This window comes from Humulus lupulus, chromosome 2, assembly GCF_963169125.1.
Source record: "Humulus lupulus chromosome 2, drHumLupu1.1, whole genome shotgun sequence".
In the NCBI taxonomy this organism is placed as follows: domain Eukaryota; kingdom Viridiplantae; phylum Streptophyta; class Magnoliopsida; order Rosales; family Cannabaceae; genus Humulus; species Humulus lupulus.
The window spans coordinates 5,512,853-5,572,500 of NC_084794.1; the positions used below are offsets into that span (position 1 = coordinate 5,512,853).

The following is a 59,648-nucleotide window of genomic DNA, read 5'->3' on the forward strand; positions in this document are numbered from 1 at the left end:
GTGACATGCTTGACAGTCACTCAGTATGGTTTACCAGAACCTGTTGAAGGCTGGTGGCTTACCTAGCAGTCACTCTTCCATTTGATTTAGTGACTTGCTTTCCAGTCACTCAGTATGGTTTATCAGGACCTCGTGTGATGTTCACTCACTTGTTTGAAAGCTTTATGCTCAGTGTGATTATAATAATAATCGTTTGATAATGTTATTGAATAGTATTATGTTTTCTTGCTGGGCTTTGGCTCATGGGTGCTATGTGGTGCAGGTAAAGGGAAATAAAAGCTCACCTAGCCTTGAGTGGAGAGCTTAGGTGGTGATGTGTACATATGCGGCCGCTTGACCACCACGGCCAAGGAGTTCTCAGAGGAACTAGGGGGTTTACCCTTGTTATACCCAAAAATTGGAGATCAATAACGTGGCAATAAATGTGACGTATGGCAGTACATGGTCCGTAAAAGACACATTAAATAGTCAATAAATACATTGACTCCTGAGAGTTGTGATAAAGTGTCCCGGTAGACTGACGAAGAAGTTGGACTGCTTGAGGGATGCATAGTAAAGTCAAATACACCCGACCAAGGAGAATATTTGGTCTAAGGAGGGCTTGGCTCAGACCCCAGTTTGAAGGCCAAGTGATTGGTTTGAATCAAAGTCCAAGGAGATTAAAGGAGGAGTTTGGATTTTGGCTCAAGGGATAAAGGCAGGAGGTCTGATCGAACCTTAGCCTGGGAGCCTCTCGGCATTTGGCTCGGATGTGTCCGAGGTAAGAAGGCTAAGGGGAAGAGGTCCCATGCAAGGATTGGGACTTAAATTTCAGTCAAGGGAAGGCCACGTGGTTTCCGATCGGACATAATTGAAAAGGCCAAAAGGAGAGACACCTCGGACTTGTCCGAAGTGAAGTGCCAGTCAGGGTGACTCGGACCACTTTGGTCCGAGGAGAATGGCATCATGTCCGATCGGACATGCCATGGAAGAGGTAAGCTCGGGCTTGTCCGAGGTGAGAAACAAGGAAGAAGGTTGGCTCGGACCACCTTGGTCCGAGGAGAAAGCATGAGAAGGATGCCTCGGACCACCTTGGTCCGAGGAGAAGGTTATCATGTCCGATCGGACATGTCATGAAGAAGGTTGCCTCAAAGTTGACCAAGGAAAGAAGCCAAGAGAATGGCCTCGGACCTACCCGAGGTGAGGTGCCAAGGAAGTTGGCTCGAACTACCTTGGTCCGAGGAGAGCCAAGCTTGCAGGACCTTTGGTCCAAGGAGAGCATGCATATATCACATTGGTCCACGAAAACCTTGAAGGAGTAATCAACATGCATGTGAGACTAAGTCAAGATTCCCAGAAACAACTTCAACAAGATATGCAGGAATCTCTCACTCTTCCCACGAATGGGGGGTTTGTTACATTTTGAATTTTTGAATGTTTCTTTGTAATTTAAATGTAATAAATATAATAAAATATCCCGGTTCTTGGGGATACCGTATGTGTGACCCTAAGCCTATAAATAGAGGGCTTATGGGATGAGAGAGGGGTTTTTTTTGGGGCTTCTTCTTTCTAGAGAGAGAAAATTGGGTCTGAGTATTCTAGAGAGAGAAAGTGCTGAAATTTGAGAGGACTCTTGTATTTTTGCAATCTGTACTAAAGGAACTCAGTTGGCTCAGTCCATCTGATCTTGAGTACGGATCCATATATCACAACTATAAGTGGATTAGGCTATTACCGACAATCGGGGCTGAACTACTATAAAAATCTTCTGTGTTATTTACTTTTCCTGTTAAAACCGTCTGTGTCATTTTTATTTCTCTTGAAGGCTTGTCGTATTTGACGTTCTCACGTCGTTGGCTAAAAATGCAGTCAACAACCCTATTTTTGCCGCTTAGGTCGGCGGGATTGTAAATTTGAAACAGTAGTGACCATTTTGTACTGAGAACAACTTGTAAACGTTTTGTTTAGCTCTGCAGAGCAGTTTGTAATGAAAATCTTCATTTCCTTTTTATTGGTTTTATACCTTAACCTGTTAGTTACACTTAGAGCACATTTTTGACCAAAGGACTCGGGTAGCGAGTCAAATTTCTGATCCACCGTTCACCGTAACTGTTCTGGGGTAACCAGGGCGTTACTACACGATTATTAAACATGTCAAAAATACAAACACAAACACGATTATTAAACGGGTCAACACGACACGACACGCTATGTAATATCCAACATTTTCATAATACATTTATTATTATAAATCAAAGTTTTAATACATAAAATGTACAACTTTACAAATTTAAGAAATAGTAATGGAAAAATAGTGTTTAAAATATGATTTTATGTTTTTAATGAGATTAAAGAGAGAGAAACTTGAGTAGTCAAGTATTGGACCCAAATGTCATATAATTTTAATTGGGGATTTTTATAAAATTAAGAAAGTTTTGCTAAAGGGCTTATTTGAAAAGAATTTTAGTATTTGGGGTCCAAGTGTAATTTAAAAAAAAAAAATTAAATAAATAAAATAAAATAAAAGGCTTCAGCCTTTCTCTTTACCCGAGCCCCTCTCTCTCTCCTCAGAAACTCTCTCTCTCTCTCTCTTTCTCTCTCTCTCTGCGTGTTACTGTTGCCGACGACGCAGGAGTACTTTCCGGCCACCACTTTTAGCCACGCGCCGGACTGTTGGATTCAGAGGCCTCCGAACTATCGACCCACGCGGGAATCTAGAGCTCACTCGCCGATTAAACGCCTCAACTACTCGATTTAAGTTCGGCCACCCCGCGACTTCAAAGTTGCGATTCGGCCACCTCGGGCATCCGTTTGCCGATCCGTCACCACCATCGTGCTCCTCGTGTTGTGGGCTTCAAAACCCAATAACTTGTTCCTACATCTACCATAGTTGGGTGGTGGGCCCACCACGATCCACCGCGATCCACCGTAGACCGACGGTCGAAACTTAGTGTTCGAGGTTCCGACGTACGTTTTGAGTCTCAGAAAATCATCGTTTGACTTGTTGTGGAACCCGATCATTTTGGTATAATTTCTTTAACCTATATATTGTGATTTAATTGTGATTGATTAGAGTAATTGTTATTATGTATATTTATAGTATATAATTATATATTATTGATATATGGAATATTTTCTGTAATTTACTGGCTGTCTGGGATTATATATATTTTTATACAGATTTTGATTTTGGAATTGTCCACTTTATAGCCGTTGTGCTGTCCAATTTTCTAGAAAATATTAGATATTAAATAAAGTATAAAAATACATATTTAATTGATTTTATATTAATATGGAAATTATTATGATTAAGTAATTTTAATTATTATTGTTATTATTTTATTAAGTAAATCAAGAATACAGATTCATGTATATATATATATATATATGAAAAGTATGATTTATAGTAAACCTATTATCTAACCATTATTATTGTATATTAATATTTTATTAATATTTGAATATTAAAATAATATCAAATATTAGTTTCTTACAGTTATTGATATTTGTAAGACCAGTAAATTTTGGATAAAGTATATTTATTATACTACTGGAATTGATATTATGACTAATTAATAATAATATAAATATTTATATTTATATTATTATCATTATATTGATTATTACAACTTTATGTTAAAAATATGATTTCTTTTATAAAATGACTATTTGAATATATACATCCATATACGTATTGCTATTGAAGTATTTTGTTATTAATATCGAAATAAGTTTAATTATAGACGATAATTATTATTTTTGTTGGGATTATTATTATTATTATCATAAGAGTACATTATCTTATGAGCAAGGTTTAAAGCATGGTTTTATATGAAGAGTTATTTGCATTACGTTGATAATAATTATTATTATCATTTATATAGTTTCTGGTATTATTAATATACACTATCAATAGTGTATATTTATGATTTTGATAGAATTTAATAGATGATGTGCCTTGAATAGGATTTGTATGGATTTGATTGATTGACTCTTGGTGATGAATTTTAAAATAAGCTAAGGACCTAAGGTAAGTAAATTTCACCTTTTGTGCTTAAATGTAAGATGCATGACTACATTGATTGTGTACATCTGATGAGTTAAGTATGGTATGATGATGATGCATATGATAAGTATGTGAAGAATGGTTATATGAACACCATAAGGGTATTGTGTGATATGTAATTGATGAATTCTGTGATATGTGAAAGATGTCTTACTTGGTTAAGAATGATATGAATTGTGTGCAAGTATGTGTTCTTATGTTGATGGATATGTGGATTACTCTATATTCATGATTTGTTATATGTTATGATATATGAAGCGTTTAAGTTTTTAGGCTGGAAACCTTAGACCTGAGCCATAGCTCTACGTTAAGGTATAACAACGCCACCAACCCAAAGCTTCATGTATTATGACTAAAGATGTTTTGAGTTATATGAGATGTGATACAATGCCTTGATTGAATACCATCAACACGAATCATGAACATGAACATTGGCATTTCAGCATCAGCATGTATGCATGGCATGTACAGTTATGTGATACATTATTATGTGATATAAGACCATGCATATGAATATGAGAAAAGTTATGAAATGCCTTGAAAAGTATTATGTAAAGTTAAACATTTTAATGACACAAGGCTTAAGCAAAGTGATAATAAGATGTTTAAAAAGGGTGCCACTGTTTTGATGAAGCAATCAAGTAAGTTCAGTAAAGAAGAGGGAAGTCTATAAGACTTATAGTGGCTGCCCACTAGTGTGCGCTAGGTCAGAGTTGACCATTCAGATATGTTTGCCATGTTTCCGTCTTTCTCCTCCATATGTGTAATAAGTATGGCTGCTATGGCGACGATGAAATGAGTGTTATGATGAGCCTAGCTGAGATGATAGCTAGCCGGAGGAGAACCCATGGGATTCTATATGATATGTGTAACAAGCCCTGCAGGCATTGGCTGAATCAAACAGTGTGCACAAGTGATATTGGGCCCATAAAAATGTGAAACTAAAAGAAAGAGCATAAAAGTAACGTTTGAAAGTGCTTGAGCAATAAATTAAATGCATAAGTATATAAGTCAGCATATTAGTATATGTGCACTACAAACTCACAACATTCATGTGTATGTGTATGCATGAGATTTGCTTACTGAGTGTTAGCTCATTATGTTATTTTCCAACATTTTTCCAGGTGTGGCTTTAGCTGTCGAGCAACTTGTGGAGCACGGACTCAGTAGCAATGCAATAATGGTTTAGAGTTTTCATATGGCTGCCTTAAATTTAAAGTATTCATACGTGTAATAATTTCTACTAATAAGTTTATATAAAAGTTTTAAATTTTTCTGTATTTCTTCGTATCATTTTATTTAATCCTTTTAGTCAAGTGCCTAACATACTCGTAAACTCTAGAATTACGAGTATGTGGCGAACGTACCCTACCTTAGGGACGTTACACGCTAACACGATTATGACACGACACGATTATTAAATAGGTAAACACGATTATGACACGACATGATTAAGATAAATACGAACATGACACGATTATTAAACGTGTCAAAAACCCAAACACAAACACAATTATTAAATGTGTCACCTAAACCCATTTATTTTCGTGTCGAGTCGTGACGCAAATTGACACCCCTACTAGATAGGTAGACACACAAATAAAAAGGAAATCGGCATCAATGAAGTGTTAATATAACTGGAAAATGACAATGGAACTAAAAAAAAATAATAAGGACTATATATATATATAGAAAACAACAATAAAACTAAAAAGACTATAAATGACTCAACACCATATATTGTTAGAATGTGGAAAGTGGTACATGGTAAGAAGCATGAGGTTCCATCTCAAAACCAATTAGTTATGAGTAGAGTAACTCATGCTCTTATAAATTGTATGATGATCCCACATACTTTCCATGTGGGATTCTATTCTCTAACATCCCCACTCAAGATAGTGACTATTTTTGCTCACCAATCTTGGATGTCTCGATCACAAGTGGCTCGTTGGCTCTTTTGACTCTTTTTGGCTCATTATCCCTAATCACAAAGGGCTCATCTGGCTCTATTTTTTTTGACCGGTTTTGGATTTGGATCGGACATACTTATTAGAATTTTATTTGGCTCTGATATCATGTTAGAATGTGGAAAGTGGTACATGGTAAGAAGCATGAGGTTCCATCTAAAAACCAATTGGTTATGAGTAGAGTAACTCATGCTCTTATAAATGGTATAATGATCCCACATACTTTCCATGTGGGATTTTATTCTCTAACATATATAAATAAATATATACTAATTAAAAATAACGTATAATACACGTTTGTTTATTTTTATTTAGAAAATATATTAATTTATTTTTATTATATTTTTTTATTGTCAAATAAATTTTAAATAAATAAACAATGACATAAATATATAAAACTAAAATATTGTCTATAATTTTTTAAAAATAATAATTTAATTTAAAAAAACATTAAATCAAGATTCCGTTAGATAGATACATTTTATATAAAAATATATGATGCATTCTAATTTTAAAATTAAATATATTTTTTCAAATTCTGAATTTAAAAATTTTCTTTGATAAAATTTAATTATTTAATTAAAAAAAATTAATGCCAACAAAAAATTATATATAAATATATATTGTTAAATTAATGCTTAACAGCAAAATAAGAAAATATGTATATTTATGTCTTGCTTCGCTATTACACATATGTTTGGATAAACAAAATACGTTAAATGACAAAATAAATAATTAATAAAATAAAAATTTTAAGCACATAACTATTTTTCGATTACAACTTTGAAAACATAGTTGATAGAGTAATTTAAATACTTTAATATGAAATTTTAAAATATGTGATAAGAAATTACTATGAATCATTATTACTTTTTTTTTCATCAATTTATTTACCTTGTTTAGATGATTTTATTACATTTTATTTTTTAAAATTTATTTACCTATATTGATGATTTTATTACATTTTATTTTTTAAAATTTATTTACCTATATTGATGAGTTTAAAACTGACAGTGTCATAAACAATAAAAAGAAAGTGTTAAATCTAACGGAAAATAATAATTTTTGTTAAACATACATTTATAATATATAAAGATAAGGAGCGACTACAATGCATTCACTTTTTTGACAACATCGGTGCATCATTTCTCTATCTTCGGCACCTGGATAGATATAATCCCAAATTGTTTTATATGATTATATACATTGTAGATATTTAGAACATTCTACAAATTTTCAAGAAATTATGAATAAATTATGGTACCGAAAACATGGTTTAAACTGTATGTTGTACGCGTGTATGATTTTTTGTCTACGCATGTAAAAATTGATAGTTCGAACCTTATTTTCGGCTTTATAAACTATTCATAATTTCTTGAAAATTTGCGGGTTGTTCTAAAGAAGAAGAAAGAGAAATTTATGTTTTTTTTTAATTTTTATCTGCTTTAAAATTAATTTTTTAAAATATTAGTTATTTTAAAGATTTGGTTATTATAGTTTAGTATATGTTTGGTTTTTAATTTAATTAAAATTAGTATTTTCTTATTTTTTTTAATTTTTTATTATATTTTAAATATTTAAATGAATTTCTTGATTAAAAATTAAATAATAAATAATGTGGACCAATGAGAAGTCTCCACATAGGTACTTACCAGACACTTAATGGCTAGGTACCTACGGGTGCCAAGAAAGTGTGACAGATTGTAGTTTAGCCGCAAAAGAAAAAATTAGGTATTTAAGTGTCACAATGTGCAAAACTTAGTTATTTTTACCGCAAATATCCATTTTTTATTTTTCATATAAATTTTAAATAAATAAACAATGTATACATATTATAAAAAGAATGTCAGAAACATGTTAAAAATAAATTAAAGCAAAACATTATGTTTAGTTTTTAAAAAAAATAACAAAATCATTAAAACCAAGAATCCATTAGATACACATTTTTTATTATATAAATATATGGTGCATCCTAGTTTTAAAATTAAGCACTTTTTTTCTTCTAATTTCCTTTTAGAAAAAATACCATTGAATTTTAATATAATAAAATATTAAAAACAATTTTAAATTAAAATTATGAATTTAAAAAGTTTATTTGATCAAATTTTAAAATTGTTGACCACGATTTTGGCCAACGACGAGTAGACGTCAAAGTTACAATAAACCTTCAAGAGAAAAATACAACACTGATAATTTTATAGTGGTTCAGGCCCAATTTATTGGTAATAACCTAATCCACTTGGAGTTGTGATATATACCCTACACTTAAGATCAAATGAACTTGAGTCAACTGAGTTTCTTAAGTGTAAGTAGAAAAATGCATAATTTCTCTCTCTAAACTCTCTCAGAAAATACCCAAGAATGCCCCAAGTAATAGTCCCAAAGTCTCAAAACTAGAGAGTTTTTCTCAGTCTAAAAAGATCAGATCCCCCAAAATGATGCCATGAGCCATTTATTTATAGGCTCATGGATCGTACATCTGATATTCCCTTTGATCGGGTCATTGGTTCTTCCAACAGACTTTAATTAATAAAATATAAATAAATCTAAATTACAATAATATAGTTATTATTCCGGGATATCTGAGAGATTCCCGCGGCAGTTGATAATGATTCGGGTCGAAGCTGTTATTGAGGCTTTATTGAAGTAGACGGTAACTTTTGAGATTCTGATCCGTGTACCGACCAAATCCATCCCCAAAGTGACTGGTCAGACAAGACAACTTACAGGTCAGCATAGGCAAAAACACTCCTCTAACACACCTCTGGTGTAACATGACACATCTCTGGTCTAGCAAAACACTTGATTGGTACCCCAAGACAATTGACTAGTCGGCCAAAGTATTTCACTGGTCAGTCAAAACGTTTGATTGGTCAGTCAAAAATCTTTACCGGTCGGACAAAAATTCTACCTGGTCGGTCGAATCACTCCCAAACCAGATAAATAATTTTCATGACCAATAATATCACAATTCTGAAGAGCCAATACATTTATTGACTATTAATGTGACATTTACTGACCATGCATTGCCACTTGTCACTTATGATTGCCACGTCATCGAACTGAAATTTTGGGGATAACAAAAATATTTAATTTAAAAAATTCTAAAGCCAACAAAAAGTTATATATAAATATCTATTATTTAATTAATGACTAGGGTAATTAAAATAAGTAATTTCTTTTTAAAAAAACTATTAAACGGCAAAATAAGAAAATATTTACATTTATGTATTATTTTACTATTACATATATATTTTTGTTAAACACAATACGTTACATGACAAAATAAACAATTAATAAAAAGATCAGATCCCCCAAAATGATACCATGAGCCATTTATTTATAGGCTCATGGATCGTACATCTGATATTCCCTTTGACCGTGTCATTGGTTCTTCCAACAGACTTTAATTAATAAAATATAAATAAATATAAATTACAATAATATAGCTATTATTATCATCATGAACTCCTGACAGCAACGGTGGCAAGGCCATCCTATAAGCCACCTGTCCAATCCTTTATAGAATTTCGAAAGGTCCAACAAACCGAGGGCTCAGCTTGCCCTTTACTCCAAACCTCCTCACCCCTCTCAATGGTGAAACTCACAGAAACACATGGTCCCCAACCTGGAACTCCACGTTCCCACGCTTAGGATCAGCGTAGCTTTTGTCTACTCTGCGAAGAAAGCATTCTGGCTCAAATATTCTCAATAGCCTCATTGGTCTTCTGAACCATGTATGGTCCTAAGTTCCTCCTCTCACCCATCTCATCCCAATGTATGGGTGATCTACATTTTCTCCCATATAATATCTCATAAGGGGCCACCCCAATCGTGGACTGATAACTGTTATTATACGAGAATTCAATCAACGGTAGGTACTTACTCCAAGACTCCTCAAAATCAATCACACACGCCCTAAGCATGTCCTCCAACACTTGAATCGTCCGCTCAGACTGTAACCGGTTACGGCTACGTTTAGAAGGAAAACAAATTAAATATGAAGTGCAAAAACAGATTTGAAATGCGCGAAACCAGGTGTGAAATAGAAGAACAAAGAAAATAAAAATAAAATTAACTTGAAGAAGAAGAAGAACCAGAGGGGGAGGTACATCGTCGTCAGGGGCCGGGGCGGAGGTGCGTTGTCGTCGTCGGGGGCGGAGGCGAAGGGGGAGGCAGAGGCGGAGGCGGAGGTAGCATCGTTGGCGGATGGCTGAAATGAGAGAACCAAATGAGAGAGGAGAGAAGAAGAAAGGAGAAAAAAGAGAGTTTTTTGTATCTATGATTACGGTAATTAATTTTTTTATATTATATGAAAATGTCATATTTTAAACTTTTTTTTTCAAAACTTATCATATGTTATACAATTATTTTTTTCCTATAAATATAGAAACTATTGTTATTTTTCTCGTATTTATGTAAACTTTCTATTGGAATAATGTAAAATAGTTATTATACTATTCTTCTACGTGGTTGCCTCGTATTTTTAAAAAAATTATTTAATATATATCCATTTTAAAAAAATGTATATATATTTTTTTCAGCTCATTTCTTAACTTTGGTTTTTTTCCAACTAAAATTTTAAAATAAGATAAATTAATTAAGTTTATTACACAAATTTAATTTTTTTAATTACTTAATTAAATAAATTAATCAAGTCAATTTTATTTACGTAATTAAGATGAATTTTTTTAAATATTTATTTTAAGTGGCATATGCCAGATTTTTTGCTTCTTATTTTTAAAAAAATAAATTTCTTATATATATTGAGCTATAAAGTCATTTTAAATTGCAAAAAGGTATTTAGAAGACAAAAAAAAGGAGAGAAACTGCTTTTCTAAAAGAAAAAAATACGAGAGTTTGGATAATAAGCAAAATATTGGGACTATTTTAAATAATTTCTCATTGAAACTATAAAATATTATTTATTAAATTGTAAAAAATAAAATTTATTTTATAAAAATATAAAACTAAAAATTTTAATATGCAGGTTTTGTGCCACGGGCACGAAGAAAGAAAACTAATATTTACAATAAATGTGGTTTTTTTATTTTTTTTTGAGATAACAATAAATGTGGAAATTGACAGCATAAACGACAGGAAAGAAGGTCACCACGACAAACAAATACGAAAACAACATCTGAAGAAAATAAATGTTAACATGAACTGAAGAAATTGAAGGAATTAATGTAAATCAAAGAGACAATAAATGTGAAAACGACAAGTAATTGGTTAGTAAGAATGAAGGAATGGTCAATAATGTGAGAAAAAAGCAGGAGAAAATTACACACAACGGACAAAAACGACAATTACAGTAGAATTCAGAGTTATCTTTTTTCTAATTTTCAAAATTTTAGAATTTTTATTTCTTTGTACATATTATATGGGATGGATTTTTTAAAGGAAATAGAATAAGTAAATTCTTTACATTAAAATTTTACAACTAGTGATTATGTTGATTATGGTATGTTACATTATCGATTTTTAATTTCTATCTTATTATAAATAGTGGTAGTATATAATTTTGTTAGTATAGTATATATATTTTAAGTAATAATTTTATAAATATTGTTAGAATATTATTTTTTAACTTAGTATATATATTATGTAGTATGATATATTATTTAACAACTCATACAAAATAAAAAAATCAAAATAACTTTAAAATAAAAACTAATTAAATAAAACTAATATACTATACTATAATATTAAAATATTTAGAACAAAATAGTAATTTACTCAAGGGCATATTTGGTAATATGTAATATTAAAAATGTGGTTATGCTATTTTACAACAAAATTAACAATAAAGACATTTACTTATTTTCACACACTATTAATGATTATTTTACACCAAATCCCTTTATTTATTTCATCATTCCAAGCACAAATACTTTTCAAGTAAATACTAATATTGTACAATACTTAACACTCTCATTTTGTAAGGATTTATACAATTTTGGATTCATTTATTTTCGTTTAATTTCACACCACTCTTTTTAAAAAAAATACATTTTTAGTCCTTATGTTTTGTCAAATAGTTAAAAAAATTTCTCAGAATTTGAATTCTGTTAAAATATTTTTGCTCCCAAGTTTTATTTATAAGGTCATCAACTTAAGAATGTGTGGATCTCTAACGTACATCAATTTGTATAAAGTTATATTTGAAAATATTATAATCAAATTTAGGTTCAAGAGACCATTTTTAACCATTTGGCCAAAAATGATATAAAGCCACAATTTTTTTTTACTAATTGATGCTTTAGAAATAGTTATTTTCATTGATTACTTTTTTTTTATTTAAATAAAAGATAGATTTATTTAAAATTATATTATTCAAAACCTGTTAAGATGTCACTAGCGGTCCTACCTCCTACCTCTTCTTATTGCTAATCTTTTTTGAAATAAGAACAACAAATGAGTTTCTTCTTTTATATTTTATTGGTGAGCTACATTAGTAGATAAATAATCTATTTCTTTGACTAATTGATAAAATCCAAAATAAGGTACAAAATTCTCAATTGGATATATGAAATTAAAAAAAGACACATTTTAAAGATTAGCATAGTCATTAGACTTTACAGTACAAACAACAGTACAATTTTTTATTGTCGTTTCTCATGGCGTGCTAATATTTCTGAAAAAAATTGCAAAAAAGTGGTAAAAGTAAAAAAGGTGTGTTTAAGATTGGTCAAACTGACTGACCCAATAAGCCAGACCTGGATTTGTCGTTGCTCTCCTTATCTCACCGACCCGTTATTTTCAATACTCCACTACATCCACAGCCACAGTTTCTTAAACACGCCAACCAATCATAATCCGCCACGTCATCGTTTATTCCCGAGACGCAATTCTATTGGTCGCTGTCGTCACCGAAATCCTACGCGGTTACAGAGTAACAGTCAAGATTTTCGGTCAGCTTACGAGTTTAACTGACACAAACTCACAAAAGTTGTTTCTACCGTTTACACTGACAAGATTCGAAATCCAAATCTCACTTTTCTTTCTAATTATTTATTTTTAATTAAAATTTATTTTGTATTTAATATTTTTTTTTTAAAAAGGGAAAAATTATATAAGGAAAAAAAAAAACCGTAAACTGATGCGGAAACTCATATAAATATTAATCAATTTTCGATTAAAATAAAAAATAGACACAGAAAAAAGCGTCAAGATCGGGTTAGGGTTTCTCTCATCCTCACTGGAATCTCTTCTGGTCTCTTTGTCTGAAACCGTTACAGTGACAACCCTCGATTCCTTTCTTCAATTATTTCAGGTATATCTATATATAACGATTATGTATCTACACAAAATAAAGTTTTTTTTTAGTCAATTTGTTTGGTTGCTGCGAAAGTGAATTTCGTTTTTGTGTGTGTGTTTTTTTTTTTTTATAAATAATAATAAATTGAAAATTTTCTGAGCTATTAGATTGAATATTTGATGCGATTTATTTTTGAGGTTAATTGAGAATTGGGTTCTTGTTGATTTGGTGTGATTATTTGAATTTAGTATTGTGAAGTTTTGTGCTGAAAGAAACGTTGAATTGGGGGAAGGTTTCAAATGCCGGAGGAGGACCTGGTTGAGCTGAAGTTTCGTCTTTATGATGGATCAGATATTGGTCCCTTCCGCTACTCGCCGGCCTCTACCGTTGCAATGCTTAAGGAGAGAATCGTTGCTGACTGGCCAAAAGGTCAGACACTTCCTTTTTTCAATTGTTGCTAAATTAGTTCATAATGTTTGTTCCTTTGTCATTGCTTTCGGTGTTGATTTTTCGCGTTAGCATGATTTGAAAAGGATTACTATTTTGATGGAAATGTTCTGTTTTTGAGCCAATGTGTTATTAATCTCGAGTTGTCTTTGTTTGTGGTATGAATATAGGCATGTATTAATGAAACTTAACCATCTCTGTATGAAGATAATTAGTGAACAAATTAAATGTTGGACTAAAAAAACTTTTTATTTGGGGAAAGAGCCTTTTGGCCTTAAAATTTGAGTATCTTGTGGTTGTGGGATACTTTTTCAGATTTTTGTAGTTGAAAGAGATTCCTGTTGTGGGAATCCTCCTTTTGCGTTTATCCTTTTCTCTATGAATTGTTGCAAGTGGGCAATAAAATTTATGGATATAGTTGAAAAACCTAATGGTAATGAGCTTTGCATTGAAGTCATCTTTATGTTCCTTCATCTTATCATTTCTTTTTGTGGTCATATTTTGTTATTACAGTATTTCGGTCCGGATGAAAAAAAAAAGCTATAGTTTTCTATTTTAAGATTAATTCTTACTATATGGGCCGCCAATGTGTGATTCTAAATTATGGTATGATCCTTTGAAATTATGGTCAAGAAATTAATGAGCATGCCTTTTTCTTTTCTTAGTAAAATCTGCGGTATGTTTTTATTGGCAATTTTTTCTAACAATTTTGGAACCAATATCCTTTCTTTGTTCTGTTCTTGAGACTTGACTTATGATAACAAAGGAATGGATTACAGTTCATTAAGTTATTCAACTTGCTTTCTTTTATTCATTTGTTTCCCCGTACAATAGGTGCTTTCTATGTTTTAAAGCTCAATGGGAAATTGATTCTTATTTTTCTAATTGTGAGTTACTTTAATTATTTCTTAAATAATCTATTCACTGTCACCCCCTAATTTTATTTTTATTATTTAATGACCTTTATATAAGGTAAGGTATTGCTTTCACATTGTCTGGGATTATTCTTCCAAGTCCCCTACCTGATTAACTGTGAGTTGCCGAGTTTGATGATTTCCAGAGAATAGATTTGTAGGATTCAGTGGTTGCTCCAAGACCCCTGAAGTGGAGTTTTTTAAAATTCTGATTAGGTTTGGTTGGAAATGGATATATTAACACCATACATAGGTCATCTACATTCTGAGCCAAAAGTTACTTTTTTTCAGCACGCTAATGACTATCAGATTGTAGCTATGTTGTCAAACATGCTTCATGTCCAATGTCCATGTCGCCTTACATTGTTGTTTCTGTCCAAACTCCAAATTCTTATGGAATAGCCTTAGTATTGCTACAAGATTGTCATTAGTAAAATTCTTTTTTCCCTTTCTGACTGCTACTCTTTGGGGATTTTTTTTAATCCCCTGTTCCTTACCATTTTGCAGCAGCAGTAGTTTTGCACTTCTCTTCTGTTTATTATATCATTATTTATTTTGCCTGTCTTAGATAAAAAGATTGTACCAAAAGGAGCAAATGACATTAAACTGATCAATGCGGGGAAGATATTGGAAAACAACAAGACCGTCGGTCAGTGTAAAGCGCCATTTGGAGAGCTCCCAAGAGGGGTAATCACCATGCATGTTGTTGTTCAGCCATCTTTGGTAAAAATGAAAACAGGTACGTAGTTTTCATCCCAGATTTCAAGTGTCTGAAGTTTTGTATTCATTGCCTCGTCATCAGCGTCTGTGCTTGATGACTTGATGCTTTTTATATGGTGGCTAGGAATTCTTCTAAGAAATGGTTTATTTGACTTTAACAGAAAAGAAAGTTGACGAGGCCCCAAAGAAAAATATTTGTTCATGTTCCATATTGTAAGGAAACTGGCTCGTGAGCATGGGCAAGCTTGTGAGTTTGCCTTGAGATTCCTTGGGTCTTCGAGACCATGGAAAATGAGTAGCTGAAAAGAAAAAAATAATTTGTGAATCGGTCAGAGTCAGTCCCATCTCTCATGGTCTCGCATGTTTGTTGGAGGGCATTCCTGTGTAACAGTCCATAATAGTGCTGATGTATTTTACGTTTTATAAAATGGGTGCTTGATGTATTTTGGTAAGCTTCAATATCTATTTCCAATTTATTTATACAAGCACTATACCATCTTTATTGTCCACGCTTATAAATATATTATAATACCAGTTTGATTGATGATTCAACTCTGCTGGAACATCATATTAGTGTCCTTTTGAATCGATTCTGTGCCAATAATGACATTACTTTGGTAAAATGCTTGGTTAAACGACTCACCTATCTGATTGGAAAGCATAAAGTTAATAATTAAGAATCTTTCGGCAACTACAGATGATAGGGTGTCTTTAAAGCCGGTGTTTACTCATACTTTTCTTTAGGGGAATAAAAAAGCTAACTTTTTTGCTGTACTAGCATTAGCATAATATCAACGTATATCACATGAGTTGTTTAGTATTTCAAAATTATATGTCAATTCACAATATCTTATATCAAACTTCATTCATGGAATTGGAACACATCAACCATACATAAAGGGTTGAGTTTATACACACAGGGATGTAAATGGGGCGGGCTGGGTCAGGATGGCTCTCCCGCCTCGTCTCGGGGTTGGGTCTCATATGGTATATGTTTAATAAAAATATTTAATTTTTTTTCTTTTAAAATATAAAATAAATTAAAATAATTATTACTTTTTTATATAAAATAATTAAAAAACAATAAATTACATCATTAACAAATATGTATTTTATATAAATTATTATATTATATATTTTTAATAATATTTATATTAAAAATATAAATTACAACGTAAACGGAACAGGTTTGGAGTTATGTTCTCTGCCCCATTAGGGGCAGGTCACCACGGAAATCTGCCCCATTAAGGGCGGGTCCCTATGGAAATCATATCTTGCTGGATAAATTGACATCCCTATATACACACATGTATATAAGAGAGGGAGAAGTTACTACAATCAACTTTCGTTTAGAATAGAAATCCTTAAAATTAAGAAGAAACAATCTTACCATCAAAATATTCAGAGAAATACACTCCAGAGGCCAAGACATCGTGCTGGACAATATGTATTATAAACTAGTTTCCACTTGGGGAGAAACTTATCATTACTAATCCCCATTATTCAATAAATTAAAACAATACATCAATAAAAAAATAAACACATATATTTGTATTTAATATTGACCAAAAGAATTCTCACATATATACTTACCTTTCCTTCTTCTTCTTGGCTAAACTTCAATAGGCTATAGCTTACTATTGGTCCAATATGATAATGATCTGATGACATAAAACTTTGTAACTAAATCAAGTAGAGTAGTCCAAATGAACAAGTACACACGTACTAAAACCTTAAAAAAGTCCACTAATGGCGATGATGATTAATATAATCACTCATAATAATCAGCATCGCCATGCAGAAGCAGCAATGAGAGGCCTATCCATCCACCCTAAGAGCAAGCAACCATTATCCTCCGTCAACCTATAACCTTCGCAAGAGTAGAGTCCGAGAAGTATTTTCGACTGAGTCACGGCGTTGGCACTGAGTGGCACCCCTTTGAAACCCTTCCCTTCCATCAGTTTCCGCCACTTGTCCAACCTCTCGTGCCTTTCAATCCTCTCCGGACCCTCGAACGCCACGATGTTCCGAATCTCCGGTGCGAAGATGTACTGCTCAACCTTAGCTCTCTGCGCAGACTCCGCCGGGAACGTTGCGTCCAACGAGTCGAATATCGCCGAGTAGTAGTGCAACGCCTCGAGGAACCTGCCGAGAAAGTAAGGCCCGTTGTGGCTCGCTTCTTGCTCCACTAAAGTCACTATGTTTGGCGCTTGGTCTCTGATCATGGCTAGTAAGTTTCCAAGGAAATTGCCCGGGACACGGTGGAGCCGGTTGACCGAGTTGACCGCCAAGGCCTCGCCAACCCGGCGCTGGAACATGTGGGGTTTGAGATCTTCGAGTTGCTCTCCCACGGCGTGGAACTCGAAAGGGACTTGGAGAGAGTGAGCTAGCTCGGTCAAGCAGCGACCAGTTTCGCGAACCGAGTCCAAGGAGGATCCAACTCCGGTTATTCGGAGAAATGGGGAGCCTCCGGATCGAGCAGACAAGGCTTGCATGAAAGCTGGCCATTGATATCCTTGGAGGATGTCGAGGTCGATGACATGGACGCGTGCTTCGGTCTCAAAGGCCTCGAAGATGGCTTGGTTGGCGGTGAAGTGAGCGAATTTTATGTAAGGACAAGCTTGGTAGACTATCTGGTATATCTTTAGGACTTCGATGGAGTTTGGTGGAAAAGAAGAGAAGGCTTTTGAGTTAGAGCTGGAGGCTATTGAGGGTGTGGTGAGAGTTGCGGCTAGCCGGGCTGACAAGGCTTCGGTGAAGCAAGCAGCGACACGTTGCATGGAGTCTCCGAGAGGTGTGACCACGCTGTTGAGGGTGTGGAGAAACCTCCTAGCCAACATGTACTCCTCTTTAGCCACTGCTTCAGCACAAGCTAGAAGAAGGTGCACCAGTTGAAGCCCACTGTCTTGTTCCTGCTTGCATAACCATTCAAAATTGATTATATATTCTGTTATACTACAAGATAAATGCTAACCAGCAACTAATCTAGATTCTACAAATTTGAATTTAATAAGTATTACGAGGTATTATGAATCAAGATCTCATGTCAGTGTTCCATAATATGTCCAACTAATATAATTTTGACATCTTATTTAATTTTCACATCTCATATTACTAGAGGTGATAACAGTTTTTAATGAAAAGAAAATTAAATGAGGTGTTGGTATTATATTGGTTTGACACATTATGAGACACAGTAATCTGACAAGAGATGTTAATTCAGGTATCACCAACCAATCATAAAGTGTCACTTAATATGTTGTTGGTTATCTTGCGGTGCCAAATATCATCAATCATACTACAATATACCCTATTAAACTCTTAATCAGAGGGACTCAAATTTTCTGCCTCCATTTTTATATGCTTAATTAGTAACCTTAATTAAAACAAATAAAATAAATTAATCATAATGTGACTTCATATACTTAATAGATTTTATATAATTAACAAATATAGTATTACTGTTGAGTTTGTCTTATTTTTATATTGGTTGGGTACATATAAAAATGGGACACAGAATTTCAGTCTCTCTTGAAGCACCCTAGCTAGACTAAAATCCACATTTGTACCTTGGCCAGTCTTGTCTACTTTTTACTCAATTTATATAAAAGTCTAATTTTATGAATGTTGCTATAAGTACATATGGTGTCTGTAACACGATTTCAATAATTAATTAAAATTATAATAAATAACTTAAGATTTCAATTCAAATTCAATAACTATAGTAATATTCAGCTCAGTAATTGTTTGGACACATGACTCTTATATCATTATGTAATTTGAATATTTATATATATATGGTTTATATTTTTTGGACCATGTGTTTTTCCATTTACTTGTTTGGATCCTGTGTTTTGACAAATTACTTTTTGGACCTTATGTTTTGTAAAATGGTTCAAATAGAATCATAAACCTTATTTTGATCAAAATTTTCTTAACTGAAATCACAAATAATTCACCAAACTAAAAATTCAGAATAAAAATAAAACCATTCTACTTAAAAACTGTGTTGTAATATTCAATTTTTTCTTTATCAAAATTGAGTTTAATGGTCTATTTGAACCATTTTATAAAATATAAGGTCCAAAATTGAATTTTTTAAAATACAGGATCTATACAAATAATGAGACAAAACACATGATCTAAAAAAATATAAACCCTTATATATATATTGGGAGCTTGTTTGGTAGTAGTAGAGTATTTTTATTTTCTCATAATAGTCATAGCAATTATTGTACTAATTTTTTAAAAATTCCAAATAATTTAGAGTGTCAAATTCAAAGTTTAAACAATATATATATTTTACACGAGTATAAAAAAAACCAATTATGCATGCAAAAACACTATACATCATTCAAAATTTTCTTAAAAATTAGTGCTATACGTGCTAAAACTATAATATATATCTTCTCATATAAAACAATATCTACATATATATCAAAACAAAAATATCCTACCGGCAAACAATTTTCCAATATATATAAATATATATTTATAGTTTAAAGAGATAAAATAAAGAGAGGTATTTGACCTGTTCCATAAGAGGAGGCTGCAGCATGAGATTATTAGTATGGTGCATGTTGTGATGAAGAATATGATTCTTCTCTTGCTGTCGTTCTAGCTGCAACTGCTGCGATAACGGTGCCGAGAACGGAACAGTAGTAGAATTAGTCAACATTTGATCACTATAGGCACTACTCATGTTGTTAGAACTACCCGTGCCTTGGTTCGTGGTCGTCGTCATTCGACGATGATGACAGGTAGTAGTGATACCGACACCCGACGAAGCTGCAGCCTCAGCCTCATCACACGCCGAACCACAAAAGCTTAGAGAATTCGAAACAGAACTACTATTCGGTATGTCATGACAGTTAGAGAGCGACGAGGACGATATTCCATATATGATATCCGACATCCTTGTTAACGTTGTTGTCGAATTGTTTTGGTTAATGAAATCCTCCAAAAGCTCTTCAATGGCCGGAAGAGCAAGGCTAACATCTGGCTGCTGTTGCTGCTGCTGAATATATTGGTTGTTCACTGAGCTCACCACCTTATGGAGTGGACTAAGTCCTTTACCTGTTAGATCCAATCCTCATAAATAGTCAATATTTGCGATTGTATGTAAATAACATCTACCTTTATTGTATTAATATATATATATATATATTTTTTTTATAATCTCATTTTTGTATACGTTGGTACACACCATTAAATTTCTAGAATTCAGAATAATTTATATAGAGAAATGATCTGTGAACGGAAAAAGCTGCACCAAAATATTATTCTGTTTTTTAAAATAACTAGTTTCAGTTTTGACCAATATAATTGTCTAAGCTAAATTGTCAAATCAAATCACTGTATTTAACGTTTATATGCATATTTTACGTGTACACATATCATTATTCTAATTTATAAGGCGGAAATCAATGTTAATATAATTTAATAGTACGTTCTTTGTTTTGACAAAGTAAATTATTTAGAATATTTCAAAAATTTTAGAATACTTGCGAATATTAAAGTAAAAAAATTGAGTTATAATTTTTCTAATAAGTAATGAATATAATGGAATACCAAAAAAGAACCCTATATTGAAATTGATATCATATTCATGCTCTTCGACTCTAAAATTGTATAGAAGAGTTTGAGTGACCAATTTCACTAACTCTAATCCCCTTATCATCTTTTGCCATTAATTATTAGAAAAAGAAAAGAACGAGAAGATCAATGGCCGGAGATAATATAAGCACGTTTTGACATTACCTTTCTGGCTGCTGCTGCTGCTACTGAAATTTCCGAGAGGAGACGAAGAATAGCGCGGTGGCGAGCAACCAGAGAGGCTTTGCCCCTGCTGCATCGAAATATAGTTATAATTGTTATTGTAAGAAGAAGAGGCCAGCGGCGACGGCATGTTTCTGACCGGTGACATGATCATAAAGTCCGGCGAATCGATGAGGTTGTCCGTGAAGAGTATCGAATCCCACATTGTGTTGTCCGGAGACTGAGCTTGATCTACATCGTTCACGTTATCCAACTCCTCGAATTTGAGAGCTGGGAAGTCGAGACTTGGTGGGGTTAATAAGCTGGTTTGCTGTTCTATGTCAGAAAATTGAGATGTAATGGTTTTCATAGTTGTGTAATTCTTATTAGTTTCTGATGAAATTGATGGTGTTTGGTCATTGTTTGGTGATGTTGGTGACACTTTGGTGCATGAGCTTTCTCTCTTCGAAGATCTCATTCTTCCACAAATGGAGTTCATCATTGGTTTTTTCTTTTCTCTCTTCTATATATATATATATATATATATATATCTACCTCAAATATAAAAGAAAAAAGATTATAAAGTTGAAATACTAGATACCCTCAAGCCTAGAGTGAAGAATTATCACTAAAATTTGATAATGAAACTCAAAACAAATATATATATATAGAGAAATAATAAGTAAAGTTATGCTTTTTTCTACTCTTCTCTTGCTAATACTATGGTCTAGAAATTAGTCTTAGTTTCTTAGAGAAAAGGGCAAAGAGAGATTTTTTCTTTCTCTTCTTATTTGGAAGTTTTTGTCTTTTAGTATAGAGATTGTGTGATAAAGAAAGATATTAAAAAAAACAAGTTTATTAATTTGATTGGAGAGGTTTTGGGCTTAATAATTACCTAGCCTAATTAATCTGTATAATCACCTCTCTTTAACAAAGTTTTAGCTGTTATTTTGAGGCTTAATTTTGTCATTAGCTATATTTTAACCCTAATTAAGCTACTCGATCAAGCCTTGGAATAAGGCCTCACTCCTTTGGGGCCGGCTGGAATCTTATTTGGAACCTTTTTATTTTTTTAATTTTTTTCCTCATGGATTGGAACTATTTCTTGTTGTTTAATTAATATATAATTTATGTTATTGTGAAAAAATAATAAAAATATTCAGAGTGATTGATCATTGGTTAGTAGAGAATGTAATGGGGAGGAAATCTAAGAAATTATAGTGCCAAGTGTTTGTTTGTTCTTACATTTTTTTTTATAATATTGTTCATATAAATATATATATATATTTCCAATAAGGTTAGAGACCTTGATAGTATCTAATAATATCCATTACTATTGTTTATAATTAAATTTACTATGTCTTAGCAAAACAAGGTGAATAAATATCTTCACAAGGACCGCCCACAACCTTAATTATAAATATATTAATTTTTTTCCCATTGTTTTCAGAAGATTTTTTTATTATAATAAATCCATGTTATCATGCATTATCAGCTTAATTTAGCCACGTACTATAGCTAGTTTATTATTTACCTACTAATAATAACATTTATTTATATACTAGCTAGAAAGATTATAAAAAATAACGTTATAATTATATTGAATATTGGCTATAATTTAAAGTTAATATATTTTTTTATAATTTGTTGTATGAAAATATATGAAATGTAATATTGGGATATATGACATCAATATTCAAAGCTACTATGCTAATACCGATACTAGCTTCATATATTTCTATATACATGGTTTGAAAATAATTTAAAAATAACTAAAATCATATATTTTTCCTCACTTTCTTATTATTTCTCAATATAATTTAAAAAAATAGGTATGAACGTACAACATTCTAAAAACATTAGGTATATTTACAATAATTTTTTTTTTAAATATAAAAGTATAACATTTTGAAGATATTAAGTATATTTACTACAACATAAAAAAAATTAAGTATAAAAATGCAATATTTTAAAAATATTAAGTGTTTTAACCGCCATTTACTCAAAAAATGTAATAATCAGTTATGAATCCTTTGTTTTTAAACAATTACAAACAAGACTATTTGTTTGTAAATTGGTTTTTAAAAAATAGTACTCTAAGCTTACCAATTTGAACTCTTTTGTCTCATTTTTTCTCTTTCTCATCTTATAAGCTCAGCAAAGGAGACCAACAATGAAAATTCACAATTTTTTAGTTTTTTATTAACCAAATTTTTTAGCTAAAATTCTATTTTTTTTTACTAATTTACAAAAATATAAATCATCTTTAGTACGTGAATGTTTGAAATTACTAGTGTAATTAATAGATATTAAATATATGAGACCCAATAATAATATATATTGATTGTTATTTGTTGTATATGTATGTAACATTGCCATATAACAATACTCATCGAGTTATTTTTGTATAAATTAACCGTTTATATAAAAATATGAAAAAAGGTGCAAAATAGGAAAGAATGCAGTAGTTTATATCGGTGGTATATACTATATATGTATATATAGGAATGTAAAGTTAATATAGTTAAAGTGTGATGTGATATGAAATACAAGTGGATATATATAAGACAAAGAAGAGGGAAAGAAGAAGACAAAGAAGTCAACATAGGCAAAGTCGTCGGATGTGACCTAATAATAAAACCTTTGGATTTGCCAATGGAGTCAAGTGTTTGTCTCATATTTCTCTATATATTTCCATTTCTCTCTTAGTCGGCATGCATATCTTAATATATTACTTGAAATCAAACACTGTTATTGTTTCATCAAATCGAAACATCATATTACTTTCCAATATTTTTAAGTGTATATTTTTTTGGACCCAGTATTTTGTTTCATTATTTGTTTGGACTTTGTGTTTTGATAAATTATTTTTTGGACCATATGTTTTATAAAATAGTTAAAATAGAACTCTAAACTCAATTTTGATGAAGAAAAAATTAAATATAACAACATAGTTTTTAAGCAAAATGATTTTATTTTTGTTTTGAATTGATAGTTTGGTAAATTATTTGTGATTTTAGTTGAGAAAATATTGGCCAAAATCGAGTTTAGGGTTCTATTTTAACCATTTACAAAACATAGAGTCCAAAAAATAATTTATCAAAACACAAGGTCCAAACATGTAATGAGACAAAATATAGGGTCCAAAAAAAAATAAATCATTTTTATAAAATGAAACTAATCATGACAATATATCAAAGATTTATACCCAAAAGCTTAATTTGCCTATATATTACCACTAATTATCGACCATTTATTGCACATCTCTTTTATATAATAAGTACATAAATAACAGAAATTATTATTTTTAACAGTTTTTTATTTTTTTCCGTTAACTTTAATAGAATATTTTTATATTTAATTAAACAAATTAAAATAGGATATTTTTGAGATATTTTACAATGATAATTATTTAAAAATAATAAAACCATATATTTTATAACTTAAAATAAAATTTAATTAAACTTAAACTTAATATTATATTAAATATGTAATATATAATATTTTGTTGTTACTGCCAAATTCAAAAACTAGAACAAACTTAAGTTTAAACAAAAATAAATAAATAAATAAATTAAAATATAATATTTTAAAGATATTAAATGATAATTTAAGTAATTTGAACATATTTATTTAAAAATAATAAAATCTTACATATTATTTTTTTATCTTATAAATTTGTGTGGTATTTTGTTTTTTATCAAGTGATTGGATCTCTTTTTATTCATCAAATTCACCAAAGGACATTGTGAGATACATTAGAAACTTAAAATAATTGATGCATGTATACTATTGTCTACACTATGACTTTTTCTATTCTTATTTTATTTCTATTATTAATTTCTTTTTAAATATTATTGTATTTTATATATATGTTATGTAGGCATATAAATATATATCTATGACAATGTTGTGTTTAGATGTTATATATGTAGAAATTATTGATATAAATATTTATATATACTATAGAATTATAATTTATTCTATTATCTATATATATTTTAAAAACAGTGAACCAGTTTTTATTAAAACTAAGCAAACGTGCATTGCAAGTTGCTTCTACCTAGTATATATATATAGGGAGCGACTACAACACATCCTTTTTTTTGCAACACTAGTGCATCATTTTTCTATTTTTGGCACCTGGATATATATAATCCCAAATTTTTTATATGACGGTGTACATTATAACTATCTAGAACATCCTACAAATTTTCAAGAAATTTTGAATAAATTATGATACCGAAAACAGGGTTTAAACTGTCTGTTGCATGTGTGCATGTTTTTTTGTGTACGCGTGTAAAATTTGACAGTTTGAACATTGTTTTCAGCTTCGTAAACTATTCAGGATTTATTGAAAATTTGCAGGATATTCTAAATACCTACAATGTACACAGTCATATAAAAAATTTAGGATTATATCTATCCAAGTGTCGAAAATAGAAAAATGATGCACCGGTATTACAAAAAAAAATAGTCGTTCCTTCTATATGTAAATGTATATATATATATATGGTATCATATTATTCATGCTGTTTTAAATATATATAATCTCAACCCGTGTAATGATAAAAAATACTGATCATATATTAATTATTCCACGTAAAATTAATAGTTGAAAACAATATGAAGTAATTGTGAGAAGATATACGTGGAGGCTTGGAGAAATTAAATGTAAGGAATTGATCATGTTGACTTGGTTGGTGTATATATATATAAGTAATATGCATGCAGCAGCTTGCTCTAACTTTTGTAATGTTTTTAGTGATGAGGAATAATATTTTTGTATATGATCATCACTTGATTTAAATCCAAATAATGTAAAGCCATAATTGTATTAAATGAGCTATCTATCTATATATAAGTTTGTTTTATTCTCTGTTTTGAACTTGAAACGCGTTAAATATATAGTAATACGTAAGTAAAATAACGTACAGCATTTATAATCCATACAAAAATTAGAGAAAGGACCACACCATGATCATTTCATTATCATCATCATAATCATATAATTAATGATCCAAATTTTGACTCTATAAAGACTATAAATTAACTTTAGGCACTGGTTTTGAGTGTGTATGGTTTTAAGAATATCTATATTATTAGTTTGTTTTGTTATATATGCACATATAACGGCCAGGTCAAATCATATCTTTCTTGTATTGTTATTTGTAAGTGTAATGATCATAAAAAATAGTATAAATTTGAAAAATATCATAGCTACCAATTTCAAGTAGGACAATACAGGTCTACTGAAAATATATATAAACTTTATTAGTATATATTGGAAACTATGTGTATAATCGGTTTATACTTTTTTTTTCACCTTGTATTTTTTTTCGATTATCTGTTTGAATTTTGTGTTTTAAAAAATTCATTTTTGGATTCTATATTTTATAAAATGGTTCAAATAGACTCTTAAAACTCAATTTTGATGAAGAAAAAATATATATAACAATATAATTTTTAAGCATTATGATTTTATTTTTGTTCCGAATTGTTAGTTTGGTGAATTATTTGTGATTTCAGTTAAGAAAACTTTGACCAAAATCGGGTTTAGGGTTCTATTTGAATAATTTTACAAAATATATGATACAAAAAGTAATTTATCAAAATACAGGATCCATACAAATAATGAGACAAAACAGAGGGTCTAAAAATATATAAACCTTAGATTAATATGTATATAACTAATATACAATATACTATACTCTTAACAAACATCCATTTTGTATATACCATCATTTTGTATGAGAATCGCTAAGGGGCATCACTGGTGCCCAGTATCATAAGGAGGTTGCATACTGTTATTGGTGCAATTCAATATTGAGTTTCACACATTTGAATTTAATAAATATTATGAGATATCGCTAACCAACCATAAGGTACCATTTCATATGGTGTTGGACACCTTAAAGTGCCAAATAGCAAACTATATATACTATACCCTCATTTTATATGTACGTATATAAATTTACTTCATTAATTATAGAAATAAAATAAATAAAAATATATAAAATTATACCCTTCGATATTAGATTTTACATTACATATATATAATTGTTATCTTATATTGATTAAGAATTGAGTTTAAAAAAAAGGAGGTCTAATTTAAATCTTTCTTACAAATAAATTAGCATAGGAAAGAGAGACAATAAATTTCTTGTCCAAACCAATGAATTAATGTGATGTGAAATATGGTGTCAAAATAATCAAGAAAAAGATTGAGAATCTAAAAAAAAAAACACACACACATGCATAAGTTAACGAATATTTTTTTTTAACCATTTGTTAGGTTAACTTTAATAGAAATATTATAAATATTTAACAGAATATATCTTTAAAACTAATTTAAAATAAATATTTATCAATTATATTAATATAAATTTAAATATTATAAAATATCATTTTTATAATAATATTTAATATAAGGCTATATATATAATAATTATATTAATATAAATATAAATTTAAATGTTATAAAATATCATTATTTTAATAATATATTATATAAGATTATATATTTAATAACTATATTAATATAAATTTAAATGTTATAAAATATTATTATGATAATAATATATAATCCTATTTTTTTACTAATTATATTAATATAAATTTAAATATTATTATAATAATAATAATATATAATACATTATCTTAATTTTTATTAAAAAATTATTATGTTTAAAAATATTATTATATTATATATATTTAAAAAAAAAATAATAAACATTGTTTTTGTTTAATTTTTCATTTAATATATTTATACTATTTTTTATATATAATATTATTTATTTATTTGAAATATTCATATGACAATGATACAAATTTAATATATATAATTAATAAATTATATAAATAAAACAAAACAAAGTATATTGCATATTACTTGTATCTAGTATATATATATAATTATTACTTTTAAATATTTTTAACAAAAAAATATAAATTTATAATAATTATGAAACGTATTTACAAAAATCCAAATTTAATAAACAAATTATATTTTAGCCATTTTACTATTTTTTTTTTCTTTTTGAGATTTATCTATTTTACTTGACAAATGTGTTATCAGATAGGGGCACACGGGATTAACGTAGAGACGCCCACATTTGAACTTTTCATTTGAGGTATTTCTTTACTTATAAATTCCTTAATAACTTGATAACATTTTTTGCATGCATATTTTTTTTTTTTTTTATACTCGTGTGAAATAGTCTCTTTGAACACTAATTTCTTTATTATAAATTATTATAAAGTTCACAAAAAAATTGGTAGATACACTGAATATATACCATAAAAAAAATCTTGAATTATAGCTATATACGTGCCAAAAATATGTGGGGGTGCATTGATATTTCCCCATAATTACCCTATATTTTAATAGTGAGTGTCCTAATAATATAAGCAACTGCTCTAAATAATATCAGTCAATCAGGTGATGCCACGTTGATAAGAGAGGATAGCCCCACGTGATTTGGGCTCACAAAAGAGAGCTACGATCACATATTGGGCTCCCGGTAACTTGGAGGATTTTTAAAGGATTTTTTCATAAATATGATTTTTTAGTCGTTAATTTGCAAAAATATGGTAATTAATTTTTTTTTGGTTTGTATGGACAAATTTAATTAAAAAAAATCAGATTATGAGTATGGGAAAAAAATATGGCATAATAATATTTTTTTACAAAAATATGGTATAATAATGATTTTTTTACAAAAATATGGGAAAAAAATCTCATAGAAGGGAATACAAGTTTTAAAAAGCCATAATAAAAAAAAAGCCATATTTTTTAAACTTAATTAAAAAAACCATATAAAATGTAATTTTCACCTTTTTAAATGGGCTGACCTCAGTGCATAGAGAAGTACAAGGCCCAGCCCAAGACCCACATCGATCATAATGGTCTTCTTATCATGCTCAACAAATCAATTTGATTAGTGCTAACTAGTTTAGTTTCTTCATTGAAATCCCATAACTAAATTTTCTTGGTTGGTTCATCAGTTTCTGTCTTCGTTCTTGTATGTTTATATAAAGTAATAACTAACAACTGTCCTTGAAAGCCACCAGACCTGAAAGTACCGTAGCCCAGAGCATGGGAAAGATGATATATTGATAATATCATCATTTATGTAAATGCAATAACTACAAATTTAATGCCAGGAAATAGACAAATCAACACTACCCCATTAATTTTCTGTCAAAATAAATAGCTTCTTTTGCATGTGAGCTTTTATTATTATTGGCTATCTCTAGATTCTGTAGCACCATTTTCCACAGCTGAAGTTGCCCAAATGACTTCAAACACACTTTAATTCTTTCACACAGTTTCAGACTCACTCACTCTTTCTCTCTCTCCTACGCATCAATTTCATAACCAGCCAAACCAAGTTCACATGTCTTTGTTTTCTTGTGAATAAGATAAGTTTTTTACTCATAGTTGTATCATCTCCCACTCCACCAAATACTTTTTTTCCCTTGTGATCCACTCACTCTCAACAAACTCACCTCCTTTACTGTGTGAATGTGATAAATGGTCTGAGCTGAGACTGAGACCTCTTCACTCACTCACTCACTCACTCACACACACAGAAAACACAGAAAACAAAACTGTTCATAAAGGAGCAGCCTTGGCCTGTCTGTTTGGAGTCCTCATCTCATCTCATCTCCAAATTCTGGCCATGAAGTCACTACTACTTCTCTTTGTTGTTTCTTCCTTTATTTTGATAAAGTCTTTTCTTTTGGAGGCTAGGCAAGTTAAAACCAGCTCTCACATTGTGGTAATGGGTTTTGTTTATTGTGACACTTGCCATAACAACACCTTCTCCAAACACAGTTACTTTTTACCAGGTACTGTAAATATATATATACTAAGTACCCAGAAACTGGTTTCTTGTTGATGATTTTCTCATGTGCTGAAATGATTGAATGAACAGGTGCAGAAGTTAAAGTAGATTGCATTTTCAAAGCAATCGCACCAAGAACAGCAGAACAGATATCATTCTCAGTGAACAGAACCACAAACAAGCATGGGCTTTACAGGTTGGAAATACCATCTGTTGAGGGTATCAAATGTGCTGCTGAAGAATCAGCAATAGTGAATTCATGCCAGGCAAGCCTAATGTGGAGTTCTTCTTCTTCATGCGATGTTCCTGGTTATAAAGTCACTTCAGATCAAATAACAGTCAAATCTAAAGGAGCCAATGTCTGCATCTATAGCCTAAATGCTTTGAACTTCAGACCATCAAAGAAAGAGCCTAAATGTGGGAATTCAAAATAAGTTTTCTCCTCAATAGTTTGGATACTCCTTTTTCTTTTTACTTTATATATGTGTGTGTGCTTGGTTGTTTTAGCTATTCTATACTTATTTATATGTCAATATTGATACATGTATAGTTTTGGTTGGAGAAAAAACATTGATATGCCGTTTTATATTTTGGATCCTCAGTAGAAAGACAGATTCTTTCACTGGTTTTGTCAAGTTGTCAAATATGGTTTTCTGCTTAAATGTAAGGTCTTAAGGCTCAAGCCAAAACAATATCATATAAAGGCAAGTTTTTTTTACTTTTTATATCTATGAAAATGTTGAGAATGTGATATTTTGGATCATGGTTGTAAAGGGTGTCTTTTATATTTCTAGTAACTGGATATGATAGTATTTGGGTTTGGTGTTCTGTTCTATGAAGCCTTTCCTCATTTAGAAACCATGGCCCAGAATCTACTTGAAAAGTATTGAAATTTCATGAAGTACATTCAGTTTTTTTAATTAGATTCAGTGCTCTCAAACTGAGAGAGTTGTTTAGAGTGTGAAAAAGTAAACTGAGAAGTGAGAACCAAAACTTTTCATGTTTTTGCTAAAAAGAAGAAAGAGGATCAAACAGAGTATTTATCAATCATTTTGAAGATCAATAAGCTGAAGTTTGGCAAAAAAGAAGGTTTTTTGTTTTTACAAAATTGCATTAAAAAAAGGGTTGTGTTTTGACTCGTTACTGTTTGGACCTATATTCTGACAAATTATTTTTTGGACCTAATATTTTGTATAATAGTTCAAATAGGCCCCTAAACATGATTTTGATGAACAAAAAATTGAATATAACAACATAGTTCTTTGGCAGAATGACTGTATTTTTGTTCAAAGTTGTTAGTTTGATGAATTATTTGTGATTTTAGTTCAAAAAACTTTGATCAAAATCGAATTTATAGTTCTATTTGAATTATTTTAGAAAACACATAGTCCAAAAAGTAATTTGTCAAAACACATAGTATAAAAAAGCATAAACTCTTAAGAAAAAAAAAGTCTATTTTCATAAAACAATTACCAATGCAGCTTTCTTATCAAAGTTCAACTTCAAACAAATATAAAGATGAAACAATTATTAATAAGAAGAAAAAAAGTGTCATAGTTTATGAATTAAGGAAACAATAACAAAAAGCTTCACAGCATACTGCAAATGAATCTAAACTTTTATTTCAACTTTCAAATCCTTTCAAACATAATACAGGCAGACTCATTCTGACAGAGAAAGAGGAAAACAATATTTAATAACAATAAAAAATAAAAAAATAGGGCTTATGCAATTTTAGACCATTTTACCTCATTATCTGTTTAGACCCTGTATTTTGACAAATTACTTTTTAGACTCTATATTTTTTAAAATAGTTCAAATAGACCCCTAAACCCGATTTTGATCAAAGTTTTTTAACTAAATTCACAAAAAATTTATCAAACTAACAACTCAAAACAAAAATAGTCATTCTGCTTAAGAAATGTGTTGTTATATTCAATTTTTTGTTCATCAAAATCAGATTTAGGGGACTATTTGAACCATTTTATAAAACTTAAGGTCCAAAAAATAATTTATCAAAACACTCTATCCAAACATGTAATGAGTCAAAACACAAATCTAAAAAGTTATAAACCCTAAATAATAATAAATAATAATGATGCATAAATTGATATTAAGACAAGTACTATTAAAATTTTGACAAATTTTATAAAGCACACTGAGTTCTGCAAACCCTTTTCTTTCATTATTCTAAAACAACAATCCCAGATTATAGTGATTAAGAAGTAAAAACAGTGATGAGTTCTTGGAATGTCTTCATGGCAGGAGCTGGTAAGCCTAAAAGAACATTTATGCTTTTCCTCTCTTTCCCATGTGGAAGGAATAAGATCACCTCCTTCTGTGGTAGCGCCGCTGGCCCAGATAAAACAGGCTCTCCCCAACCGAAATCCGCGGACTGAAATGACAGCCTAGACCAGGTAGTGATCAAGAGTGTTGATGCCAATGAAGGCCTTGTTCTTGTCACTTCAAAATAATCTATGGCTGATCTCATATAACCATCAGTTACCATCCTAATGGCATCCTGAACTAGCCCAACTGCGAATGACAGCGGCTTCTCCAAGAGTTCACCAGCTTGACATATGGAATTTGTTAGCATAATTCCATTGCCAAAGTACCCTTTTGGAAGTGGTGGACTGAACTTTCTCCTTCCATCAACAGCAAACAGAAGCTTTGTCTCTTGTTCTGGCAACAGTCTCAGCGCCTTGGTTCGAGCTCTCCATACTAATGCTGAGAGTGCTTCAAATGTAGTACACTTTTCAAGTGCTGATGATCCATTTTCCTTAGCTTTGTTCTTTAGCTTTTCAAGCATTTCAGGATCGAAACAAAAGGACCTGTAGAGCATTTTCTCTTCAGAAAGGTCAGTGTTGCAAGAAATGTCCTTAATCTCAGAGAATTCTCTATGAAGATTTTCAATCTTTGGTGGGATTCTGGATTTAAGAATAGTCCTGTCTAGGAATGGAGGGACTGTTAAGGGCAGCCCCCTAGCAGTTTCACCCCATGAGTTCACAAATTCCATTGCAGCAATTCCATCAACCATACAATGGTTTACACAAAGGCCTAAAGCAAAGCCTCCACACTTGAATTTTGTCACCTGGTAGATAACAAGTAGAAGCAAACATATTGGAATTGGTATTGGTATAGATGAAAATATCCATTATACTCTGATTTTGTGGACTTAGTACCATTAATACTTGTCTCCAAAACAAATAAAAGTAGGGCTGAGCATAAAATCCGAAAAACCGAAAAAACCGTGTACACCGACCTACCGAACACCGAAAAAACCGAAACCGTTTAAACCGAAAACCGAAAAAACCGCCGACGGTGCAAACCGCCACTGTTCGGTCGGTTTGGAAATTTTGGGTGAACCGACCAAAAAAACCGAAACCGACCGAACACAATAAAATAATAATATAATATTATATAATTTTTAATTATTAAAATTTTTAATAAAAAAAAAAAAAAAACTTAGGGCACTTGTAAATGTAATTATGTTCTATATATTTATGTTTTAAAAACACACAAAAATGGATTCTAACAATCCAAAATTTTTAATTTTTTAACTAAAACTTTCAAAAAAAAAAATTTAAAAAAAAAAAAAATCAATTCGGTTTGGTCGGTTTAACCGACCAAACCGCGGTCCAAAACGGTCGGTTTTTTTAAAATTGGTTTGGTTCGGTCGGTTTTTGGATTGCACCAATCCGAACCGAAAACCGAATTCTGGATTTTTTTTTGTGAAAAAACCGCCCAAACCGACCGATGCTCACCCCTAAATAAAAGTAAAGCTTTCATTAGCTTTTCAAATTAAAAAAAAGTATTTTGTAATTGTCTCGGTAAAATATTTATTTTTTGAAAAGACCTTAATAGAATTTATTTTTCAAATCAGAATAATTTTTAATTTAACTATAAAAGATTTTCTTTATTGATTATTCAAACAAAAAAAAAATCATTAAAAATATATCTATATGGAAATTTCTATGGTAGAGGTTTCAAAAAGAGCCTCACTAGTAGGGCTCTTTTGTGTTCTCAACCCGTAAATAGTTTTCGACGCGGATTTTTTTATGACCTTGTATATTGTAGTTATTTAGAGCATTCTGCAAATTTTCAGAAAATTCTTAATAATTTACCATGCCGAAAACTAGTTTAAAAACAGGTTGTTACATACATGATTAATTTTTTTTATGTGCGTGGAAAATAACATGTTTGAACCTCGTTTTCGGCACTGTAAATTATTCAGAATTTTCTGAAAATTTGCACGAATCTCTAAATAACTACAATATATACGATCATAAAAAAATAGGGTCGAAAATTGTTCACGGGTCAGAAATACAAAAGAGTCCCACCAGTGGGACTATTTTTGAATCCCCTACCATAGAATATATATACGATCATAAAAAAACTCTTGCCGAAAATTGTTCACGGGTCGGAAATACAAAAGACCAGTGGGACTCTTTTTGAAGCCCCTACCATAGAATATATACACGATCATAAAAAAAAATCACGCCGAAAATTGTTCACGGGTCAGAAATACAAAAGAGTCTCACCGGTAGTGCTTTTTTGAAGCCCCTACCATAAAATACTCCTATCTTTATATTGTAGTTGTCCAAAATGAAAAAAAAATATATACTATTTTAATACTAACTTAGTATCCTATCTCACTTTACTAACTTATATACAATAAATAAAAAATAGATTAATTACTCGACTACAAACATTAAAGTACTACAATAATATATTTTTCTTTGAAATATCTCAACAGTATTGATATGTGCACCCAAAATATATACCAAAACATTACACACAGTGATGTGGCAGTTTGGTATAGCCAATCACATTTATTAAAACTGGGACCTATTGTTTTAAAAAGTAGTGACATGTCACTGTGTGTAATATTTTGGTGCATATTTTGGGTATCATGACTCATATCTCAAACAAGTTTTAGAGTTTAGAGATATGGGATTTCATATTTTTTTAAGCTATATATTGATTGATAGTATCCATATTAATACTTGCTTCTAAAGTATTATTTACTTTTTTTTTTAAAATTGACACTAGAATGTAAGAATAATAACATGATAACTATATAATCATATATAACTATATGAGTTGATATCTTTTTGGACCATGTATTTTTTCTAATTATCTGTTTAGACCCTATTTTTAAAAAAAATTATTTTTGGACCCTATATTTTGTAAAATAGTTCAAATAGACTCATAAACTCAATTTTGATGAAGAAAAACTTGAATATAACGACATAATTTTTAAGCAGAATGATTTTATTTTTGTTCTAAATTGTTAGTTTGGTAAATTATTTGTGATTTCAGTTGAGAAAACTTTGACTAAAATTAGATTTAGGGTTCTATTTGAACTATTTTAGAAAACATAGGGTCCAAAAAGTAATTTGTCAAAACACAAGTTCCAATAAGATAATGGGACAAAACATTGGGGGCAAAATGCTAAAAATCCCAATTATATATATGTATATATATGTATGTATTCTGGTGAGAGTTTACAAACCTGAGCCACCAAAGGAGGCATTTCTAGTATGTTTGTTGCACCAGGAATATCATAGACCAGCTTCCCAAGAGTGTGTGGATCAGGCCTTGTGACATCTCCAATCTCCTCCATCATACAATCTGCTTCAGCCTCAACAAAAACAGCTCCTTCTCCACTACAATTTATGATAAGTTTCCCTTCTGAGCTGATTTCAAGCCTCCCTGCAAGAGGGTAATAGTGAACCAAAACTCTCTCCAAGGCACTCCTTATCACTTCTCCTGCCTTGTCATTTTCCTTCTCAGCATCTGGCTTAAAGCAGTAGATTGTTCGAACAATCACCGCGATGTTCTGATCAAGATTCGACAAGAAGTAGAGACCCTTTTCGGTTTCCTCTGCAGGGACAACCAGAGTTGGCTCCTCTCTCTTCACTCTCAGCTCAAACACATTGCCATTGTTAGTCTCCATGGTAGCTGTCCCTACAAGCTCCACTATTGCCTGTGGCTTGTGTTGATTAAGGAGTGTTGATAGTGAACTGTATGGATAATAATGGAGAAAACTCAGATCATGTGAGAAGAAGAGAATAGAATAGTTTCCAAAAAGGTAGGAAGGAATAAGCAGAGTTCAGTTTAGATATAACAAAATGCTAGTAATGATATTGTGTTGAATGAGTTTTCTCACACAGAATCAAATGAGCTTTGTTGTATTCTCACACAGGTTAGTAGACTTATTTATTTACAAGGGTTACTAGTGTTGCCTAACACTAGTATTGCTAAGGGTGCTAGTGGTGCCCAATATTATTATTGGTGCAATTTAATATCGAGTCTCATATATTCTTATTTAATAAATATTATGAGGTAGTACCAGATCTCTCTCATTACATAATATACTTAGATATTAGTAAGATGACTAAAGAGAAGTACGAAACCAACTAGGCTAAGTCAACAAATACAAAAATAAATCAAAAATAAAAAAGTTGGGAACTAGTTTGCCAACAAATAAAAAAGAAAGGAATTAAACCTATTTAATTGTATTTGCTGAATTGTTTTAACGGAATAGTTAATTGAGTTAAGTCTAGAGACATAAAGTGGTTGATATTTACAAAGAATGGGAACCAACGGTAGAAATAACTCAACTTTAAAAGACTTTGAATAAGTAGGCTTTGGATTTTGTTCTAGTCGTTACAATGGTTTTGTTATGAACTTGACTTTGATTTTATGCATTTTATTGACTTAGTTTTATGATCTTAGGCTTCTAATGATTAACATCTGTCCGATCAATTTAATCACTGATTAAACAGTTGTAAACTGAACGAGATTCATTCTCAAGCATGACAAAATCTAACCCTAAATATTAATGTGAAAAGAGATGGGTGATTGTACCTATTACAGTTTTGATGATGGTGTTGTTCATGGCAGATTATGTTGAATGGAATACGAGGGTGAGAATGAAACATTCTGAATATGTAACTATCTAGGGTTAGGTCACTGCCATATACCTAAAAGCATAAGAATGAAGAACAATTTATCATAGTGAGCTTATTTGGGGGGTTTGGCTCCCAATTTTGCTAACTCAATCTCTTCTGTTATATATTTGATTGTTAGTCAATTTCCAAATAGGGCCGGCCCTGAAAAAAAGTGGGTCTAAGACGGTTTTAATAAATTTGAAAAAAAATGGGTCATTTTGTATATGCAATTTTTTTATGTAATTTTAAATAAAATTAAACTAATATTTAGTAATATAAATACATTCCAAACCAATAATTCATTACATAAACTTATAAATTTCAATATATTACTTATATATTACATGATATTTTTGGGCCCTGGGTAGGGATGGGCCCTAGGCACGGGCCTAGCCCGCCTATGCCCAGGACCGGCCCTGTTCCCAAACGGTTAAAAATCACATTTTAGCTTCAAATAATAATAAATTATTGGTCCAAAAAATTCAAAGGTTTTTGTCTAAGATAGATGAGTTCTATAAGATTTTTTATTTTTATTTTTGGTGAGGAGACATTCATATTTTTTTTTAAGTGGACCATGTGATTTTTAATAAGTGGTTAATAAAACTGCTACATCTATAATTTAGGTGTAAACAGTGTGTCCGTTAATACCAACAAATTTTTTTAGATTAGTCAACTACAATAACTACAATTTATGAAGTTGTGATTAATATACTGAATGAAATAGATAAGTTTAATAGTTTTCGTAAGAGATTTCCGTATGCAAGTTTTTCATAAATATATATATATATATATATATTTTGCTTCTCTAAGAAATACTATCTTAGGTTTTTAAAAATATAATATAAAAAAAAACAACTAAAAATAAAAATGATTGGACAATAACTAGTTATCAACCCACTACATACATGTTAAAAAAAAATTAAAATTTATCTTAGAACAACTTAGCATCAATTAGACATCAACACAACAATAAAACAACTATACATAAAACTAAACAAGTAAAAAAAAACAACTATACATAAACCTAAACAACACAAAAGTTGAAAAAAAATTGAAACCGTAAAAATATAAAAAAAATTCCTAAAATCGTATAATCGAAAAGAAAAAAACGTTTATTAGTCCATAAAAATTTAAGATTTTGGCAAAATATTATATAATTTTTTTTTTCAATATTCTCTTCCAATACCTTTCTCAGAGAATTTTTCTTTGATTACTCTCTCCTCCATTTAAGCATTATCCAAGGGAAGCAACACCTTGGATACTCCATTTTCTTCCCTTTACATGTGTGTGTGTGTAATGCCCCGAAATCCCTAATGTGGTTTAATGGCTGGATTAGTAGGCCGGGAGGGCCATAACTGTTTAATTATGCCATTAAATGAATATATGCATGTTTATGTGAATAATATTATAATATGATGTTAAATGCATGCATGTGAGTCCACATTTCATTACAGAGGCGTTTTGGTAATTTGGCCTGTTGAGGGCATAATTGTATATTTGTATGCATGTTGGTGATATATTGTTGAGACCACATTATGATGTGGGTTTGTTTGAGCTATTCGGCATGAGACGATCTTGGAATATTAATTAGCGGTCTAGTCATAACAGGTTTAAGTTCGGGACTCGGGATGAGTCTCGAGGTGATTTTAATGATTAAAGCGTTGTCGGGAATTAAAGAGTAATGGAATATGAGTTATTGATGTTTGAGATTGTTGATAATAGCGGGAATTGGAGAGCATTAATTATGATTAACGAGATAAGTGGGAAATACCAATTTTGCCCTTGGGAGCCTTTAGAAACCCTTTATAGACCTAGGGGTATTTTGGTCTTTTTACCCCTAGGATAGATATAAACCGTTTATGGCTGTAGAAAGGTGGAGAAAAATAGAGTAACTTCAAGAGCTTCCCCGTACCTATTTTTCCTTCCCTATTCTTTGTGATTTTTGAGCCATTCTTGAGGATTCAAGCTTGGGAAATAAGCCTTGTGATAACTCTACAAAATATAGTTATTTTGCCACTTTTTATGTGCTAATTGTTGCTTAATCCTTGAATTTTTAATTGATTTATTAAGTTTTTAAGTAATTTTGAATTTATTATGTTTATTTTGATTTTATATATTTTTGTATGTTTTTATAGTTATATTATTGAAAAATATTATAGTTTAATTATTTAAAAATAATATTGTTGAGTTAGAAGTAAAAACATGCATTTTTGAGCTTAAATGTTATGTAAATTAAATTTTAATTAATATTTTCATGGAAGTTATATGGTATATTTTATTAGAGAAAATAATTAATTTTAATTTAGTTTATGATTATTTTGTGTAGGTAATATGTTGTATTTTTGTGCTTGAAGATGAATAAAAGATTTAAAGTTGAAAAAAAGAAAGGTAAACTGTGGCATTTTCAAGAAAGAAATAAAGAAAATTCAACATTTTCCAAAGGCCAGCCACCACGGGCCCAAGCCCAACAGCTGCTCAGCTCCACAAGCCCACCAGGCCAGCTGCAAGCCACTTCTCTCCACGCCCAGCAACAACCATCTGCCCCATCTCTACCATACCCAGCTGAACACATTAGTTAGATGCCACCCAGTAGCTCACGTGCCAATGAGACCCCAATCCGCCTGCCTCCTGAAGCATTTCCTTCACGCCTACCCCTTTTAGTTCTGCACAGCCAAAGCAGCTCACATCCGAAGCCACCTTGGGCCAGCTAGCCCGAGCCCACTCCAGACGAATCACACCAACCCAAACCACCTCACCAGGCCCAATCCGGCTCTCTCCCAGCCACATGCCACCTGTCTCTTCCCAGCCCCTTCGGCCTACTCTCCCATTTCACCCCAACACTTCACAGCTGCCCCTCCAGCCAAGCATGCCACAAAGCATTTTTTTTTCTTGAGCCCATAAAAATGCCACAATGTACTCTTATCCCTTATGTTAAAAAATGTCACTTTTTACCCCACTTTCTATATATTTTACCCCAAAACATTATTATTACACCCTATAATTTACCCTCATTTGCCATATTATAATTAATTAAATTAATTTAATCAATTTAATTAATTTAAATTGATTATTTTAATATCTCATTTTGGCTATAAATATAGAGTTTTGAAGACCATTTAGGGTGTCATTTTTAAGGGAGGTTACAATACCAAAAATTCTACACATTTCAAAACCTCTCTATTCTCTTCATCTTCTTCTTCTTTTTGGTTATTTTCTATGCATTTTTAGAGGAAAAATTTGGGGGTTTTCCTCCAAATTTTCCCAAGTTATGTTTGTAATTTTTAGTTTGTATTTGCTATTCTAGTTACGAGTTTCTAATCTTTTTAAGATTATTAAGGTGATGATGAAACAATATGTAACTAGATAGTATTTATTTTGTATGTTGATTTCCCATTTTGTGCAACAAAGTTTATGGAATTTTCTTCTTCAAATATCTTCTTTCATCTTAAATATCATGTATTTTGGATTGTTAGCACATATTTACACTTTGTTCTTCATTAGTGCAAAAACATAATATTCTTTGTGTAAGATGTGTAATTAAATTGTACACATCCATGCTTAGAACAAAAATATTATGTTTTGCCTTATAAATAATGTTCATTGATTTATTTGTTATTTCATTAGATTGATTTACACTAAATGCTTTGAAATTATAATTTTGAAAAGTGAAGAAAAATCTTATCTTTTTAGAAGTAATTTGTGCTTAAAATTATAAATCTATTTGGAAAATGATAGTTTGATTTATTTTAACTATCACTAAAACTTGGGAATCAATGTACTTATAAATATTATTGAACTTATATTTTGTGGATTCTAATCCTTAATAATCTTATTTTACTATCTTGTTTACAATTATTAATTTAGTAATATATATTGTCTTTAATTTCTATATTATTGTCTTTTATTTTATGTTTATTATTCAAAAATCTCTTCAATCTTTGGAGCTAGGTTAGAATTTATTAATTTTGATTTAAAATAGTTTTCTTTTCGATTTTAGACAACTCATTTGGGTTCGACCTCGTGCTTACACGAACACTATTCTATAAATACGATTCGTGCGCTTACGAGTATAAATATTTAAAACATACCCGTTTTGGGTCCATCACCTTGGGAGTTTGGGAGTGTGTTCCACCATTGAAGAGCATCATAATATGAGTTTGAGGTAAGTTTCTAGCCATTGAATTCCCTGGTTTGCCCTATTTTAGTTCTGGTTTTCAGTTGGGATTTCTAGATTGGATGCTGGATTTTGTTGGGAGTTTTGGCTAGGGTTCTTATGGTTGTGATGCTTGGGGTATGTGAGGATGGTTTTTGGGTTCATTTGGCACCAAAATTGGGATTTGGAAGCATTGGAATCGAGTTAGAACTGAAGGAGTCGAAGAATGAAGTTTCAGGGGAACACTGGTCTGGGGGTAGCGCTACAGCGCCCATCATAGGGCGCTTTAGCGCTACACAGAATGCTTTTGGGCGGTTTGGGGGTTCTGAGTATAGCGCTGGGGCGCTAGGGAGCAGCGCTGTAGCGCTACTCTGTTCCTTCAAAATCTCGTTTTGAGTGTTTTTAAGGGTTTTTGGCTTGGGGTTTCAATCCTTAAGGCCTGAGATCGAATCTACTAACCGTGTGGGCGTGTTTCGAGGTCCCGAGAGTGGGGTTTAGGTTAAGACCCTTTCATTGTTGATTTTCCTTAATGGAGGTTATAATTGGTTGTGATTAGGTAACTGCTAAGGAATCAAAAGGTCGATCGTTCTCAGGAGTCATTCTTGTTTTATTCTCGCTCGAACCCGAGGTAAGAAAACTACACCCTGTGTATGTGACATGCATGATTGTTGATGAAGCATGTTGGTTGATAAGTGTGGACATTGATTGCATATTAAATGCTAGCGGATGTTGTTTACTTGTGTATGACACTGATTAGTCAGGGACGGCACTTGTCGCATATTATTGACCTGAGAGTCAGAAACGACATAAGCGTCCTGAACGCAGGGCTGAATGAAGATTAGATCTAATCGATATCAGCGTTGAATGACTCTAAGGCATTAATGCTGGACCGACCCTAAGGTCGATGAAACTTATAAGCGCTTGACTAGTCTAAGCTAGTTACTCAGAGCTAGGGCCAAAGGCCTAGGTGACTGGTTGTCGCATGGCTAGGGAACGATGTTCCAGGGTTATGACTCTATGGTCATGAGGAAGGTTATGTTGGTGACTAGTCATCATGCACCTATCCTGTTTAAGCTAGTGAAAGGTTCACTTATATGTTAAGCCCCGGTGACCCTATCGTCACATGGCTAAAGGGAGCTGTACCCACCTTAGTGACTTTTGCGATTGTCACTCCTCTATTTGGACTGAAAGTCCTGAATGATTATTATATTGTTGATATTATATCATGCTATATTGTGTTTTCTTGCTGGGCCTTGGCTCATGGGTGCTATGTGGTGCAGGTAAAGGGAAAGACAAGCTCACCCAGCCTTGAGTGGAGAGCTTAGGTGGTGATGTGTACATATGCGGCCGCTTGACCACCACGGCCAAGGAGTTCTTAGAGGAACTAGAGGGTTTACCCTATTTTTGCCGCTTAGGTCGGTGAGTTTGTAAATTTGAAACATTAGTGAACATTTTGAGTTGTAGATAACTTGTAAATGTTTTTATTGGGCCCGTGAACAGTATTATGTATTAAATAAAATATATCCTTTCATTTTGATTAGTTTTCCACCTTAGCCTATTAATAACACTTAGAAGCACGTTTATAACCAAAGGACTTGGGTAGCGAGTCAAATTTCCGGTTCACCGTAACTGTTCTGGGGTAACCAGAGCGTTACAGTGTGTGTGGTTGTTTTAGCTAATTCTACTATAGGGGATTCACTTTAAGCCCTACCAGTGAGGCTCTCAGTGTTCTAGACCCGTGAACAGTTTTCGGCGCGATTTTTTTTTTAACCGTGTATATTGTAGCTATTTAGAGCATCCTGCAAATTTTCAGAAAATTCCAAATAATTTACACTAATGAAAACTAAGTTCAAACATGTTGCACTAGTGACTAATTTTTTTTATGCGCATGGAAAGAAACATGGTTGAACTTAGTTTTCGGTATTGTAAACTATTCGGAATTTTCTGAAAATTTGCAGGATGCTCTAAATAGCTACAATATACATGGTCATAAAAAAAATCATGCCGAAAACTGTTCATGGGTCGAGAACACTGCCCTTGTAACGTCCTAAACTCCAGGGACCGTTATGGTGCACATTGCAAACAGTGTTAAACTCGCTAATCGAGCCATTTGGCCATAAACGTGTAACTAAGTATCATTAGAACGTTTACTGTATTCATTGGGATCCAAAAAATATAATTTAAAGGTTTATTACAACAAAATATTTATAACCAGCCGATCTAAGCGGCAAAACAGGGTTTAACCCTAGTTCCTCTCCTTCAAACCTCGTTCGTGGCGGTCGAGCAGCTGTGATAACTCTATATTTTAGAGTTATTAATTGAGCTTTTGGACTTAAAATGTTAGGTGAAATAGAGTGTTTGTGCTGTTATTGTGTGGTTTTAGTCACTTTGTCTCTTAACTTTGTTTGTGTAATTTGTTTTAATTAATGATAACTCTTGTGGAAAATAATTGAATTATGTTCTAAAAAGGTGGTATCTATTTTGAAGGCATTGGAAGAGGGTGCTTGGAAAGCTTAGTGAAGCATGTGTAAGGAAATCATATTAGAGCTGAAATTCTGGCAATTGTTGCAACATCAGTCAACTTTGCTGCAGCAAAGTGTGGACAGTCAGCAACATAAAGTCTGCACACTTGGCATGTATTTAGATGAGGTGGAAAGGAGCTGCAAAAGTTCTGAAAAGGAGCAGAATGTTTTCCCCCACGTGTAGAGAGAGAAGGAGAGGGTTTATACCCTTTGTGAGCCCAAAAAGAGATTATCTTCTTCACCCAAGAAAATAGAGAGAGAGGAAGAGAACCAGCCGCCCAAGCTCCATTGAAGGGGTCTTCTCTGAATTTCTTTGAGCTGAATCATCAAGAAGAGAAGAGGAAAGAGAAGGAAGCTAGAAGAAGAAGAGGATTAAGAGTTAGAAGACAAGAAGAGAATATCTCTATCACTTTGGCTTGTTTTTCTAAACTCAACTTTCATATAATTTTATTTTCTTTTTCTTCCTTCCTTGAACTCTTGAGATAATGCTGAATATTTATTGTGGTGACTTGGGTATTTTTACTATGACTTAAATTATTTGTGTTAGGGATATTGATGAACCCTAATTTGCAATTGCCCCCAAATTGTTGACTGTTTTATGAAATTTTTCTCTTGTTCAATTGAGCTATTTTTATTGTGCAAATCTCTTGCTTGAGAATGATCAACTTATGTGAGAGACAAGCTAGTTTTAATTCCGGAAGGGTAAAAATTAGTGGAAATGCTTGATTGATGCATGTTGATACTTTTGTATTGATTAGTGAATAACTTAGGAATATTTTATTCACCTTGCAAACTTGAAGGATTGATGCTGGGAATTATGTTCTTGAAATTAAATTTAGCATAGGAATATGTGAATCTAATTGATGGAATTTTAACATGAGCATTTGGGAAAGTGGCATGTGCATTAAATTGGAAATCCTAGTTACAAGAGAACTTTGCTATGAACTTTGTTGCAACATCAGGGGCAAAACTACAAATTAGGGGGATTTGATATGCCTAACTTTTATCATCATAGTAATCGCAATTTGTCATTTTCCAGCATTATTGTTAAACGCCTAAATTAATTATCTTGTTTAGTTCTTTTTGTCCTTTAGTTTAATTGATTAAGTCATAAAAAAAAAGGATAGTTAATTGTACCCCAAATTGTTGATGATGATTTTTACAATATTTGTTTGGCAATCCTTGAGGAGACAATAAAAATTACTTTCATTATATTACTTGTTCAACGATTGTGTACACTTGCACACACTTAGGAAAATCCGCAACAAGCTGCATATGTACACATCGTCACCTAAGCTCTCCAACTCAAGGATGGTCCAGCTTTCTTTTGCCTTTACCTGCACCACATAACACCCGTGAGCCGAAGCCCAGCAAGAAAACCCAATATGCTTAAGAACAATCATATCATGATATCAAATCATATCTGGCATGCCTAGCAAACATAACTTTATTCAAGCATGCAAATAAACTCAAACAATGTTGGGGAATCGAGGATAAGAAATCCTACCCTTCTGATTGGATGACTATCAAGTCAATCCTGATCAAATGAGTGATTTAACACTAGAGGTTATAGTAAACCATACTGAGTGACTGACAAACAAATCACTACAGGGCTCAGCACCCAAAGCCATGCAAATGATGATCAGAATGATCATACAGAGCTCATAGCTCTGAACAGATGAATGAATATTACTTGGAGGTTCTGTTAACCATACTGAGTGACTGACAAGCAAGTCACTATGGGGCTCGGTGCCCATAGCCGTGTAACGAAACCATTACCCGGGCTTTCCTTCAATGGCTCTGATCAGATGAGTGACTGATGGGTAGTCACTAGCTTAAACAGATGAGAGACTGATGGGTAAGTCTCTAACTTAAGAGATGAGTGACTGCTGGGTAAGTCACATAAGCGCTTTTAGTTTTCATCGAACTTGAGGTTGGTTCGACATTAATGCTCTTGTTGAGTCATCTAATGCAGAATGTCGATTAGATATAATCTTTTATCGGCCTTGCGTTCATGACGCTTATGCCGTTACTGGCTCCCAGGTCGGTAACACACGACCAATGCCAATTCTGAGTGATCAGGGCCATGCACAAGTAAGCAATGCTACCAAACATATATCATATATCTAATATCCAAATACAGGGCATTCAACATGCTTACTTAACAATTACTAGCACAATTAATATCATGCATACATACAGAGGCTCAAGCTCTGAACAATCTCATATTCAATATTCATGGCATGCCCTAACCACATGTTTCTCGTGCATAACATGCATCATATTTAAACATCCAACATGCATCAAGAATAACCATGCATGTCACATATGGGGTGCAGTTTTCTTACCTCGGGTTCGAGCAAGAATTAGTAAAAGAACGACCCTTGAGAACGATCACTCCTTTGATCCTTTAGCGGTCGCCTAGTCATAACCAAATATGGAATCTCATTAATAAAATAAATCATAAAAAGGTTTATAATCTAAAACCTCACTCCCGGGATCCATCCCACACTCTCGGGACTCTTAATCTACCCAAACGGGGTAAAGGAACCAACCCCCGAGCCTTAAAAGTCATCCCGAGCCCTAAAATAGGCTTGCTGGAAAATGTACTTGTAATGCCCCAAATTTCCTAATAAGGTTTAGAACCTTGATTAGGAGGCCGGGAGGGCCATAATTGATTTATTATGGTATTTAATGATTATATGCATGTTTACGTGAATTATATTATTATATGATGGTGGATGCATGCATATGGGTTCATATTTTAATTATGAGGGCATTTTGGTAATTTGGCCGCTGTGGGCATAATTGTGTATTTTGGGTGCATGGTTGTGATTAATTAATATATCCACATTATAAGGTGGATTGGTTCGAGCTATTCGGCATGAGACGATCATGAGATGTAAGTGTTTGGTCTAGTCATAACGGGTTTAAGTTCGGGGCTCGGGGTGAGTCTCGGGGTCATTTTGATGACTAGAACATTACTGGGGATAAAATGGTAATGTGATATGATTTATTGGTATTTGAGAATATTGAGATAGGCGGGAAAGGATGGTTTTACCCTCGGAAGCCTTTAGAGGGATTTATTTGGCCTAGGGGCATTATGGTCTTTTGACCTTAAGGGTTTATATCAACCTTTGAGTTTTAGAAGGCTGTGGAAAACAGAACAAAACAGAGCCCCATCTTCATCTCTTCCTTTCTCTCCCGTAAAAGCTTTTCCCTTCATTCTTTCTTTGAATTTTGAGAGCCCAAATTGAGGAGTTAAGCTAGGAGATCAAAGGTGGAAGCTTAGGAACTTGATTCGACCATTAAAGGGGATTCAAAATCGAGTTTGAGGTAAGTTCCAGCCATTAGTTTCATGGTATACTCTATTTTGGCTTTGAACTTTCAACTTATGAATTCTTGATGGAAAGTTTGAATTAATGGAAGTTTAGTTGATGTTTAACTTGGGTTTTGATGTGGGTGAGTTGTTGTTAATGTTTAGTGGTTGAATTGGGTGTTAGGTTGAGGTTTGGGACTGGTTTGAAGGTTTGGTTTCGAGGAGAAACGCAGGGGAAAGCAAGCTGGTGCTTGCTGGTTTTGGTAAAGGGCCGCGACATGTCTATGGTGAGCCGCGGCTTGCGTGCGTTTTTATGAGGGGATTGGCTCTGTTAGGAGGGTGAGCCGCAGCCCATCAAGGAAGTTTTGGCCAGAAATAGGTTTTTGACTTGGGGATGTTGGTCTTAGGCCTCGGGATCGATCCTACTACCCGGTTAAGTGGGGATTGATGTCCCAGAGGCTAGATATTGGTTTGGGAACTTATGTTGATCATTTTTATTGATGGCATCCTATATTTGGTTATGACTAGGTGACCGCTAAAGGACTAAAAGTTGATCGTTCTTAAGAGTTGTTCTCTTAATCGTTCTAGCTCGACTCTGAGGTAAGAAAATTGCACCCTGTGTATATGTGACATGCATGGTTATTCTTGATGCATGTTGGTTGATTATTGAACATGACATGCATGGCTATTATTGGTGCATGTTGGATTGTTAAATATGACGGATGTGATGCACGAGAAACATGTGATTGGGACATGCTTTGTATACTGAGTATGATATCGTTCAGAGCTTGAGTCTCTGTGTTTATGCATGATCCTAATTGTACTAGTACTTGTTTAGTAAGCATGATGAATACCTTGCTATGAATATTGAACATGTGATATATGTTTGGTGGCATGACTTACTTGTGTATGGCACTGACTAGTCAAGGACACTGACCTAAAGAGTCAGAAATGGCATAGCGTCATGAACGCTGAGCCAAATGAGGATTAGATCTAAACGATAATAGCATTGAATGGCTCTATGGCATTAATGTTGGACCGACCCTAAAGTCGATGAACTTATAAGCGCTTGCCTGGTCTAAGACCAGATGTTCAGAGCCAGGGCATATGTCCCCGGTGACTATTTGTCACATGGCTGGGGAACGTTGTTCCATAGTTACGACTCTAGAGTCGGGAGGAAGGTTATGTTGGTGACCAATCACCATGCACCTATCATGTTTAAGCTAGTGAAAGGATCACTTATCTTTAAGCCCTGGTGACCCTATCGTCACAAGGCTGTTGGAAATGAAACCCACTTTAGTGACTGTACCACTGTCACTCTTCTATATTGGGGCTAAAAGCCCTGGATGGTTATTATGATCATTGGTTGATGTGTTATACTCAACTTTACGTGAACTCGTTTGCCTGCTGAATAGGGCTATATCTGCTAGGCGTGTGCCTTATGATCTGATGACATGTTATAACTGTTCATGAGCATATTAAGTTTTCTTGCTGGGCTTCGGCTCATGGGTGATATGCGGTGCAGGTAAAGGCAAATGAAAGCTGGACCATCCTTGAGTTGGAGAGCTTAGGTGATGACGTGTACATATGCAGCTGCTCGTCCACCACGGCTGAGGTTTAAAGAGGAACTAGGGTTAAACCCTGTTTTGCCGCATAGTACGGCCTGTTGTAAATATTTTCCTGTAGTAAACTCTCAAATTATATTTTCGGGATCCCAATGTATAGTTAAACGTTCTAATGAAACGTTCTATCTTGTCCAAAGTTTTAATCCCTAAACCGCTAATCAGATTTTGGCCAAATGACTTGATTAGAGAGTTTATCACTGTTTACAAGGCACACCGTAACGGTCCCTAGAGTTGGGGCGTTACAATACTAGCGCTGGGGCGCTGCCCCAAAGTCAGAGAGGCCCAATTCCTGCCCTGCCTAGCGCTGGGGCGCCATCAGCAGACCAGAAACTTTTCTGGTTTCCCTCCTTGCGATTTCCCCTTGAAACCAAGCCTCAAAACCAATCCCAAACATCTAATTCAACCCCTAAACTTCATCTACAACACACCCTCATCAAAACCCAAGCAACCAAACTCAAGAACTTCCATTTATTCTCAACTAACACATCAAAATCCTTAACTGAAAACTTAATAGAAAAACAGGGTATACAAGATTTTCATGGCTGAATTTCCTTACCTCAAGCTTGATCTAGACCCCCTTCAATGATTGAACTAAGTTCCTAAGCTCCCACCTTTGATCTCCTAGCTTGTTACCTCAAGTTGGCTCTCAAAAATTGAAAGGAAGAACATGTACGGGAGGGAGAGAAAGAGATGAGAATGGTGCTCTGTTTTCTTACAATTCCACAACCTTCTAAACTCAAAGGGCTGATACCTATCTTAGGGGTGAAAAGACCATTTTGCCCCTAGGTCAAATAAAGGCTTCTAAAGACTCCCAAGGGTAAAATCGTCATTTCCCGCCTATCTCGTTAGTTATAAGTAACACCCTCCAATTCCCGTTATTCTCAATATTCTCAAACACCAATAATTCATATCCCGTTACCCTCTCATTCCCGGCAACGTTCTATTCACCAAATTACCCCGAGGCTCACTCCAAGCCCCGAACTTAATCTCGTTATGACTAGACCGAAAACTTGCATTCCATGATCGTCTCATGCCGAATGGCCCAAACCAATCCACATATAATGTGGTATTATTTATAATTCACCCACATGCATGAAAATACACAATCACGCCCTCAACGGGCCAAATTACCAGAATGCCCTTATAATTAAAAATGAACTCATATGCATGCATTTACCATCATATAATAATACAATTCACATAAACATGCATATAATCATTAAATATTATAATAAATCAATTATGGCCCTCCCGACCTCCTAATCAAGGTCCTAAACCTTATTAGGAAATTCGGGGCATTACAGCCCTACCGATAGAACTTAAAGTGAAACACTTATATAAAAATTGTCCTACTTGAATATATGTTAATATTGATGATACATGGATATTTTTTGGTTTAAGAAAAATTGATTTGCCCTTTTGTGTTTTGGATTTTCACTGGTTTGTCAAGTTGTCAAATATGATTTGTTGCTTAAATGTAAGGTCTCAAGGCTTATTATTATTATTATTATTGGAAATTTCCATGGTGGGGCTTCCAAAAATGTCCTACCGGTGTAACTCTTTTGTGTTATTGACCCGTGAACAGTTTTTAGCACGCTTTTTTTATGACCGTGTATATTGTAGTTATTTAGAGCATCTGCAAATTTTTAGAAAATTCTAAATAATTTACAGTGTCAAAAACTAGTTTAAAAATAAGTTGTTGTACGCGTGACTAATTTTTTTATGCGCGTGGAAAACTAACATGTTTGAATCTAATTTTCGGCACTTTAAATCATTCAAAATTTTCTGAAAATTTATATGATGCTCTAAATAACTACAATATACACAGCTATAAAAAATCACGATAAAAACTATTCACGGGTCGGAAATAAATAATAGCCCGACTCTTTTTGAAGCCCCTACCGTAGAATCCTCTATTATCTACGGAAATGTTGGGTTTGGTGTTCTGTTTCATACAACCTATTCAAACTTGCATGTTAATATATATGATCCTCAATTAGAAACTATGGCTTGGAATCTATTTGAAAAGTACTGAAATTTCATAAAGTAATGGAAGAGTTGTTCAGACTTTTCAAAAGTAAAATGAGAACTAAAACTTATTCAGAAGAGGAAAAAAAAAAGGATCATAGTTTATGAATTAAGGAAACAACAACCAAAAGCCTTTCTGCATAATTCAAATGAATCTAAGACTCTTTTATTAATATCCAAACTCTTTCAATCATAATACAGATAAGACTCATTCTAACAGAGAACTGAGAGCTCAGAGGAAAAAAAAATGTAATTAAAAAAATGAATAGTTTCTTCTAGTTAAAACACTAAGACAAGAAACATTAAACTCCAAACATACACACACACTATTTTGACTAATTTTATAAAGCACACTGAGTTCTGCAAAGCTTTTTTTCTCTTATTATCCTAAAACAACAGTCCCACAATATAGTGATTTAGAAGAAAAAGCAGTGAAGATTATAATCATTGCTTTTCTAGAAAAGCATGAGTTCTTGGAATGTCTTCATGGCAGGAGCTGGTAGGCCTAAAAGAACATTAATGCTTTTCCTCTCTTTCCCATGTGGAAGGAATAAGATCACCTCTTTCTCTGGTAGTGCCACTGGCCCAGATAAAACAGGCTCTCCCCAACCGAAATCTGTGGAGTGAAATGACAGCCTAGACCAGGTAGTGATCAAGAGTGTTGATGCCAATGAAGGCCTTGCTCTTGTTACTTCGAAATAATCTATGGCTGATCTCATATAACCATCAGTTACCATCTTAATGGCATCCTGAACCAGTCCAACCGCGAATGACAATGGCTTCTCCAAGAGTTCACCAGCTTGACATATGGAATTTGTTAGCACAATTCCATTGCCAAAGTACCCTTTTGGAAGTGGTGGACTGAACTTTCTCCTTCCATCAACAGCAAACAGAAGCTTTGTCTCTTGTTCTGGCAACAGTCTCAGTGCCTTGGTTCGAGCTCTCCATACTAATGCTGAGAGTGCCTCAAATGTAGTACACTTTTCAAGTGCTGATGATCCATTTTCCTTAGCTTTGTTCTTTAGCTTTTCAAGCATTTCAGAATCAAAACAAAAGGACCTGTAGAGCATTTTCTCTTCAGAAAGGTCAGTGTTGCAAGAAATGTCCTTAATCTCAGAGAATTCTCTGTGAAGATTTTCAATCTTTGGTGGGATTCTGGATTTAAGAATAGTCCTGTCTAGGAATGGAGGGACTGTTAAGGGCAGCCCCCTAGCAGTTTCACCCCATGAGTTCACAAATTCCATTGCTGCAATTCCATCAACCATACAATGGTTTACACAAAGGCCTAAAGCAAAGCCTCCACACTTGAATTTTGTCACCTGGAAGAGAACAAGTAGAAGCAAACATATTGGAATTGGTATTGGTATTGGTATAGATCGAAAATATCCATTATACTCTGATTTTGTGGACTTGATACCATTAATACTTGTCTCCAAAACAAATAAAAGTAAAGCTTTGATTAGCTTTTAAAATTAAAAAAGTTATTTTGTAAGTGTCTGGGTAAAAAATTAAAAAAATATATTTATATTTATTTTTTATTTTAAAAAGACCTTTTTAGAAGTTATTTTTCAAATCAGAATAATTTTTAATTTAACTATAAAAGATTTTCTTTATTGATTATTCAAATAAAAAAAATCATTAAAAATATATCTTTATATTGTAGTTGTCCAAACAATTCTTCTATAGGAGCTTCACTTTAAGCTCTACCGGTAGGGCTCTCAGTGTTTCTCGACCCGTGAACAGTTTTCGGCGCAATTTTTTTTATGACCGTGTATATTGTAGCTATTTAGAGCATCCCGTAAATTTTCATAAAATTTCGAATAGTTTACAGTACCGAAAATTAGGTTCAAACATGTTGCTTTCCACACACATAAAAAAAATTAGTCACGCGTGCAACAACATGTTTGAATTTGCAAGATACTCTGCATAGCTACAATATACACGGTCATAAAAAAAATCGTGCCAAAAACTATTTATAGGTCGAGAACACTGAAAGTCCACCGGTAGGGCTTAAAGTGAAGCTAGTAGAATTCTCATATATATATATATATGTATTTATATGTATGTATTCTGGTGAGAGTTTTCAAACCTGAGCCACCAAAGGAGGCATTTGTAGTATGTTTGTTGCACCAGGAATATCATAGACCAGCTTCCCAAGAGTGTGTGGATCAGACTTTGTGACATCTCCAATCTCCTCCATCATACAATCTGCTTCAGCCTCAACAAAAACAGCTCCTTCTCCACTACAATTTATGATAAGTTTCCCTTCTGAGCTGATTTCAAGCCTCCCTGCAAGAGGGTAATAGTGAACCAAAACTCTCTCCAAGGCACTCCTTATCACTTCTCCTGCCTTGTCCTTTTCCTTCTCAGTATCTGGCTTAAAGCAGTAGATTGTTCGAACAATCACCGCGATGTTCTGATCAAGATTCGACAAGAAGTAGAGACCCTTTTCGGTTTCCTCAGCAGGGACAACCAGAGTTGGCTCCTCTCTCTTCACTCTCAGCTCAAACACATTGCCATTGTTAGTCTCCATGGTAGCTGCCCCTACAAGCTCCACACCCTATATGAGATGATATTGCCTGTGGCTTATGTTGATTAAGGAGTGTTGATAGTGAACTGTATGGATAATAATGGAGAAAACTCAGATCATGTGAGAAGAAGAGAATAGAATAGTTTCCAAATAGAGGTAGTAAGGAATAAGCAGAGTTCAGTTTAGATATAACAAAATGCTAGTAATGATATTGTGTACTGTTGAATGAGTTTTCTCACGCAGAATCAAATGAGCTTCTTTGTATTCTCACAAGGGTCAGTAGACTTGTTTATTTACAAGTATTGTTGGGCACGAGTACTAGTGGTGTCCAACATTATTATTGGTGTAATTTAATATCGGATTTTACGTATTTTTATTTATTAATAAATTTTATGAGTAGTGCAAAGTCTCTCTTGTTACATAATATACATAGATATTAGTATGAGGACGGAAGAGAAGTATCAAATCAACTAGGATAAGTCAACAAATACAAAAATATATCAAAAATAAAAAAAATTGGGAACTAATTTGCCAACAAATAAAAAAGAAAGGAATTAAACCTATTTAATTGTATTTGCTGTATTTTTGTAACGGAATAGTTAATTGAGTTAAGTCTAGAGACATAAAGTGGTTGATATTTACAAAGAATGGAACCCACGGTAGAAATAACTCAACTTTAAAAGACTATGAATAAGTAGGCTCTGGATTTTGTTCTAGTAGTTACAATGATTTCGTTACACTACTACGAAATTGGGCTATCCCGACACCCAACCACGACAGTCAATTATGTTGATTGTCGTAATTGCTTAGCGGGACTTTACGCCGACAATTAAAAACTGTAGGCATAGAGATCAACGCCGACAGCTAATAACTGTCACCGTTGCTTTTGACTGTCGCTATGGACTCCAACGCCGACAGTTAATTCGAGATCAATGTCGACAGTTAAAATGTGTTGCTATTGACCCCAACCCCGACAATTAATTCGAGACTAATGCCGACAGTTAAAAGGTGTCGTTATTGACCCCAACGCCGACAGTTAATTCAAGACCAATGCCAACAGTTAATTCAAGACCAATGCCGACAGTTAAACGTTGTTGCTATTGACCCCAACGCCAACAGTTAATAAAAGTCCAACCCCGACTGTCATAAAATGTCGCCAAAATTCAAATAAAAAATCTAAAATATAATTAATGAATAGTATAATTTTAAAAATAAACTAAATTATGTAAATATATACATTTATAAAAATTATGTATTTATAAAAATCTTTTAAAACTATATGTTTTTTGTTTCTAAATTTTTCATATTATTATAACTTTTGTATTTATAATAATTTTTATATCAAATTTTAAATTTATTATTATTTAACATATTTATAAAATTAACTATATTAATTTTAACACATTTATAAATTTTATATTAATTAAAAAAATTATTTTATTAATTGGAAAAATATTGTAAAAAAAATTAATATATAAATTGATTATTTATGATTTTATTATTAATATATATAAATAATTTTTTATAAAAATGTATTACAGTAATATCGACAATTAAAAGATGTAGCTATTGAGTTATTATAGAATCTAAATTTATTTAATGGGATAGTACCGACAGGTAAGAGTTGTCGTGGTTGGAGGCAATAGTGAGAGCTTAGCTGTCGGTATTGCCTCGTTAAAAAAATTCAGCTTGTTAATATTTTATGAACTTGACTTTGATTTTATGCATTCTATTGACTTAGTTTTATGATCTTAGGCTTCTAATGATTAACATATGTCCGATCAACTTAATCACTGATTAAACAGTTGTAAGCTGAACGAGATTCATTCTCAAACATGACAAAATCTAACCCTAAATATTAATGTGAAAAGAGATGGGTGGTTGTGCCTATTACAGTTTTGATGATGGTGTTGTTAATGGGAGATTATGTTGAACGGAATATGAGGGTGAGAATGAAACATTCTGAATATGTAACTATCTAGGGTTAGGTCACTGCCATATACCTAAAAGCATAAGAATGAAGAACAATTTATCATAGTGAGCTTATTTGGGGGGTTTGGCTCCCAATTTTGCTAACTCAATCTCTTCTGTTATATATTTGATTGTTAGTCAATTTCCAAACGGTTGAAAGTTGGCTGGTAGAGGCTAATTCAAATCACATTTTAGCTCCAAATAATAATAAATTATTGGTCCAAAAAATTCAAAGGTCTTTGTCTAAGATAGATGAGTTCTATAAGATTTTTTTTTTTAATTTTTGGTGAGGAGACATTCATATATTTTTTTAAGTGGACCTTGTGATTTTTAATAAGTGGTTAATAAAACTGCTACATCTATAATTTAGGTGTAAACAGTGTCCGTTAATTAATACCAACAAATTTTTTTAGAGTAGTCAACTACAATAACTACAATTTATGAAGTTGTGATTAATATACTGAATGAAATAGATAAGTGTAATAGTTTTCATAAGTGATTTCCGCATGCAAGTTTTTCATAAATTTATATATATATATATATATTTATATATATATTTGCGTCTCTAATTTTGTTTCTTCAGAAATACTTTCTTAGATTTTCAAAAATATAATATAAAAAGAACAACTAAATAAAAATGATTGGACAACTAAATAGTTATCAACCCACTACATTCGTGTTAATTTTTTTTAAAAATTTATCTTAGAACAACTAAGCATCAATTAGACATCAACACAATAATAAAACAACTATACATAAAACTAAACAAGTTAAAAAAAAAAAAAAAAACTATACATAAACCTAAACAACACAAAAATTGAAAAAAAATTAAAACCGTAAAAATGTAAAAAAAAATCCTTAAATCGTAAAATCGAAAAGAAAAAAACGTTTATTAGTCCATAAAAATTTAAGATTTTGGCAAAATATTATATAAATTTTTCTTTTTTTTTTTCTTTTCAATATTCTCTTCCAATACTTTTCTTTGATTACTCTCTCCTCCATTTAAGCATTATCCAAGGGAAGCAACACCTTGGATACTCCATTTTCTTCCCTTTACATGTGTGTGTAATGCCCCGAAATCCCTAACGTGGTTTAATGGCTGGATTAGTAGGTCGGGATGGCCATAACTGTTTAATTATGCCATTAAATGAATATATGCATATTTATGTGAATTATATTATAATATGATGTTAAATGCATGCATGTGAGTCCACATTTCATTACATGAGTGTTTTGGTAATTTGGCCCGTTGAGGGCATAATTGTATATTTGTATGCATGTCGGTGATATATTGTTGATACCACATAATGTGGGTTTGTTCGAGCTATTCGGCATGAGACGATCTTGGAATATTAATTAGCGGTCTAGTCATAACAGGTTTAAGTTCGGGACTCGGGATGAGTCTCGAGGTGATTTTAATGATTAGAACGTTGTCGAGAATTAAAGGGTAACGAGATATGAATTATTGATGTTTGAGATTGTTAAGAATAGCGGGAATTGGAGAGCGTTAATTATGATTAACGAGATAAGTGGGAAATACCAATTTTGCCCTTGGGAGCCTTTAGAAACCCTTAATAGACCTAGGGGTATTCGTTGAATAAAATTTAGAGTACACAACTCTAAACTTACTAATATTGGACATAAACAAGTAAACAAATTACTTGTATTATACCACAATAAAAGACACTACAACACTTTCCAAAGATCACTCACAATTTGAAGAGAAATAGACACTCAATAGGAAGCTCACAACTTACACTCAAAACACCACACTAAGAATACAAAGACTTATTTTTTTGGAGGATGCCTAACCCAAATGCAAGGGAGGGTATTTATAGTCCTCACCATGCAATCTACACCATACAAATATTAAATTGAGAAATAATCCTACTCATACATTATTACCACATTCTACACACTTCTCCTAAAAAAATCTACTTTCTACATCCTTCTACAATTTTCTCTTAAAAATATCTTCCTTCCACATTTGTCGAGAAGCTTCCATTGTCTTGGCTTTAGATAAAATGGATTGGGCTTTTATTTACCTTTGGGCTTGGACATTTGGACTTTTTGGGTTGACATTGATTCTTAACACTCCCCCTCAATGTCAGCTCTTATTCTTTGTACTATGTCAAGCTGTTGACGAAACTTTTCGAGCTTGCTTGTACTTAGACTTTTTGTGAAAAAATCTGCAACTTGATCATCCATCTTGATCTGTTTCATCTCAATTTCTTCTTGCAGAACCTTTTCTCTGATAAAGTGATAGTGCACTTCAACATGCTTAGTTCTTGCATGAAAGACTGGATTCTCCGCCAAACGAATTGCCGACTGATTGTCATAGCACATCGGAACTGCATAATCTACTAGTTGATGTAGATTATTCATCAGCTGTATCAACCATGTACTTTCTTGAGCTGCCATTGTTGCTGATCGATACTCAGCTTCAGTGGTTGACAATGATACCGTTGTCTGTCTCTTGCTACACCAAGAAATTGTTCCGGAGCCAAGCTTAAACACATACCCAGTTGTTGATCTCCTGGTGTCATGATCTCCTGCATAGTCATCATCACAGTAACCAACTAACTTGCAGTCTTCACCTTTCTTGTACAAAAGACCATAGTCAATTGTACTCTTCACATATCTCAGTATTCGTCGAACTGCTTCCAAATGAGGCTTCTTTGGATTTTGCATGTATCGACTCATCACACCAACTGCATAAGAAATGTCAGGTCGAGTCAAGGTTAAGTAGATCAGACTACCTACCAATTGTCGATACATTGTCGCATCTTCTAAATCTTTTCCTTCATATGCACACATTTTGGAATTCGGTTCCATCGGTGTCGAAATTGACTTGCATTCGAGCATTCCGAGCCTCTTTATCAAATCTTTGGCATATTTTTGTTGACAGAGAAATATTCCTTCTTGTGTGCAATCAACCTCTAGACCAAGGAAGTGCTTGAGTTGTCCAAGTTCCTTCATCTGGAAACGAACTGATAAATTCTCCTTTGTCCGAAGAATTTCTGCCTCATCATCACCGGTTATGATTAAGTCATCCACGTACACTAGCACTATAGCTAGCTTCCCTTTATTGGTTTTGACAAACAAGCTGGAATCTGCAGGTGTTACTAAATAACCACTTTGTGTTAGAAATTCAGCAATCTTACCATACCACGCCCTGGGTGCTTGTTTCAATCCGTAGAGTGCTTTCCACAGCTTACACACATATTCAGGATGATCTTGGCTCTGAAAACCCATTGGTTGGATCATGTAGATCTCTCGATCCAGCTCTCCATGAAGAAAAGCATTCTTCACATCCATTTGCCACAAATTCCAGTCTTTGTTGGCTGCAAGTGCAAGTAAGACTCGTACAGTTATAAGTTTCGCCACTGGACTAAATGCTTCGTCATAGTCTAGTCCATACTGTTGAAAGAAACCACGAGCTACCAATCGTGCCTTGTACCTCTCGATTGACCCATCTGAACGACGCTTTATCTTGTAAACCCATTTGCAAGATATGGGTTTCACATGTCTCGGCTTTGGCACAAGATCCCAAGTCTGATTTTGCTGAAGTGCATCGATCTCTTCTTTCATAGCTGTCATCCACTCAGAACTCTGCGATGCTTCTTCGAACATCTCAGGCTCTGTTGCTTCTTCAATTATGGCTGCATTGGCATATTTGGGATTTGACCTTCGTCTTCTTGTTGACCTTCGGAGTTGAGATTGTGGAGCTGATTCTTCTATTTCACTAGGCCCACCTTATTCGTTTGGTTGTTGATACACGCTAGTTTGCCAAGGATTCTGAGTCACTCTTTGTTCGACATCATCACCGTTTAGATCTCCTGATTCATCTGAACTTGGTTGGAGTTGACCAGTATCCTCCCCCATCTTTTGTTGCAGCTTGTCTCCAAATTCTCTCGAGTCTGGCAACACCTCCTTCTCTGGGGACCACCAAGAAGATGCTTCATCGAACACCACATCTCGTGACGTGTAGCATCTTCCACTCATTGGATCACAACATTTCCACCCCTTTCACTGGCTGTCGCATCCCACAAAGATACATCTAACAGCTTTCTTGTCAAACTTGCTCCGTAAATGATCAGGAACAAACACATAACATACACAGCCAAATACTCGAAAGTAGCTAACTGTAGGTTTCATGTTCCATAGTTTCTCAAAGGGTGAAACAAATCCTAACCTTGGCTGAGGAAGTCTGTTGATCACAAAGGCTGCAATCCTCATTGCTTCGGCCCAAAACCTGCCCAGTACGTTCTTTGCATGTAGCATACTTTGACAAATTTCTGCAAGATGTCGGTTCTTTCTTTCTGCTACACCATTATGTTGTGGCGTGTTGGCACAAGTGTACTGATGACGTATTCGGCATTCCCTTAGGTATTGAGAGAACTCGTTTGAGCTATATTCTCCCCCGTTGTCTATGCGCAAGCAACATATCTTCTTTCCCACTTCTCCTTCAGCTGACTCTTTGAACTCTTTAAACTTTGATAATGTGTCAGATTTTTCTTTCATAAAGAAAACCCACACATACTTGGAGAAGTCATCAATGAATGTTACAAGGTACCGCATACC

General features: G+C 32.8%; 5 protein-coding genes and 1 long non-coding RNA gene across 7 annotated transcripts; 3 read left to right on the top strand and 3 right to left on the bottom strand.

The window, feature by feature from the left end:
* Window positions 1-3,909: 3,909 nt before the first annotated feature.
* On the top strand, window positions 3,910-5,325 carry LOC133815790 (uncharacterized). The gene is made up of 2 exons (XR_009884840.1): window positions 3,910-4,009; window positions 5,170-5,325. It is a non-coding gene; the product is annotated as an uncharacterized LOC133815790 (long non-coding RNA).
* A 7,795-nt stretch (window positions 5,326-13,120) lies between these two features.
* LOC133817026 (membrane-anchored ubiquitin-fold protein 3-like) lies at window positions 13,121-15,842 on the top strand. Of its 2 annotated transcripts, none has more exons than XM_062249409.1 (4): window positions 13,121-13,288; window positions 13,522-13,702; window positions 15,203-15,373; window positions 15,516-15,842. In XM_062249409.1, the coding sequence occupies exons 2-4, from the start codon at window positions 13,573-13,575 to the stop codon at window positions 15,569-15,571; spliced, it is 357 nt and encodes a 118-aa protein (XP_062105393.1). In that variant the 5' UTR covers window positions 13,121-13,288; window positions 13,522-13,572; the 3' UTR covers window positions 15,572-15,842. The 2 variants fall into 2 exon arrangements, with proteins under 2 accessions (XP_062105393.1, XP_062105394.1); XM_062249410.1 differs by having other exon boundaries at window positions 13,125-13,288; window positions 13,566-13,702.
* Window positions 15,843-16,783: 941 nt separating this feature from the next.
* LOC133820041 (GRAS family protein RAM1-like) lies at window positions 16,784-21,610 on the bottom strand. Its single transcript, XM_062253437.1, has 3 exons — window positions 21,115-21,610; window positions 19,886-20,430; window positions 16,784-18,266 (listed from the first exon to the last, which is right to left on the bottom strand). Exons 1-3 carry the CDS (start codon window positions 21,608-21,610, stop codon window positions 17,139-17,141), a joined length of 2,169 nt encoding a protein of 722 aa, XP_062109421.1. The 3' UTR covers window positions 16,784-17,138.
* A 7,783-nt stretch (window positions 21,611-29,393) lies between these two features.
* Window positions 29,394-30,723, top strand: LOC133815791 (major pollen allergen Lig v 1-like). Its single transcript, XM_062248590.1, has 2 exons — window positions 29,394-29,964; window positions 30,051-30,723. The coding sequence occupies exons 1-2, from the start codon at window positions 29,796-29,798 to the stop codon at window positions 30,392-30,394; spliced, it is 513 nt and encodes a 170-aa protein (XP_062104574.1). The 5' UTR covers window positions 29,394-29,795; the 3' UTR covers window positions 30,395-30,723.
* Window positions 30,724-32,067: 1,344 nt separating this feature from the next.
* Window positions 32,068-36,170, bottom strand: LOC133817027 (omega-hydroxypalmitate O-feruloyl transferase-like). Its single transcript, XM_062249411.1, has 2 exons — window positions 35,476-36,170; window positions 32,068-33,051 (listed from the first exon to the last, which is right to left on the bottom strand). The coding sequence occupies exons 1-2, from the start codon at window positions 35,917-35,919 to the stop codon at window positions 32,179-32,181; spliced, it is 1,317 nt and encodes a 438-aa protein (XP_062105395.1). The 5' UTR covers window positions 35,920-36,170; the 3' UTR covers window positions 32,068-32,178.
* A 14,534-nt stretch (window positions 36,171-50,704) lies between these two features.
* LOC133817029 (omega-hydroxypalmitate O-feruloyl transferase-like) lies at window positions 50,705-53,362 on the bottom strand. The gene is made up of 2 exons (XM_062249412.1): window positions 52,653-53,362; window positions 50,705-51,882 (listed from the first exon to the last, which is right to left on the bottom strand). The coding sequence occupies exons 1-2, from the start codon at window positions 53,094-53,096 to the stop codon at window positions 51,019-51,021; spliced, it is 1,308 nt and encodes a 435-aa protein (XP_062105396.1). The 5' UTR covers window positions 53,097-53,362; the 3' UTR covers window positions 50,705-51,018.
* Window positions 53,363-59,648: the final 6,286 nt, after the last annotated feature.

What these genes read in the sequence shown, in the direction of transcription:
- LOC133817026 (XM_062249409.1), top strand. Translation starts at nt 13,573, where the DNA reads ATGCCGGAGGAGGACCTGGTTGAGCTGAAGTTTCGTCTTTATGATGGA. An exon ending in CGTTGCTGACTGGCCAAAAG is followed by an intron (nt 13,703 to 15,202) that starts GTCAGACACTTC and finishes TGCCTGTCTTAG; the next exon opens with ATAAAAAGATTGTACCAAAA. An exon ending in TTTGGTAAAAATGAAAACAG is followed by an intron (nt 15,374 to 15,515) that starts GTACGTAGTTTT and finishes TGACTTTAACAG; the next exon opens with AAAAGAAAGTTGACGAGGCC.
- LOC133820041 (XM_062253437.1), bottom strand. Translation starts at nt 21,610, where the DNA reads ATGAACTCCATTTGTGGAAGAATGAGATCTTCGAAGAGAGAAAGCTCA. An exon ending in CAGCAGCAGCAGCCAGAAAG is followed by an intron (nt 20,431 to 21,114) that starts GTAATGTCAAAA and finishes TGGATCTAACAG; the next exon opens with GTAAAGGACTTAGTCCACTC. An exon ending in AGCCTCCTCTTATGGAACAG is followed by an intron (nt 18,267 to 19,885) that starts GTCAAATACCTC and finishes TTATGCAAGCAG; the next exon opens with GAACAAGACAGTGGGCTTCA.
- LOC133815791 (XM_062248590.1), top strand. Translation starts at nt 29,796, where the DNA reads ATGAAGTCACTACTACTTCTCTTTGTTGTTTCTTCCTTTATTTTGATA. An exon ending in ACACAGTTACTTTTTACCAG is followed by an intron (nt 29,965 to 30,050) that starts GTACTGTAAATA and finishes TTGAATGAACAG; the next exon opens with GTGCAGAAGTTAAAGTAGAT.
- LOC133817027 (XM_062249411.1), bottom strand. Translation starts at nt 35,919, where the DNA reads ATGGAGACTAACAATGGCAATGTGTTTGAGCTGAGAGTGAAGAGAGAG. An exon ending in TGCCTCCTTTGGTGGCTCAG is followed by an intron (nt 33,052 to 35,475) that starts GTTTGTAAACTC and finishes GTTATCTACCAG; the next exon opens with GTGACAAAATTCAAGTGTGG.
- LOC133817029 (XM_062249412.1), bottom strand. Translation starts at nt 53,096, where the DNA reads ATGGAGACTAACAATGGCAATGTGTTTGAGCTGAGAGTGAAGAGAGAG. An exon ending in TGCCTCCTTTGGTGGCTCAG is followed by an intron (nt 51,883 to 52,652) that starts GTTTGAAAACTC and finishes GTTCTCTTCCAG; the next exon opens with GTGACAAAATTCAAGTGTGG.